The sequence below is a fragment of the Motacilla alba genome, chromosome 5, assembly GCF_015832195.1.
Source record: "Motacilla alba alba isolate MOTALB_02 chromosome 5, Motacilla_alba_V1.0_pri, whole genome shotgun sequence".
NCBI lineage: Eukaryota > Metazoa > Chordata > Aves > Passeriformes > Motacillidae > Motacilla > Motacilla alba.
In genome coordinates, this window is record NC_052020.1 from 7,062,863 (window position 1) to 7,133,453 (window position 70,591).

The 70,591-nt window shown below is 45.5% G+C and overlaps 3 protein-coding genes across 3 annotated transcripts; 1 reads left to right on the plus strand and 2 right to left on the minus strand.

The window, feature by feature from the left end:
- The first annotated feature begins 11,284 nt into the window (after positions 1-11,284).
- On the plus strand, positions 11,285-24,834 carry CCND1 (cyclin D1). Its single transcript, XM_038138859.1, has 5 exons — positions 11,285-11,744; positions 13,468-13,683; positions 14,078-14,237; positions 19,315-19,463; positions 24,480-24,834. Exons 1-5 carry the CDS (start codon positions 11,547-11,549, stop codon positions 24,633-24,635), a joined length of 879 nt encoding a protein of 292 aa, XP_037994787.1. The 5' UTR covers positions 11,285-11,546; the 3' UTR covers positions 24,636-24,834.
- A 10,199-nt stretch (positions 24,835-35,033) lies between these two features.
- Positions 35,034-39,937, minus strand: LTO1 (LTO1 maturation factor of ABCE1). Its single transcript, XM_038139539.1, has 5 exons — positions 39,878-39,937; positions 38,588-38,693; positions 37,701-37,771; positions 37,134-37,251; positions 35,034-36,773 (listed from the first exon to the last, which is right to left on the minus strand). Exons 1-5 carry the CDS (start codon positions 39,916-39,918, stop codon positions 36,705-36,707), a joined length of 405 nt encoding a protein of 134 aa, XP_037995467.1. The 5' UTR covers positions 39,919-39,937; the 3' UTR covers positions 35,034-36,704.
- A 2,448-nt stretch (positions 39,938-42,385) lies between these two features.
- On the minus strand, positions 42,386-48,019 carry FGF19 (fibroblast growth factor 19). The gene is made up of 3 exons (XM_038138657.1): positions 47,322-48,019; positions 47,125-47,228; positions 42,386-44,246 (listed from the first exon to the last, which is right to left on the minus strand). Exons 1-3 carry the CDS (start codon positions 47,623-47,625, stop codon positions 43,914-43,916), a joined length of 741 nt encoding a protein of 246 aa, XP_037994585.1. The 5' UTR covers positions 47,626-48,019; the 3' UTR covers positions 42,386-43,913.
- Positions 48,020-70,591: the final 22,572 nt, after the last annotated feature.

Below are 70,591 nucleotides of genomic sequence, written 5' to 3' on the forward strand. Positions count from 1 at the left end.
AAGTAAGTTGGCACACCAGATAAGGCATTATCTGTCACACTTTATAGAAGCCTTTTCAGACTCAAGTAAAAGACCTCGCTGCAATCACTTCGTGATCAAGTCTTTTTCTGAGAATCACAGAGAGATAACTGATTATTTGTGCAGCCTGAGAAAAAACTGTGGCTTTGCAAAGCTCTGCTCTACATGTAATAGGACTTCAATGATCAAGATTTCTGCTGCCTTTCCCAAACCCAACTGAAATATATGTGGAAAGGATTGAAACTAAGATATTAGCAATGAATTTACAGCACTTTGGAACCCAGATGGCTGTGGGTACTTTTCAGGAGACGCGTGAGCACGCACTCACTGGCCATCCTTGTGTTTGCCCTCTGCTCTGGTCCTTCAGGCCTTCTGCTGCATTTTTACTGATTGTGGGAAATTCTTGTAGAGCCTGCTGGTTAATCATGATAGGTTAAACAAGCTGTTAAGTGATGTGGGAAACCATTGCAGAGATACTCAGCTGAGGCTGCAAGGCTACACGTTGTGTATAAGCCCTTTCCATCTGATAGTGCTATCGTGGTGTGGGCTGTGCGGGAGCCTGCAGCTCCTATCAGCCCAGCCTGATGCTTCATGCCACATTTCTCATGCAGATGATTCTGTCTCCCGGCTTTAAGCCCTAGGCTGGGATGAAAAGGAGTGAAGTAACTTGTATTCTCCCTCTTGAGTACGTAACACTGCATTGTGCTGCTTGTCAGCTACCTTCCGAGACAATAGCTAATTTTTCTCACATATGGCATAAGATGTTATCATCATTATCGTTACTATTATTGCGTGACATCACTTAAAGTAGTCCAAAATTGCATACCTGGGTGTAATTGCATCTTTCTCCTGATCAGCTGAGCCAGACATATGAGATAACTGCACCGTGAATGGAGCCAGGGCCCTGGGCTGGTTGGGCTCCCCCAGCTTGGGAGCAAAGGCGGCAGAGAGGGTTTCTAAACACTGTTCTGTCAGAAAAACGTGAAAGGAGATCCAGCCTGAGCTGAGAATCTGGCTTTCCTGCTAAGAAGATGCACTGGAGCAGAAGAGACCTGCTCCTGACCACATTTCCAGCCAGCTCCACTGGCAGCACCGTCTGAAACAGCCCCACAAAATGCTGGGGCCTGATCCCTGCCCTTCTCCAGCTCCTGCCTGTGCTTTCCAGTGGGTGAATCCTAGCAGTGACTTTTCCCCAGGGTGGCTTGGTGGCTTGCAAAAGGGTGGACGTCCCAGGGGCTGCCTGCAAGACACAGTGAAACTAACATCTGTCTTGGCAGGTCTCCTCCTTATCTTCAGGCTGATACCATCAAAGGTCTATCCTGGTTTGGGACTGATTGTCCCTCTAGGCAGTGAATGACTTGTGAGAGTGGGTAAAGTTTGGATTTTTAGGCGGGTTGAGGCACTGTGATGGCACCCAGTCCTGAGGGGGCTTGTTCCCTTTCCATCACCCTGTCCCACGGCCATTCCTAACTGAGCCCAGCCACCAAATCCTCCTCGGCACAAAAGCAGCTGAGGCTCCCTGCAGTTCTGTGAGGAGCCCTCCTGGAGCACAACACCCATCTTTCCTTTGCTTCCTACATTCAGAACTAAAATTGCCCCTTTGTCATTCTTGATCCTCCTGGGACACGTCTCCCCAGAGATGGAACTGGCTCAGGATGAAACCATCCTGATCCACGCAGTCTGAGGTGGGGTTTTTGGTGGGTGTGTGAGGGGCAGTGGGATCCTGTGGGAGGAAGTTTACCATAAACTGCTGGGATCGTCTGCCTGGGCTGTAGATGCGTGCTTAGACTCAGGAGTTTTCTGTGGAAGAAAATCCCAAGATTCCAAACCAACACATTTTTTTTCACCTACATTTTTGCTTTCCACTGAGGTTGTTCCAACTGTGGAAGCATCAGCAGGGAGTAATATGACTTAAATTCCTGAGAAGTCTTACGGTAAGGAGAAATCACTGCAAGACCTTTTCTAACAGTTGGGCTTGATGATTTTTCCAGCCTAAAGGATCCTATGGTTCTATAAAGTCACACCAGCAGAGCCACCACCAGGAGATAGCAAAGTCACCACTCTTCAGCAGTGACAAGCTCAATTAAAGGGTAATTTAATCAAGGCAGTGATTAATCACAATTTTTTTATCAATGCAAAATGAAAGATTTTCCCCACCAGAGACTCCAGCTCACACTTTGCTATCACTGTAGCTTCATCAAGTCCATGCACTGAATCATTTCCCACCTGAGTCAGAAGCAGCTCCATGGAATTATACCAGGGTAAAACCAGCCCAAGGAGACAATGGCAAGGTAATAGAATCCCTTCTTTAAACTCCAATACCTGCAGAGAGCCAAACAAATGGATCTGAATCCATATTCCTACCGGGTGATAAGGGATTTTTATGGCACAAGTAGTGCATTGCTTTGTAGATTAACTGCATGTTCCTTAAGGACACTGAATTCATAATCCCTGAGGCAAGGGAGTGCATTATCCTTGCTCCCAAAAGCACAGAGAGTGGCATGAAAGACACGGGGAACCTCATTCTGCTGAATAACACTGTTACTATGACAGGAGGGAAACGGAGGGGGGATACTTTGCCACAGCCAGCAAGGATAAAATGGCCAGCAGTTTACATATTCAGCTTCCCATGAAAGGAAAATAACAGCCTGCCCAATCCCTTCCTACAGCTCTCCCTGTGCCACTGCAGCAACCCCACTGCCAAGCTAAGCCAGCCCCCGTGCAGGAACATAAACACAGCCAGAAATCAGACTTGGCAGCAAATAAAGCCCGGGGTGGGAAATACCTCTCACTTAAAGTATCTGCTGCTGTAAGAGGGTCTCTTTGTAACAAACTCCCACGCTGTAGCCTTAAAGCTTAATGGTCTGTGAAAGTTATTATGCAACATTTTTAGCATTTGATTCCGTTCTGACGGGACTTTATGATCTGTATTACAGGAGAACACTGTTAAGCCAATCATACCCATAATGAATCTTTGTAATAGAATAGCTTCTAACATTTTGACTTTTCAGAAATACAGAAACACAAAACTGTCACTGATGTTATTTTCCCCCTGCTTCCCCAAGTCCATCTGTTAGAGCTGCTAAAGATCAAGGGCCATCATTTCTTCTACAGACTGAATGGTAGAAAAGGCACTTGGCTTCCAGGGGCTAATTCTGCACTTTTTTTATTCCCAGGCACAGACTCTTCAGGCACTATCAATTTGCCTTTTTCTTTTTAAAGCATGCCTGGTATAAGTCATGTCTGAAATATAATTCCTTATTTCTGCTGCTGATGACAGCTGAAATGATTAAAAGGAATTTTTTAAGTTCTTTGTAGGTTTCTCATTTTCATATTATTGTTATTTTCCTTTCTGCATTTCATTCAGTTCTGGTAGCAGAAGGAACCTTACTGGAGTCACTTTTTCCTTCTGTATTAAAACTAATTCTATGCTGTTTGCTTTTGATGAGCAGTTAAAAGAAAAGGAAATAAAACCACAGGTACTAAATAGTCTAAAACACTCACCAACTGCATCTTACAATGCAAGAAGGGCCCTTTAAGCTTGAAACAGGAGCAGATTCTTTAAAACTTTCCCAGAGAATAGCAGTGACCTTGCAGATCAGATAACCCATGGTCTCCAAGAGTTCAAATATGTCATCAAGACTTTATTTTACTGCTTGATGTTCCTTGGCCTAGTTGCTTCCACCAGGCTAATTGCACCACTCCCCCACCCAAAAAAAAAAAAAACCCTACAACAGGACTGCACAACCAGAACCAACATCAGCAGAGCAGAGCTGGGCACACGGCAGGAAACAAGGATAAATGAGACACTGTGTGGAAGGCTGGAGTTCTGCTGAGTGACTCTAATCTGATGGGTACAACATATTAAAGCCAATGGAAACATTTGATTAAAAACCTGCTAGATCTTTGCTCAGGGTCTTATCACAAAGCCCTCACAGGCGGGCAGCCAAGTGCTGAGCAGCAGCACAAATGGTCCATGATGGAAGTCCACAGGCCCCCCAAGTCCTTCCACTGAAAACTTACCTGAAGGATACCAGGGCTTCTCAGACCTCTGCTGCCCATCAATGTCTGCAGTGAGAGACTGAGACACCTTTAGAATACAGACAGCTCCGTGAGCATCGTCTGCCCCAGCCCACGGCCTCCTGGGCTGTGTCCAGCAAGCCTCAGCCTTTCCAAGAGGCCACGTGCCCTTGTGTCAGGTCAACACCCTCCAACCTCTGCGCTTTTATTCCGGAAAAATTGCAGTCAGGAATTTCAGGAGACAGGGGTGAGCATCCCAAAACTCCAGCACCTCCTGCATCCCGCTGAGGGGGTGAGCATCCCAAAACTCCACCACGTCCTGCATCCCACCAAGAGGGGTGAGCATCCCAAAACTCCAGCACGTCCTGCATTCCACCAAGAGGGGTGAGCATCCCAAAACTCCAGCACCTCCTGCATCCCGCTGAGAGGGGTGAGCATCCCAAAACTCCAGCACCTCCTGCATCCTGCTGAGAGGGGTGAGCATCCCAAACTCCAGCACCTCCTGCATCCTGCTGAGAGGGGTGAGCATCCCAAACTCCAGCACCTCCTGCATCCCGCTGAGAGGGGTGAGCATCCCAGAACTCCACCACATCCTGCATCCCACTGAGAGGGGTGAGCATCCCAAAACTCCAGCACCTCCTGCATCCCACCAAGAGGGGTGAGCATCCCCAAACTCCAGCACCTCCTGCATCCCACTGAGAGGGGTGAGCATCCCAAAACTCCAGCACCTCCTGCATCCCACCGAGAGGGGTGAGCATCCCAAAGCTCCAGCACCTCCTGCATCCCACCGAGAGGGGTGAGCATCCCAAAGCTCCAGCACCTCCTGCATCCCACTGAGAGGGGTGAGCATCCCAAAACTCCAGCACCTCCTGCATCCCACTGAGAGGGGTGAGCATCCCAGAACTCCAGCACCTCCTGCATCCCACTAAGAGGGGTAAGCATCCCAAAACTCCAGCACCTCCTGCATCCCGCTGAGAGGGGTGAGCATCCCAAAACTCCAGTATCTCCTGCATCCTGCTGAGAGGGGTGAGCATCCCAAAACTCCAGCACCTCCTGCATCCCACTGAAAGGGGTGAGCATCCCAGAGCACCCCGTTTCCTCTCACTTGCTTTGCAGCCAGCTTGGTTTCACTAACACATTTTTCTCTGCTGTTCCCTTCCCCCTGGATATCCCTGGCAGGATGGAAGAGCCCAGGAGCACAGGAAATAAAAGCATCCCAGTCGGCGTGAGAACTGCTCCCCTCTGTTCTGTCTCCAACAGGCTGGAGCTTGTGAAATCAAACAGGGGCTGCATGTTAGCACAAAAGCTGACTCCATCCCATCCGTGGATTTTAGCATTGACTGAGACTTTTACTTTCATTTTTATGAGAAATGGATGCTTTTCAAAGTTGTTGAGGAAGTAGCTGTTCTTGTCAACAAGCTGCATTGGTTTTACTCCAGGATGGGCATTTCAGAGGAGTCAACCAGGAGAAGAATAATCACTTTCAGCAACAGCTACTGTCTAGACTAGTTTAGACTTAACTTTAAACCATACCCTTAGGCTCCAGTTTAGCAATGTATTTAAACATATATTTAATTTTTAGGCACATGTAAATTCCAGTGTACTTACTTATTCAAATTGAGGCACATGTTTCAGTCTTTTCCTGAATTAGCTTCTAAAACATTCACAATTTAGCCTCACTTCCACCAGTGCAGATCATTGTGCTACATCATTTGATTACTGCAGAAGTAGGAAAAAATGTTCTTGGTAATTTCTTGAGAAAAATTTCCTGCTTTTATACCAATATTCTGCTGGGGGAGGGGGGGGGGGGTTCAGCTTTTTTAACCAGTTTCCTTCTCCAGCCTGAACTCAAAAGCAAAGCTGGGATTTGATGAAATACTTTGGTTGTGAAGGGAATATGCTCCACAGACTTTAAAGAGATGAAGTGGGGCCATAGCTTTATCGAGCATTTCAAGCAGAAATGCAGCCACTCCCCTTTTCCAGACCCTCCTTTTGCCCAGCTCAATATTCTGGGGCATTACCTGTTCATTTCAAGGCGTGCTGGGGTCAGCACTCACACCATGACACCACCAGCTTGTAGCTGGAGAAGACCTCTGTGTGTGTTTTGGGTTGATGTAGTTGTTGATCAAAACTGAAATTCATATTTTATTTTTATTATATTTTTTTTTATTTAATCCCTCTGAAATGGGATGCACAATCAGAAAGACAATTCTCCTTCTTAATTTTTCTTCTCTGAAAAGAGAAGTATTCACAGTCCAAGGCTGCAAATCTGAGCAAACACAAATGAAAATTAGCCAACAAAAGAATTTCACTTGAGTTAAATAGGGGCTTATTATCATACCTTGCATCCTCTTCTGTAACTAAATGCAGAGTGACTCAGGGTAAGAACAACCAGAGGGGACAAAGCAGCATCTTTGACACTGTGTAGTGTTCCAGACACAGCAAAAAGAATATAAAATAAATAGGATACAAAGATGTGATTCTAGGATTATGTGTTTCCCCAAAAATATGCTATTCCATACTCATTTTAACCAAATCGGAGTGCACTTCAAGTAAATAGGAAAATACCAGTTGCCACAAAGAGCTCAAATTAAGTATAAATATTTCTGAAGGCTTCACTAAGACTGTAACCTCATTCCCCAAGGTTCTCAATTCTTCACTTCCTTTACTGATTTCTGGAAACAAGTGGACCAGATTCCCCACGTCCTGTCACCCTGCACCATTATTCATATTTTCCCCAGTCTAGCATGGGGGCTACAGATTTGAGATGGCAGCACCCCGAGTCCACTCCTTTGGCACACTCAAAAAAGTGCACACACACACACACACACAGGGTTAAAGGTGGTAGAAAGCCCAGGCAAAGTGAGTTTATTTGATTGCAGTCTTTAGTGCTGTACATTAAGGGTTCAATCCTGCTCCCTTTGAAGCTGGTGGTATTACCCCCATTGAATTCATGTGCTCTGAAAAACGCCTGAGTTTTGCAAATTCATCATTTTGTCATCTATACTTCAGGTCAAAACCATAATCCAGTGTTTTAGACTTGGTCCTCAGCCAAATGATTTTCACCAAAGGCTCAGAGAATGCATGCTTGCTCTACAGAGAGGTGCCAATCCACTTTGCAGCCAAGGAGCAGAGTGGATGAGGATCTCAGAATGGTCTGAGGCACGCAACCATCTCGCAGCGACCACAGAGGGTCTTCCCAACAGCAGCACCTCCCTTTAACTCAACAGAAAGGATGAGAGACCATCCTTTCTGAGAGAGCATTTCTGCAGTGGATGTGATCCATACTGATTTACTGTCATTTATGGGGAATTACACCTGAAATCGCTACAAAACATCTCCCTGCGGTTTTGTTGCTGTTTCTTTTTGTTTGATTGTTGTTATTTTTAAAAGAAAAATAATAACACTGTGCTCCAAAACCTTCTAAATAAGCAATTCAACAACGAATTTCCAATGGTATTTATTTATGTGCCTTTGGGATGACAAAGAGCGAGTGCCACTTCGGGGAATACAGAAAATGTTTCTTTACATTGTAAATCAAATGTAAATGCTCTGTATGGTCAAGATGTGCTTTTTCCTACCTCACATATCCATACCAAACCCCAGTGTCTGTGCCGGCCATTTTCACACCGATATATTACCAAAACGTACTGTCAGCTGAGCAAAACAGAAACTGTAGCTGCTGGGTACGGAAATCAAAATGTTCTTCACTAAAACACTTTCACTTTAAGGATGCTGGTGCTTAAATACATTGTTTATTCACCTTGTTACTGTCTGCCAGGCTTCCTCTGGCGCCTCTCCCTCCACTGGCTCACTTCTGGCATGGCCTAACAGGAGGCTTTTCCTCGATGAAGAAAGAAACAAAACCTTGCCCCCTGCTTCTTTTCTCCCCCTGCCCTTAGCCCTTTTGCATTTTCTTACCCCCAGGATAAATTTGGGCTGAATTCCATTAGCTCTGGGTCTGTCCCTGCTTTTTTAGTCCCACCAGTGGCAGCTCCTCACCTCGGGACCCGCCAGCCATCCCTACCTTCCCTCCCACCCAGACTCCTGCCTCTCGCCAGCTTGGTGATGGTTCCCCTACAGAAAACCTCTGTGAGCTTTGGTCCATCAAATTCCTCATTTCATGGGCCCCCCACGGCTGCCCTGGGGTTTTGGGCACCGCAGGTGACACCGAACACCTCCAGGTGGGTTTGGGATGTCTCCAGAGAGGGAGACCCGTGCCCTCCTTGGGCAGCTGTTCCAGAGCTCTGCCACCCTCGGTGTGAGGAAGTTCTTCCTCCCCTGGAGGTGACACTTCTCGTGTTTTGTGTTTAGGGCCATTGCTCCTCATCCTGTTGCTGGGCACCCACGGAAGAGGCTGGCACCTTCCTCTGGCACCCCTTGGAGGTTTTTATGGTCATTGATGAGATGCCCTCGCAGTCTTCCCCGGACTAACCCCAGCTCCCTCAGCCTCTCCTCTGGGAGAGCTGCTCCAGACCCGGCATCATCTGCCGGACCCTCTCCAGCAGCTCCTTCTCTTTCTCCAGAGGAGTCCGGAGCAGGAGTGGGGTTCTTTTTGGGGGGGGGGAGGTGTTCTCTTTCCGCGTCGCCCTTCGCGACATCACGGCGGCGGCGGCACGCCAGGAATGCGCGCTCCCGCGGCGGGGCCGCGCGGCGCGGCGGCGCGCAGCGGCGGGGGCGGGATGACATCATGAGAAAGTGGCGGCGGCCCCAGCGCCGCGGGGAGGGGAGCGCCGGGCGGGCAGCGAGCGAGGCCGCCAGGGAAGGAGGGAGGGAGGGAGGGAGAGCGGGCAGGAAGGAAGCGCCGTCGGAAGCCCCCGGGGGCGAGAGCGGCGGAAGCGGCCGCATCCCGCATCCCGCATCCCGCATCGCGCATCCCGCATCGCGCATCCCGCATCCAAGATGGGCGGCTCCGGAGCGCGCCCCGGGGCTCCGGAGCGGGCACGGCACCTCGGGCAGGCAGCAGCGGGGCGGTGCCGGCGGCTCGGGGACCGCCCCGGTGCTGCCACCGGGGCGAGCGGGGGCGGCCCGGCGGCGGCTCTGGCGCTGCCTGCCCGGCCCGTCCCCTTTGTGTCGGCGGGACCGGGCGAGCCTCGGCCGAGATCTGCCCGTCCCGCCCGGTAACAGCCCCGCGCCTCCATTGGCTCCCGCGCCGCCGCTTCCTGCGGCCGCGCCGCCCCGCGGGGGCTCCCCGGGCCCCGCGCCAGCCCCGCCCGCCGCCGGCACCGCCCGCCCGCCGCGCAGCCCCGCGCCCCGCCGCGCTGCTTTTATGAATGGAGCGGCGGCCGCGTGCTCCGAGCGGGGAAAGGCTCCTCGGAGGGCCCGCTCCGACCGGCAGCCACCGGGAGGATGCCGAGGCGCGGGTGCTGCACGGAGAGGGAGCCGTGCGCCCGGGCAGCGTGGCTGGAGGAAATGTTCTTGGGGGTGGGGGGGGGAAGAGCTGGCGCGATCCTGGGGAATGCAACCGGCTGCCCCAAGGGCTCGCCCTGCTTTCCCCAAACCAGAAAGGTGCTGGGGGTGCAGGGTTCCTAATTAAACAAATCCACATCCCCCTGGATGTGCATGGGAGGCACGTCCAGTTCCCACCCAAGAGCGCGGGGTCGTGCGTGCTTCTTCATTTAATATTAAAACCTTCCCGGCCAACTGAAGTTGTGGGAACAGAAGTGTTCGTCCCGTGCGTGAAGCACGATAGACAGGCAGAGAGGGACAGGGGACAGCTTCCTCGCTGAGGGACCCTCCGGAGTCGCCCCATGGGCTGTGGCGTGCAAGGGGAACTGAGAGCGCAGGGCCTCCAACATCCTCCTCCTCCTCCTGCTCCTGACAGACGGAGACAAAATGGAGACAAATGGTCAAGCAAACGAGTAAATGAGAAAAGATGGGCAGACAGTCCATGCAAAGAGATTACATAAACACGCAACTGTGCAGCAACGTGCCCTGTGATCTTTGGCACTGCTCTCCCTGCGGGTCACAGAGGAGAGATGCTGTGTCCTCCATGGCCAGCAGCCCCTGCCACCAGCTGGGGTTCCTGCCGTCAGTGCTGTACCCCTGGCAGGAATTCAACACCCGGGTGATGCTAAAGCACCGAGGCTGAGCTTAATCCCTGCGCCCCAATTCACGGCCTTCCCGCTTCTCCCTGCGCCACTTTGGGGCAGGACAAGTCACTTCTCCCATGCATCAGCCTCACCTCTGGCTTTCCCCAGCGGGCCTCAGGCTGTGCTGTCAGCCCCTGGGAAAGCGAGGCTTTCAGAGATGCCCTTTTTTACCAGGAACAGCACGAAGCACAGCGTCCTCAGGTACGGGGGGCTCGGCCGGGGAGCGGGAGCTGTTTACAGCGGGGCCCCATCACGCGTGGACAGAATGCCCTGGAGACGCAGATGAGGCCCCTGCAGGCTCCAGCACCTCCCTCCCAGCCCTGCAGCTCGTCTCCCCATAGGTGCTGGAGGGAGCCCTGGCCTCCATTTCGCTGCTCCGCGGGGATCTTTTCCCTGGGTGCCGGTGAGCAGCGGGGGTGGGGTGCCGAGCATGGCCTTCCACGGTGTGCGCTGCCACCGGCTGCGCCTCGGGGGAAGTTCTCGCCTGTCCCCTGCCACCTCCGTGCCCCTCTGGGAAGGTGAAACCTTTAAAGCGAAAGGAAACACCTTAAAAAAAAAAAACAAAACAGAACCATCTTGGCAGAGCTGTGGACACCCCGATTGTTTAAAAAATTTGGTGTGCAGCAAAACCATCCTGGCTGGGGAAAAAACAGGAGTGAGGAAACAGGAGAAAGGTTTTCCCTTGGGATCAGCTACAAAGAGTAGGCGTTCAGGTTGGGAGTGCGTCTTTTTAAAGGACGGCGTGGCAGCTTCGTGCCAGTGGCAGCACTAATAATAATAATAATAATAATAATAATAATAATAATAATAATAATAATAATAATAATAATAATAATATTGATAGCAAACAGCGAGGCACTGGCGCTGCTCCCCTCCCCTCCCTGGCGCCCCCGTAAAATAATACGAAGTCTCCTTGCATTTCTCTCCCTGGTGTCTGTGTGTGGCCTTAGCCCCATTCATCATTTGGCTCCCAGTGCAGAACTTGCTCCATTTTTAAAATTATGCATGATCCACTGAAGAGACAATTTGGGTTTCCCCCACTTCTCCCTTGCCCTTGAAGAAAGCGAGCCCTTGTCTCATTTGCATTAAAACCCTGCTCTCTATAAGCTAAGCAAAGGGGAAGGACTTGAAGGCTATGGGATGGCTTTAGGGCTCTGCCCCTTGCTTTTGGCTCTCTCTCTCCTTCTCATTCTCTCTCGTGCTTTGATCTCTGCTTAACAACAGTAACGTCACAGAGACTACACCAGGAGAGTTTTGTTGGAAGTTAGAAAGTTTTTCAGCCTCCAGAGGGCTGTAGCGGCAGTAGCAGAAGCAGCATCCAAGGGACTCCTGGAAGGGGAAGAGAGAGGGAGCGAGCGAGCGAGCGACTGACTCAGTCCTGCTGCAGAGAACTGACTCGAGGCGACGAAGGCAGACATGGAACATCAGCTGCTGTGCTGCGAGGTGGAGACCATCCGACGAGCCTACCTGGATGCCAACCTCCTCAATGACAGGGTGCTGCAGACAATGCTCAAGGCGGAGGAGACCTGCTCGCCCTCCGTCTCCTACTTCAAGTGCGTGCAGAAAGAAATCTTGCCATATATGAGGAAAATAGTTGCCACTTGGATGCTGGAGGTTTGTATCGCTCGGGGACTTTTTTCCTTGCAAGCTCCGGCACCGAAACGAATTAATCCGGGGAGCCGCTGCCCCATCTCCTGCCCCCCCTCCCTTTCCCCCGGGATCGCCTCCCCGGCGCGGCACACGTTGCCTGCCCTCGGAGACGCCCGCGTGGAACGAGGGGAAGCGGCCCGGGGTGGCGGTGGCCGCCGTCGCCGCTCCGTGTCCCCGCTGCCGCAGCCGGCTCCCGGCGCCGAGGGGCGGCCGGCGAGACCCCCACCCCCCCACCCCCCCCGCCCGGTGCCCCCGGGGGTCGGGGGGTGCCCGGCACCTTTTCCGGCCGTCGGGGCGAGGCGGTGCCGGGCCGGGGGAGCCGGGGCAGAGCCGGGGCAGAGCCGGCCGGAGGCTCCCCCGGCCCGGCGGGGAGCGGCTCCGGCCCGGCCGCCGAAGCCGCGGCCGCGCGGGGCCGCCGCCAGCCCCTGCCAGCTCGTGTTTTCTGGGGATTTTATTTTAAATTAATATCCTTGTACACGTATGCAAGCGGCTGCCCGTGCCAGTATTATGCGCCATCTTTGTTCTTTTATTTGCGAAGCAAAAGTGTTTATTAATCGGGAGAAAAACGAAGAAAGTCCCGGGGAGCAAAGCCAAGGGTGTGTGTGTGGCGGGGGGGAGCGGGGGAAGGGGCCGGGGGAGGAAGGTCGGGGGCCGGGGGACCCCGCTGGGGCTGCGGGCAGGGGGACCGGCCGGAGGGGCTCCGGCCTTTCTGGGGGGAGTTGCAGGGTGAAAGTTTCTTTGTTCAGCGCGAAGAGAGGCTGGAGCTGCGGTCACCCCTCAAAGGCACGCTTGTGCTGCGGCAGCGAGCGGCAAGGTCGCCTGGGAAAAACCAGTTGGAAAGGGCCTGGTCCCTGGCGAGACACGTCTGGGGGGGCTCCCAGAGGGAGCCCCAGGAGCTGGGCTACATTTTCATGCCTTTTCGGAAGCCCTGGGTGCCCGCGATGTATTTTTAATTAATTTTTGAAACCGCAGCGCCCTGCCTCGCTCTGGGAAATGTCGCGCCCGGCTGTGCTGCAGGGCGAGAGAGGGAGGCGGTGGATTTCACTTCGGGGGATCCTCCTGGAGCCCCCCAGCAGGACCAGAGGCACGGGGCTCGGTAAAGGACCCCCGCCGCTTCATTTTCAGCCTTTTTTGAGAGCTCGAATAATTTTTTAAATATTTTTAAATATTTTTTGAAAAGATGACGTCTGGGGAAATGAGGCTGGACGCCACCTTTGTGTCTCGACCGGAGGGGAATCGGCAGCACAACGACAAATTAGATGAAAAAATAAAAGCGAAATAAATAAATCCGGGGCCGAGCCCGGCTCTGCACCCCGTTACCGACCACGGGGGCTAGCATTTTCCTCCGCTTTCCGTCTTCTTCCCTTTTTAAAAATTTGTTCTTAGGGGCTGGAAAACTGGGCACAGACCTCTTCTTCGATTACCCTCCTCCCCTTTTGCCATGAATCGCCTGCGGGTTTCTAACGCAACATTTCCCCCCACTTTGTCACTCGTGACTTTCATTTTCTTTGATGCCGCTGCTTTTCCCATATTTATCCATTTTCCCCAACTGCGTTTCCTCCTCGTCTCCTTCAACCTTGCCCTTCAAAGCCTGGGGGTGAGGGAGGAGGGAGGGCGAGAGCAGCGGGACAAGCCTGGCTTTCGCCTCAATTAAATTATTCTTCAACGATCTCTCTCCTTCTTGCAGGTTTGCGAGGAGCAGAAGTGCGAAGAGGAAGTTTTCCCCTTGGCTATGAATTATTTGGACAGATTTTTGTCGTTTGAACCCCTCAAGAAAAGCCGATTGCAATTGCTCGGAGCTACCTGCATGTTTGTGGCTTCAAAAATGAAGGAAACTATTCCTCTGACCGCAGAAAAACTGTGCATTTATACAGATAACTCCATTAGACCCGACGAATTACTGGTAATTTCACGTTCAATCACTTCAGGAATAATAATAAAAAAAAAATCGAAACAAATATTAAAAAAAATTATAAAAATATAGAAAAAAATAAGAACGGTAACCTTGCACGTCCGCAAGCGCCGGCCGCGTCTGCGGGGCTGCGGATGCGGCGGCGGGCCGGGATGGGGCCGGGATGGGATCGGGATCGGGAGCGGGAGCGGGATCGGGACCCCCCCGCGCGGCGCTGGCGGCCCGCGGGCTCCCCCTGGCGGCCCCGGCGGGCCGTGCCCCGGCGCGGGGGGACCCCCGCAGCCGCCCCGGGCCCGTTCGGCGCCGTGTGCCAGCCGCTCTAACCGCGCTGCCCCCCGCCTCCCCTTCTCTCCTTCCCCCCTCCCCGCCCCTCTTGTCTTTGCAGCAAATGGAGCTGCTGCTGGTGAATAAGCTGAAATGGAATCTGGCTGCAATGACCCCCCACGATTTCATTGAACATTTCCTTACTAAAATGCCTCTGGCAGAGGACACCAAGCAGATCATCCGTAAACATGCTCAGACTTTTGTGGCTCTGTGCGCTACAGGTATGAGCCCTGCACGTTGCGCAAAGCGCGTTGCTCCCCGACACGCGCCCACCCCCTGGCTTGTAAAGCTTCCCGTAGCTGTTGGTCTCAGAGCTGCGGGGAGGTAGTTTAAGCCCCGATTATTGCCCCTTGTTTGCAGAAGGTGGATTACTTTGCCAGAGGTAAGTTTTTTCTTTTCAGAAGACGTTTCGCTTCTGAGTCGGAGTTTTGTGTGGATGTCAGGGAGGGAGAGGGAACCCCCCCCAGCCCGCTCTCTGTAGCTCAGCGTGGCAAGATTTCCTCGCCTCCCCACGCCGGGTTTGTGTGGGGGCTGCAAAAGGCTTACTGCCCGTGCGGGGAATCCCTCCCTGTGTGGATTCATTCTTTAGGACGAGTTTTTAAAGGCAGAGGGAGATTTTCCCTGTGAATGGCACTGCGTGGGGGTTTTAAACCTTCCCTCTTCAAGTTGCCTCTTCCCCCCCCCCCCCCCCCCCCCCCCCCATTCCTCGGTGGCCGGTGGATTGGAGGAGGGCCACGCGGCACAGAGGCTTTTCCTGGCACAGGACCGAGCCGCTGCCATCTGCACCCTCGTGACCACGTGCTGTGCTGGAGCCGTGAGCAGGGCCAGCCTCCAAAGACGCCAGAGAGCCGTGGTGTCCACGCTCCGAAACCTCGGCGCGACGTGCGCGGCCGGTGGCACCCGCTGGCGCCGCGTAGCTTGTTTGCCAGAGGTTGGATTTGGTGTGAAAAGGTTGAAGGAAGATGGCAGGCTCTCAGGAGGAACAAAAAAAAAAAAGGAAAAAAAACAAAAAAAGAAAAAAAAAGTTTTATTTCACAGAACCAGCCCCGCTGCGAGGCCTAAAGGTAGAACGACCAAGCCATAAAAGAGAAGTTTGTAAACACTGGCATTGCTCTTCATCTTGGGCCTAAAATCAGCACGAGGGGCAGCTCATAGGTGAGGCTGCCTGGAGTAATGCTCGGTGCTGGGAGCGCCACAACCTTCAAACCACCGGCAGCAACATTTTGGGGAAGTCCAGTGTGTGCGCCTCCATGGCAGGTTCTACCAGACACGAGGCTGCTGCGACTCTGGAGGCATGATTTGCTAAGTTTGGAGCTAAAAAAGAACGGCCACCCGGGCTCCCCTTTGGATGTGGGGATGTTTAACCTAGGTTGTTGTGTTGGCAATGACAGGGATGAAAGCAAGAGTAGTTCAAAGGTTGGAGACTTGCTAAGAGTCCAGTACTTTGATCTACTGTCGGTGTTGTTATGTTTCTTTTAGGAAGCACATCCAGAGCCTTTATTTAACACTGCTACACACCACAGCTGGAGAATGGATCAGTAAATGAGAACCATGTTCTGGGAGTTTTACTGAGCTTTTAAAAAAAACAGTGCTGAGCTCACCAGTTGGGGCCCTCTTCAGCTCCCTACTGGAGTTGGGAATATTGCCTGGGGAAGGAGCGCTCAGGAAGGCTGCCACTAGGCTCTGTGCTTTTATTGTTATTTTTGGATGTCAGGGGTTTCTCTACCTTTTGCTTTTCTCATGACTTCTTTGTTGGCTAGTGAAGATCACATGTGGCTCAAGCAGCATCTGGACTTTGCTTTGCTGTTGCTGGGTCGTGCTGCATTTCCCCTTGCCAAAACGAACCTAGATGGACTGCAAATGCCTTGTGCTGCCTGGATGCTGTGGGGCCTGATCCAAAGTCCACTGGAAACACTGACAGCTCGCTTAAGTGGCCTCAGGGGCAAGTGCAGTCTCTCCTCTGCCCGTGTCCTCTTCTGTAAAGGAGGTTCTCCTGTGAAGAGACTGCAGAATAATGCTTGCTTAGAAAACAAGCCCTTGGCCAGTTGGCTTACCAAGGTGAAGCCTGTGGAAGTGTCTGTAGATGAGTGTGTATGTGTTTGCTCCAGAAAAAGAAGGTTACACTGCAAGGTGAAGTTGAGGGGAATTCCTCCCAGGCTCCCTCTCCTGTTGTCTGGTTAGTAGAAGTAGAAGTGGATTTGTTTGATTTGGTTTGGTTTTGAAAAATCCATTTTCACCAAAGGATGCCTTTGTGCTGTGGTAGGTTTGGGAGAAAAAGAGAAAAAGAGAAAAAAAAAAAAAGAGAAAAGAAAAAAAAATTACCAGGGCTTGTTTGAAGTTAACACATAATTGAGCTTAATGAATGGGACTTTGGCATGGCAGAGCAAGGCAGGGAGAGCTCAAAAGGAAGCAGGCCTCTTTTGGCCCAAGTTAAGACCGGTGTTGAGGGAGAGCTGCAGCTCCATACAAGCATAACAATGAATAGCAACAAATATTGGAGCTTCAGCATTTCATTGCGTTCCTCTGGTTATCAAAACATACCAGGCTCCTTTTTATTGTCTACTATTATTATTATTATTATTATTATTATTATTATTATTATTATTATTATTGCTGTTACTATTGTTGTTGCTTTGGTCCTGTCCAAAGGAGAAAGAAAGATCTCCCTTTGAAATGTGCACGTTACAATTCTCCCATTCTCAGGCCTTTATAAAATTGGAAGTCTCAAGGTATGTGACCAGTTGGAACCTGTTGCATCTTGCAGCAAGTGATTTATGTTCACAGTTTTGATTTGCCTCAATGAAAAGATTTTCATTCATAGCCCCCAGCTCTCCAGACGGATGGAATTGCTGCTCCATTTAAAAAGGAAAAGGGGTGACTCGCCTTGTTAGGAATTTTTTTTAAAGCGCTGCAGCGCCTATATGCCTGCTTTGTCCTCCCTTCAGGGTGGCTGGCATTCTTCTCTCTCCTCCCCCTCCTCTCTCTCTCCCTCTCTCTCTTTTTAACAACGCTGAAGTTGTTTATTCTTTTTGGATGAAGTCTCAGATAGGCTACTGGGGATGTGTGCTTCAATTGATGGGGCCCCCTACCCCATTGTGGCTGTGTCAGGTCTAATTCATCTCACCGAAGCCCCCTTGTTCCTGAGTGCTCAATAGCGCAAGATGAGGCGATGGAGGCTGACAATGATGCCACACTCTTCACTTGGGGGCATCCAATTACAGGCGAGAGGGGCCCCCTGATTAATATGCTGAAATTAGTGGCCTCTGCCACAAATAATTCCTTGTTGAGTTGCAACAAAAAGGCAGTCCATGCTGCTTGTCTGGAGTGGTTATAGGGACAGACACAAACTGGTCATTTAAACTTCATTATCACTTTTCCACCTTGGAAAGAATGAGGGTGTGACTATGAATTCATGTTCTTGTTTACTGCTCCATTTAAAAGAAGAACACAAATATTAATGCCAAACGTGATCCTGTCAGGACGGGCTCATTAAAGGGACGCGTTTTGGTCGCGTCCCGTTTGTGGAGCATCGTAAACAGTGTCGGGAAGGCACTGCCACTCTACCCCTCTGAGCAACCCCATCCTGGTGGGAGCCCTGCTGGGAATCCCCCGCTTCCCAAGTCCACCTGCAGTTCTGTGTCAGTATTTCAGTTCAGGACTGGCTTTGGAATGGCAGGGCTTTTTTTTCTTTTTTTTTGGGAATGACAGCAGCATGCTGGAAGGTGGGTGTGTTTATATCTGCCTGGAAACAGGCAGGTTAGGAAAAGGGGGCAAACCAAATTTATTTTGATGTGTTTATTTTAACATAAACGAGATGACTTTAGCTCAGGCTTGCCTTTTCGCTGGCAGTGCATCCTCAAAGCTTGGCTGGAATTTCGTGTATCAGTTTAGTTTTGGAGGTTTGCAGGATGCTGGGCCAAGTGCCCCTTTGGAGGTGGGTATTGGTCAAGGCCGCAGTGAAGTGTCAGAGGTGTCTGAATAAACAGATTCAGAGCCAGGACTTCCATGGAGTCCTGAAGGCTTTAGTTCCACTGGTAAAACATTTACACAAAAGTTATTTTATCATAATAAAGGAGATGCATGATTTAATACTTAAACAGTTCCACTGAGCCCTCTAAGCTGTCCACTCCTTTGATTTCATTCAGGGGTTTGACAGATGGTTTATATTTTTCCAAGCCAGAGGAAGTTGTATTCTGATAAAGGCTGAAGGAATGTATCTCAGGTTCTGGTGTACATTGCGGTGTTTCCCCTTCTCCCTCGCAAAACTGGACCTTGACTTGTGCCACTTGCTTCCTTTGTTCCTGATTCTCCTCCGAGGTGTTCGCTGCCACAGATCAAATGCATTCCTGCCCAGTGGAAAAGAGTCTTATCATTAAAATGTAGACTATTATTATTATTAAAAAAAACTAGAAAAACTCAAACCAAACCAAACAAACCCAAAGGAAAAACATGCTAAATGGCAGAGATAGCCCCTTAAGGGATCCTGGGAGTGGCTTTGTGGAGAGACCTACAGCAATGCAGTCTGGAAGGGGGCCCAGCCTCTTGTCAGCATGGTGTCACATCAGAATGTAACTGATTGTCCGCCAATTCTTGGGACCCCCGTCACTTAGTTATGCCACATTTACATTAAATCCCTGTTGCCAGGATGGATGGCAGCCACTGACAAGAGACTAGGTTGAGACAAAGCATTTTTAAGATGAAACCTTAATTTAAATATGGATTATCTGCCTCCTGACAGGGTTAAGCAGTCTTTCTCTTTTCTTTCTTTTTGTTGATGTTGTTGTTCATTAAAGCAATATTCCTTTGAGTGTCAGAGCAAAGGTTTCTGCTTTAAAGGGGCCCGGGACTCGTTGTTCGAGTGCACCTTGGATCTGACCATGCAAAACACTGCAGGATGTGAACAGGTTTTTTCAGATGTGCAGTGCCATTGACCCCCCCTGGCATTATTCACGGGAGCAAAGTATTTAAACCTGGACAAATGGGGGCCCTGCTTAAGATAAAAGTACCTCCAAGTGATGAATGGCCTCCCAGGCCCGGTGCTAGGAAGGGCCACTCTCTGCAGAGCAGTTGCTCATGTGGATAAGTGTTTGCAGGTTTGGACCTGTGAGAGTTTTACAGCAGGAGGCACCTTTCTGCTCACCATTTTCACTGCCTTTTTGGATGCAACAGTTGGCAGCTGAAAGCCATGCTGGTACAAAGAGTGTATGTGTATGGACAGGCTTCTCCTAAAGCAATCCATTTCAGTCTTTTTTTTTTTTTTTCCCTTTTTTTTTTTTTCTCTCTCCTTTCTTCATGCAGATATTAAATTTATTTCAAACCCACCCTCCATGATCGCAGCTGGCAGCGTGGTAGCAGCTGTGCAAGGCCTGCATCTGGGGAACACTAACACTTTCCTCTCCTATCAATGCCTCACACATTTCCTATCACAAGTTATCAAATGTGATCCGGTAAGTGACTCTTTCTCTCGGTTGATCTCCTGCATTAAGGGTTTTTTTAAGAATGAATGCCTGCTTACTGCACGGGAGCTAATCTGACAGTAAATCTTGGGAAAGGTCAAGCCTCAGACTGGGGGTTCTCCATGTGTTCTCTTGTGCCCAGCCTGCTTGCTTGGCTGTTGCGATGCCCACTGATAATCTGGGAATGGCACATCCAGCTCTGGTGTTTGGGACAGGAGGAAGCCCTGCCCTGACTCTAGGATGTGGCAGAGGCTGTGTTTGGCTGGGGGTGATTGAACCAGGAGCCCCTGTAAAACAAAACTTGGGGAATAAGACCAGGAAACAGTTGCTGAGACCTTGTGGTAGCTCTGACCTTATCTTTGACCATTCTTGAGGCCTTTTATTGTGCCAAGCGGTGTGAAAAAGCTCTTCTTAAAAGAGTTCTAATGATCTAATTTGGTTTATTACGTGCTAGACCTTCACAGTAGCTGGTATTGAATTCCTTTTTGGAACAAGTGCTTGTCCCACGACTTTCTGACAAGGTAGATGGTCCTCACAGGACCCTTCATTTTGCCCTGCAGCTTCCAGGAGATGCACATCAGTAACTAGTGAGCAATAAACCTTTCATGAGTGAATGGGCCAGGAAGGGAGCCTACAAGGAAGACCTAAAGTCAATGATCCATGTCATAATGGTGTGTGAAGTTGGGGCAGAGTTGAGCTTTGTTTTGTAACAATGTGGAAGACCAATAAATAGATGCTTTAAAAAGGTTCTTGTGAGGTCTCCAGGAGCTGGACAATGAGTCAAATAAAGACAACTCTGTGGTTAGGAGCAGAATCTTGGAGATGCTGTTAAATTATTTTACATGTTAATAATTTAAATGCATAGAAAACCGTCCCAGTCCAGCCACTGCAAAACTGGGTTTGTGCATTTGGGCTTTGTTGACGGGATTGAGAAATTTCATTGTAATTAATTATCCTCAAATGAGTATTTTACTTCTGATAGACTGTGTGAAACAATTGCTGAAAAATGCAGTATCTCAGCTTATTTTATGTTATCACCTGAACAGTGCCTCAGTATTGAGCATGGCTCTTTTTGCCACTTATATCACTGCAGCTGAAGTAGTGCAGTGTGGAAGTGTTGAATGCTCTCAGGACCCAAAAGGCTGGCTGCTCTAAGAGATGCTGAACTACTGGGCTGCTCAGCTTGGTATGCACGTGTGATGCTTTTAGTCAGTTTGTGAACAGTGCAGATAATTCCAGTGTGTGTGGCTGGCCACTGGCCAGGGTGAGATGCTTGAAGCAGGTACTGAGGGAGAATGCTTGCTATCTGTCCAGGCAGCATCTTGATTCAAGCAAGATTTAAGCATCTTGATTCAAGCAAGATTTAACCATTCCTGATACTGGGCACTGAAGTGGATTCTCTTCACATCATGCAGAGCAACGGCCTGTCCTTATGTGACTTGACTTAGTTGATGACAGAGCTCTTGAACAAGAAAACAAGGTTCATTTAGCAAGAAAAGAGGATTTTTTGGATTATTTTATTTAAATTGTCCTCAGTCATTGCGAGGCCACAGTGTGTTTGACCTGGGCTTGGTTAACAGCTTGAAAAGGGAGTAACTCCCCTCCAGCTTCCAGTGCCAAATATATTCACGTGTTAGGTAGAAATAAGGATTTTGTATGGATTTTGTATGGATTGCTACAGAAAATCAGCATCACAAAGTTCGGTGTATGTACAGGTATATTGTTGTGTTTGGAGTGGAGGAAGGGAACAGCAACTTCCGCTGCGGTTGTTCTGGGAGAGGAATCTGCTTGGTTTCATAGAGAGCATGATTCCCCTGCAGGGAGACTTTCCCAAAATACCTGTCTGTGTAGCCCATGGTATCAAATGCCATTCCTGCTATCCCATTTCACTAGGATTTGTCTGGTTTGTATGGAAGCAGTGATGGTTCCCCTTGTCAGGGAGCAGGTTTTATATTGGATAGTCTTGGAATGTTAAGAGCAGGGCTGGTGTTCCCCCTGATGATCTGTTAGCTGGAGCACAGGTCTGTTGGATTTCAGGTTACATAATTACACTTTTTTTACCTTTAGTCTCAAAGAGAGCAGAATCTAAAGTAAAATGAATATCACCTGATTGGAATTCCTTTATGGTTCATGTTTATATGTTGGTAGGAGTCCAGTTTCCCATTTTGCCTTTGATCAGGGGTAATTAGAAGTCAGATAATCACAATTAGAAGTCTTGGGCTGTCTTCCATCATTCTATTCTTGACCCCATCATCCAAACAGATGGAATTTTACCTGACATTCATTTCCAGGCCAGAAATTTGCTGAACTAGATTAGATTGGGTCTCCATGCTGTCTGTTAGTGCACTGGAATTCGCCTCCTGCCTGCCCCTTCTCAGAGGCACCTTCAAACATGTGCTTGTTATCCAGAACGGGTCAGGCAGGAACAAAGGATTTCCAAGCAGTTCCTTTTTTGTTGTTGTTTGTTTCCTTTCCTGTGTGACCCTGGAGTCTGATCATGTCCACTGTGTCTTAAAGGTATTTGACCACATCAGTTAAGCTAGCAAGTCTTTTTTTTTTTCTTTTTCTCTTTTTTTTCATCACTGAGGAGCTTAATTAATCCAGGAAGGGTTTATGACCTTGAACAAACTGTGGGCATTGAAAATTTGGGTAGTGAAGCAGAAAAGTTGTTGGGAGAAGTTATCAGAGTAATGCACAAGTTTTGTATTTGCTTTTCAGCGTTGGGAAGTGCTGGGAACGAAAACAGCTTTGGTGAGGTTGTTCACAGTGAATTTTATGTTTTGCAGTTGTTTTTTGCTAGCTCCAATGCATTCCTACAGGCAAACTATTTATCTAATAGCCATGTGAATAAGACATGGACAAAATGCCTTAAAGAGTAAAAAAAAAAGTGTTTTCATTCAACTGTAGCTTAAGACAGTCTGTTCATAATATATTGTAAAGATTGCTTTTAAAAAAAACAGTTGCAGCATGCTGCACTCTGAGAATTTTAAATGAAAAAAAATTCTGTGGGCAAAAAGTACCTTTAAATTACATAGTCCTATGTAATTATTCATAACTGGACTCCAGAGGGAGAAAAATAAGTATTTATAGAAATTCTTTTGAAAGGTTTTAGTTTTCAGAGCTCAAACACGATATATGCAGATGGTCAGGAATAAAAAAAAAAGAAAACCCACAAAGTTTCCATCAAAACTCACCGTAAAATCTACTCCCACCTGAGAAAAACCCCCAAAACAAAACCCAAGAGGATCGATTTTGCTCTGAAAAATAAAAATGCTTTCAGTTTGGCCCACTGAACGTGCTAGAAGAGAATTATCCCCAGAAGTGGCTTTGTAAAGCCAGGAGCACCTAAATGGTGCTGGTGGGGACTCTTTAGTGTGTCTGTGATCCAAGGGGGAGCCTTACAGTCAGGATTGATCCATCATATCTGGAGGAGGGCTGGGTGCTGGGACTTCATAGAGACCTTATTGTGGAGGCCAGAGGTATGCAGGAGCCAAAGGCATGATGACTTTAGGATATGAGGCGTTTCTTTTTGTCATTTAAAACGCTGTGTGTCTCTGTCAAGAGGAAATATTACACTAGGCTTTAAACCAGGAAAGGTCATAGGTTATGTGTTTTCAGTGAGCTGTAACTGATGGTCTGATCTGCTTAGAGGTAGGATTAACCTCCCTCTCTCTCAGAAAGGACTTGCAGAGAATTGTTTGCTTGGGTTTCTAATCTTATTTTACCCCAAATGCCATGTGCCCTTATTGGTGGCAGAGGAGATTCTTGTGGTAGTGGAATCAGTGAAAAGCTGGTAGATCACACAAGAAGCCTCTGAATGAAGGCAGAATTGAAACTGGGAAATAAAGAAAACAGCAGGCAGGTCACCCTCTCAGGAAAACAACATTCATTCTCAGTCATGCACATCCTAACACTTTTGACGGCAATTTATCATGGAAGACTGGGTTCACCGCAAGGGCTAACACATGTCATAGGTTAAATCAGAAAAGGCAATGCTGAAAGGAAACTTCAAAGTCCTTCATACTCGGAGTTAAAGATGCTGGGGGGAAAAGCTTGCCGTGTTTGTTGTAAAGATAAGGGTAAACAGCACGCCGGATGAGTTTTGGCAGAACGCAGTGGGATTGTTGGCCTGTTTAGGGCACCGTTCCTGTGTCACTGCAGTGGGTGCACGGGCATCCACAGCCTGCAGGGAGTTGTGCAGGTTGGGCTGAAAGGCCTTCTCCAATTCCGAACGCTGGGAATCTGATAGCTCTCCTCATGGTATGGCACAATGCCTGGGGGAAGTTGCCTTTCCCCACCACAGACAGGATCTTTCTTAGCTCTTAATGGTTTTTTAATTTCCAGCGAGGCCTGTGCAGCCTGCTGAACCCTCAGGAGGAGTGTGTGCACATCCAGCTTGGGGAAAACACTTTGGAAGTGAGAGGAAAATGGCCCTGACTGAGATCTCCAGGCGGGCGTGGGAGCACACAGGAAGCTTGGATGGGCTCGGTGCAGTGCGTGGTCAGGGAGGCTTTGTGGTGCTTCTGAGAGACCTCTCCCTTTGGGGCACGGACAGCCCAGTCCATCTCTGGAGATGCTTTCAGGGTTAGGAATCTCGACACGCCCGTGGCATTTCTGTCGCTGGAATTTAGCCTCGGGAAGAAAGTCTCTGCTGCTGGGCATCGCTTCTGGCAGACTCTGCTGCTGAAGGGTGCCTGGGCTGAAAGCAGAAGTCACACTCGTGAGCAGTGGGCTTGGAGAGAACTGTAAACAGCGCAGGCAGAGAAGCAGCAGTGCAAGGTACAACCTGCAGAAAAAACAGGCTTGCTCGGCCAGTCCTTTCACTGTCGGGTGCTCCTGCTCTTCCCAGCCTCCTTTCCAGCCTGCTGCTCTCCCAGATAACCTGGTAACATTTCTCTTGCTTTGTCAAGAAACCGGTATTTTAGCCTGTGATCTTTCTAAAGGACTCTTGGGTCTCTCTCTCTCCCCCTCTCTCTCTCTCCCCCCTTCCATTGCACCCTCCTGCAGGATTGTTTACGAGCCTGCCAAGAACAGATCGAGTCCCTCCTGGAGTCCAGTCTACGCCAGGCACAGCAGCACAACGTATCTTCAGAAACAAAGACTGTAGAGGACGAAGCAGACCTCTCCTGCACACCCACTGATGTGCGAGACGTGAACATTTAAAAGAGGACTTCCTAAATGGATTTGCTTGGCAAGAAAAGCAGACAAAGAAAGGGCATCTGAGAAGGAATCGGCATCAGGATCTCCCCCCCAGAAACCCTTTTCTCCAGGACATTTTTATACCAGAAGGGAAAACCAGTCTCGTTATATTTTTTTCTTGCTCTGTCTCCCTTCCAGCTGTGACTTCAAACAAACAAATAAACAAAAAATACCCCAAAAACTGTCTTAAAAAAAGAAAAAATAGTATTTGCATTACCCCCAGGGGTTTGTGCTACAAAAATAGAGGATTTTATACAATAATAATCAACTAGTTTTTATATTAAAGTGTTCTTGTCTGTATGTTGTAAAAATAGGCATTAACACACGAAATGTCTCCAGGGGAGGTATTAGATTTGATTTCTTACATATAAAACAAACCAACCAACCATTTTTAAAGTAGAAGAGGGTGTTTTTTTTTTTTTAGATAGTAAATGAAATATTCTTTTTTCTTTAAAAAGCATAGCTTTAACGCAGTTCTAGGCTTTTCTGTATCTTGCTTGCTTATGCATTTAGTCACTTTATAATTCATCTGTAAATGTTTATTTTATTTCCTTAGGTTTTTTTTTTTATCCTCTTCACCTTATAAATGGTTAACGTAACCCATAAGTTAGTGTATATTAGTATGCAGCATTATTATATGTTAATCTTTTTTTTTTTCTTTTTTTTTTTTCTTTTTTTTTGTGCCTGTGGATTGCCTGTGCATTGAGGCATTTGTAGGGTTCCAGCTTAGCGTGGTTGGGAAAGGCCAATGTACTACTCATACAGGACCCTATTATAAAGAGAAACCGAAATAGTGACATAATATATTATATTTTTGTAATCTTCCTATTTTTGTAGTTACCTGTGTAAAAAATGCTGTTCTGACCCCACAGATATTCAGCCTAATTATGGTCAGGTTCAATCCACAGTTCAGCCTTTTTTTTTTTTTTTTTTTCTTTTTTTTTTGTTCGTTTGTAATATTCTAAAACCATTCCATTCAAAGCACTTTCAGTCCATTAGATATAGGAAATACATTCTTTTATTGTGTGGGAATTTTTTTTTGTTTGTTTGTTTTTTTTAATGGAATGGTTTGGAAATATATAAAGTGCTTGTTGGCAAACTTGGAATTGCAAAGCAAGTGCATTTAACTATGGTGTTAGAGGAGAGGTGATTCTTTTTTTTTCCGAAGGTTGTGTTCCAGTGAGAGAAAATTGCATTCACAAATTGCCAGGATATCTTCCTTTCCTTTTCTATAGAAAAGTTTGGAGTTTAGAATCCTTTGGTGCCAACTCATCTTTATAAATTAGGGGCCTTAAAGGTTCACGTATAGGACACATAGTATTAAGGATTATCGCTAGATGTTTTTACAACTGAAGGTTTTTAAACACTAAAATATATAATTTATAGTTAAGGCTAAAAAGAATATTTATTGCAGAGGATGTTCGTAAGGCCAGTATGATTTGTAAATTAATGCAATCGCCCCTTGTGAAAAAGAAAATCGTTCTACCCTTGATGTTGCAGTTTTAACCCAGCTTATTAAAGCAAAAAAAAAGGACACGCTTCCAAGAACAAACCCAAAACCAGGCAGTCTATTTGGCCCCTTCCTATACATTTGCAAAAGCAGTCTAACCATGAAAAAACGCCATAGTTAATAGATACGAAAATTGGAGTACTTGAAAGAAGTTTTTATTCCAGAATATGCCCCGTTTGGTTTGTTTTGTTTTATTTTTTTTTAATTTAGCTACAAATAGAAAATTTGCACATCTTGGCTATGTATCTTTTTATTATTATTTTTAGAAAGTAGCTGAAGGGACGTGGACATAGCTGTTGAAGTTGATGCTCGAGGAGAATGTGATGGTGAAATGTATGTGAGAAAACTGCCGCTAAGGTGTTGATTGTAAAAAAAACAAAAACAACAACAACAAAAAAAGAACAAAAAAAGGAAAAAATATTAAAAAATTCAAAAGATAAAAAAAAAAGAAAAAGACAAAAGAAAAGGAGTGGATGCTCCGTTTTTATTGAGCTGCTATGGATAAATTCCCAGCATGGTTTGAAAAAAAATTAACATTGCTTTTCTGTATCTTTGTCATTGTGTTTTGCTGCTATTTTGTGGATCATTTTTTTTTTTTTTTTGTTATACAATGTCATATACTGCCATGTAATAGGTTTTAATTTTCTCATAGAAAATTATATTATTGACATCATTTTTTTTTGTAGATTTTTTTATGTGATCAATTTTTACTTAATGTGATTACTGCTCTATTCCAAAAAAGGTTCCTGTTTCACAATACCTCATACTTCAGTTACCCGTGTCTAGACCAGGTTTTGATGTTCTTACAGTGCCTCATAGTTCTACTGCAAACGGAAATGCATCGAACGTTGCTCTGAATGGGTCTCTGCATTAATTTAAAAACTAGCAGACATTTCAGAAGATCAATTCATGTCAAGGGTTGGTTGTTTTTTGGTTTGTTTGGTTTTTTGTTTTTTTTTTTTTTGGTTTTCGTTATGCATTTTATAAAGCTGGATACTTTGTCTGATCTGGGGTTTATTATCATAGTAGTTTTAAGTTGTGTTACTAGCCACATTGATATATGAAAGGTGCATTATAATATAACTCTTGTGTGCCACCTGATGTGGTTCTCCCTCAGCTAGGACACATCATTTGGTATGATAGGTTATCTTCTGGAACTCTAAGTATTTTGTGTGTTTAATCTGTTATGATATACTAGAGTTTTTTTGGTTGTTTTGTTTTTTTGGTTTATTTTTTTTTTTTTATAATTATAGCATAATGCTAATTTAAAGAAAGCCTGTAAATCTCATAAATAAGCCAGCTAACAGAGTTGTATGCTGAAGAATAATCTAGCTGTTGCCTGTATGCTGCTAAACCAAAACAGAATTAGAACTCCTTTTGAGGCAAATGCAGTTAAGATCCTACATAGTGCATAAATAAGCATTGCAATGCTACTAGCAGTCGCAGGACCCAGGAGGACTGGATACATTCTGTCCAAATTTCAGGAACATTTCTTACTGCTTACCTCATAAAACACTTCTGTTTGTGGCATCTCTGTGTCTCTGAACCAAACATGATTATTGAGTTTAGTGCTTGTTGGTTTTATTATGTGTTACACTGAGTGGTAGTGTGTACTGCAAATTTTTTTGAAATATTGTATGTACTGAAAAAAGGCCAAATCCAGATAAGTGGGTTCATGTGCCAACAGAGATGCTTTATTTGTCACATTATTATAACAATCTGTAGTAAGCAAAAGCAATTCAGATTTGTACATTTTTATATTGTACTTATTGGCATCACTGGTCTGAAATGCACATTTTCACCAACAGACCTGTAACAGACAAGTTTCCAGCAAAAAAAAAAAAATCTAAAGTCTAGAAATAAAATTGGTAAAACCCAACTGTTGTCGTCTTTTAATTTACATTTCCTTTTAATTGCCTTGAAAATGCTGAATGGTTGTAAGTCCCTGGTGCTGTGAGTAAAGCACGTGACATTTTCTAGGTTTGACACATTTTAAAAGCTGAAGACCTTTTGTTGTTATTTTAGGAAACCGTGGGTGTTTCGAGCCATGGGTAGGTAACTGCCTGCCTGTCACACCAACGTGTCCTTTTAAAGAAGGAAAATATTTTTTTCCCTGCCTGAAGACTTTATTTTTTTTCACATTAAAGGAAATTAGTCATAGTAAAATGCCCTTTGGTGGTTCATGTGAATAAGGGGTGAAACGCAGTAGGTGTTGGATGGCACAGAATGCTTGCTGGTATTTTCTCATCACTGGAAGGTTTTGTGTCCCAGAAGACCTTTACAGAAGACAGTTGGTTTTAAAAGCCAGTTAAGCTGCCTTCTTCTCTGTGCCTTCCCTTCAGACAGCTTTTACAGCTAAGAGAATATGGAATAAACCTGAAAAACATTAAAGCCAACTAAAAGAATGTAAAAAAAAAAGAACTGGACCTAGGAATTAAATATTTGTACAAAATAAAATGAGAAAAAATTATAACCTCTGTTTCAATACGCAATCCAAAATATCTCTGAAAAGAGGGGTTGCACATTATCTATTATTTTCAGAGCTGAACACAGCAGAAGCAGCTAATTTTTAGTGGAGATGGTCAAGCTTATACCCTATGTATTTGATTATTTAGCCTGTGAAATTATTTCTGCCTTAAAGAAAAATTATGTAAAAGGCCAAGTGCTCATCCTCCCTGCCACAAATTAGAAATCTGGTACCTGCCTTCTGAGTTTCCCACTGACTAAACTTCACGTTACAACTGATTCTGTGCAGCAAGTGCAGCACAGGAAATGAAAAATGAAACTGCAGAGCTAACTTCTAACGTGTTAATCATTGTCTAGTGCAGAATAAGCTCCTTTCAGGGCAGTTACCACTAGATGGGAAACCACCTGCATCAGAAGAATCCCAGATGAGCCTGTGTGAGCTCGGTGGTTTCCCACTCATTTCAGCCAGAAACCTGAAGCCTTTGTGGTCTGCTGCAAAATCCCAGGTCAGGTGGGTGAAGTCAGACCAGTACAAATGGAGTCTGGTTTGTTCCTTTCGAAACGGGCAGCTCCTCTGTACGGTGAGTTACACTGGGAGGTGTAAAACACTGAAAGATGACCTGAACTAAACTCACGGGGACTTCAAAAACACATCAAGCCAAAGCTGAAATTGGTCTGGGCCAAAAATGATTCATTTTTCCCAGCATAAAAAACCCCAAAACCTCAGAAAGAACAAATACCTTTCTTTTGTATGGCTGATGGCTCATCCCTCTGATCTTAAGTGTTTGAAAACCAAGTGAGGACACACTTAGGGGATCTTGACTTCTGAAAAAAATCTTGTGCTGATAAAAACATTACAGTGATTCAGTGAGAAATGTAAACCTGTGTTTGGCTGAATGTGTTAAGTAAGTTTTGCCATTCCCATCTCTTTTATAAATGCTGTTAAACTGACTAAGTGTTGTGACTTAAGTAGGTTTAAGCCCACATAGTCAGCTCTATTTTTTACATTTTCCTTCTCCTGAACATCATCTCTAAATGCAGACTCCTCAACTTGAATGCTGGGTGAGCTATGCCAGTATTACTCACATTGCAAAGGGCAGAAAGACAAGAATGTAGCAAGAAAAACAATTTACTATAGGCTGCAAAAAATATGCATGTTCAGCTAGACTATGTTGTAGCTTATTAAAGGGAAAACCACTGTATTTTTTTGTATCAAAACGAGACATGTACGAAGAAAAACCTCCAACAGACCTCCCAAAAACCTTCCCAGTATCATTGCTGAATTCAGGCCATTTGACAGTCTTGGACCTTTTATGAACACTTAAATTCAAATGCTCTTTATTAAACAATAAACAAGAACTAGCAAATGGGAAAAAAACCCTCCTAATCCACTTGCATTCAAGTACAGCTGTCATTTTAAGTGATAGAAAACTCCAGAAGATAGAGGAGAAAGAGAAGGTTGGAGCTGTTGTTTTTAAGAGTCACAGGAATGACCCATGCACGTGGGCTACACAGGCTGAGATTCCTACAATGGGACAATGGCAGTAAAGCTATAAATGATGGCATTTTAATGAATTTTAATGAACTCCTGTTGGCATCAATTTATGAGAAATGTATCTCTTCAGACAAACAAGGTATTTTTATGACCCCACAAATATAATTGCTCATAGTAAATGCATTGGCATGGCCAGCATAGATTCCCGAGTGTCTTCTGACTGAGTCCCACACCATATTCCAGTCAAGTGATGAGAAAGGGAATGCAAATTAGTCAGTGGGATTGCACTGCTAATGGGACATTTGCCAGACTTCCGATTTTGTTCTTTATGGCCAAGCAGGACCAAATGTAGGAGGAAGGCAAAAGTTACCCATTTGCTTTTTGATCGTCATAAACATTAAAGAGTGAAACCAGAAATCATTCCTTGCTTATCCTATGGCACCTGCAGAGCCCCACCTAGACCTGTCCTCCTTTCTGCTGTGTGAAGAAAGACCAGGTATTAAAAAATCCCATATTTCAGGGAACTCACAGGTACGGGTCTCTACCAGCAGCAGGAACGCTGAACCAAAGGAGGAATTGGGACATGCAGGGGCAAAGCTCCAAGGCAGGACCTGACACACGGAGTGGCCAGAGAAGGAATCCTCCTCTGGATCCGTGTGGGGAACAGAGGTCTAGAGCTCTGAGTCGGGCTTGTAGTGTGTGCATCACAGAATGGAAATTGCCATCCACTCACCTGCTGAGTAAATAAATTTTAGATTCTTCGTTGCCGAGTGGTTTTGTTTCATCCATCCCACCCGGCAGCAGCGCGGTGACACGGCTCAATCCCCTCACAAGCCATATTCCACCGAAGCCTGGTCTCCCATGACAGCCACCTCGTTTGTGGCTGGGATGTGATCTGTAGCATTAGCAGCAGTCTCCAAGAGGCTGGGCCGAGAGATCCTCACCCAAGGCCCACAAAAGCACCAGCAGGGCATTGTGACAACACCCCTGAGCCAGCCCGAGGCAGTGACCTGGTGTCCTGAGCCACTCTCGGATGGCAAACTGTCTGCAACGGGCAATTGAGCTTTTTGATGTTTCATTTCTCCCCTTTATTAGATTGTATCACTCCAGATTGTTCAAATACAGGGTATTATTTTTGAGCAGCTTTCTTTCCTCCCTGAACATCCACAGACCAAAGTAGTTCTTTACATTTGGCTATTTTAAATATGAACAGCAAACCTTCAGCCAATGGACACTGTTCAATTTCCAGAAGACATCCTAAATTATTTACTCATAAGTAAACATTATTTCTTCTAAGTGTAATACATTTATTTTGTGGGTTTGACTTAATATTTCTGTAGCCATTTCAGACACTCACTCTGACCATTTAATTCCTTTTAGACAACACATCCATTAGCCACATATTTTTTAGTTTCTCTTTTCATGGAGACCCTTGGACTGCAAAGGATCAGAAGGGCTCTTCCCTTATGGATATGACTTTCCACTGTCAGTGAAAGAAGTTTCATCTGCCTTCACTTCTGTGTGACAGTGCTCACCAGTGTTGCAGAGCCAGACAATGCAAAGCCTCATGTTTGTGGAACATCGTTTCTCACAGCTTTCCGACCACCAAAATTCAGCCCTCCCATGTTTTTAAATCCCTCTGTAAACCTGCTCAATGTGTCTTCAACAATCTCTTTCCTCCATGTTTCTCCTGAAGGAGTATTCCAGGTAAATCACAAGGCAAGGCTCTTTGAAAAAGTGTCTCCATGCTTGCTAACACCCTTTTTTTCTTTCTCATTTGTTTGAGGTATAATGACGCTACTGGAATTTTATGAAATTTGTCCTCCTCCTAAGGCAGAAGAGAGCTTATAAGAAGACTGAGACATAAAACTGTAATAAGCCAGGTTCTCAAAATGTGGTTCTAACAACGTACTTGTGGTGAAGCAGGTTAATGCAGTCCCAAACTGTGCTCCAATCATTCTCCACCCCACTCAGGTGCTCTGGCTGTGACACATAAAATGATGCCACAATCCATGTGGGTTTGGGTTTCCAGTGTACTTGACTACCTGCCCCACAACCAAGGTCTCCTCAGGAAGGAAACACAGTGCAGATATAACTCCTAGCTCTGCTAGGAAATGACATTCTGTTCTGTCCGTTCTTAGTCTCAGAGTAATTTGCTTTTTAACTTGTATTTCAGAAACTGTCAAGTGCTTATTAACAATAACTTCTGTATGTGTGTGTGTTTTTAACAGAGGTAAACGGGGTCTCAAAAATTCAATGTCTGCACATACATTGCAAAAAAAAAAGCAGGCCAGTTTAGAGAACAATGTAGGCATGTGTTTTTAAACTACTGTTCGTGCAGTCTGGTCAGGGCTGTGTGACACAGTATACAGTGTTTTGTCATCCAAGGAATGTCTTTGATCAAGAGTTTATGCAAGAAGAAAAAAAAAGCCATGAAACCCTAATCCGTTCCCACAGTCCAGTAAACGTGAGCTGGACAAACAGTGGACAATAGCAGCAAAGCTTGCTGCTGGAACAATGGCTGCAACTAAAAAAATTAAAGGGTTGCTGACTCACAGTTCCTACTATCAAGAAGGATTCCACATAGTGTTGATTATTGCCCAGAATCCTGAAGATGCTGAAAGTTAAAAAGTGTTGAGCTAAAGCAGCAGAAGAGGGAGTTAAAATCAGAAATGGAACAGCGACAAATGCTGAGTTGATTCTGTCTGATGCACAGTCAGGATGCAGGGACTGAATAATCAACCTCCTTTCTGCGGAACATTTTGCTAAAATAAAACTCCATGATTTTACTAGGAACGAGTATCAGTTAAATTCTGTCAGACAGGAGGCCACTATATCAGGTGTCACCCTAACAAATTCTGCACAACTAGAATTGTGTAGCTTTCGAATTTTTCCAAGGCAAAAGTTTTATGCCATTTCTTATTCCTATTCAGAAATCTCCCCAAAACCAGAAGCACAGAACGCTGCACTAGTGCTCAATTAGTTATGGTTACAGAATAGGATAAAATCATTTAAAACATTGTGCAGCAAGCTGCTTTGGAATCAAATGAAACAATGCCTGGGTTTTTTTCACTTTTCTTCTATTCCATGCATTTAGGAAGTCTCCCATGTTTCAGATGAAACCGTATCTCCTTCCACACAGTAGTGCAGCATTTGAGAAGTAGTACTACAGAATTCTAGAACAAAAAATGCTGAAAAAAATTTAATTACCACACTAGGGGAATAAACACTCCAGTGACTAAGGTGGGAGCATTCCCAGTGTAATGTCAAAGAGATATTCAGGTTAGCTACAAATGAACTGACTGTGCAAGCTTACAAAACGGCACACAGAGCTTTTATTATTATTATTATCACCCCAGGCTAGGCTGGTCCTTCAGTTCCAAACCCTGGGACACACTGAAGTGCTTCAGCAGTGCTTTGCTCCAGTTGGCCTTTACACATCAATCCCAGACACCACAACTTGCAACTGGCAACCTGCTGAACTCCTCTCACACCTCCCAAATCCCCTTTTTCCTTGGTGATATATCCACTTCTGTGGGAATGTGTACTGTCACAACTTTATCCATTAAAAAAACAACTCTGGCAGACTGTAAAATGAGAATCTTCATGGTTACTTGACAAACTATGAAAGCTGAAGTTTTAAGCTGCAATTAGACCAGAAGCCATGGTTGTAAGAAGTTGCAAAGGGCATTATTCAAAAGGCACCAAGAATAGAAAGAATTAGAAAACAGTACTAGAAATATTAAGTTCTTACTCTAAAGCACTGTGGGATATTAGGGTGCAGGCAGACTTTTGACAGATGGATTTCCCTTTATTCCAATGCAGGAAGTTGCATTTCCAGCCCAAGTGTAAATAAGCATTCATAAATACAGGGCAGGCTCAAACTCTCTCTTGCATCTCTTCAAAAACCAAAACCTATAAAAACCTTGAAACTGATTTACCAGAAAATTAAAACTCCAAATTTAATCTCACGTGGAAATTGTGCAGAAAAACAGATCAGGATTCAAATGAGCCAGAATACCTCTACAGGGTTGGTTTTGAAGCAAACAATTGCACACCCAGATTATTTTTTTTTCTGATTTATTTCACTCATTTCTGTCCATGACAGATATTCACTCAAAGCTGGGATTTATCACCTTTAGTACAGCTGACAAGAAATGGAAAGGAAGTTGCTTAATGAAGACAGAACAAGAATTGTGCCTGGGAACTTTACCAAATGGTATTCAAAGTTTACCTCTCTGCTGATGCCTCAAAATTCACTATTTCTTGTACTCACCACACATTGCAGAAAAGAAAATTACAGCTCTTCTGGATTGCCATGACTTCAGCAGCCTAGCAGTAATGAGCTGTGTATCCACCTTGTAATACAATTCCATATTCCACAGTCTCAGCTGAGAGATGATCACCAAGAGACAAAACAAGCTAGAACGCAGTCCAGGCAAGTCAGAAACTGGTGACTGAAGTGTTTCAGACATTCCTCCCTAACTACTGGGCTGAAAGTAGGGGTGGTGAATGAGTACAGAGATATATTCTTAAGTCTTACTTCTGCAAAATTTCAAACTTCTTGGACAATCAGCACCAAGCCACAATCTCGATGTCCTGCTTTATTAATAACCAGTACCATAATGTACAAGGTTGCATATTTTTCTGTATCTTTGTGACCCCAAGACAAAGACAAATGAATATTCTTGATGGAACCTGGGCTATAAATCAGGCATACCCAAACCTCAGCTGTAAATCAGGCATTAAAAACACCTCTACAGAATGCTGGGAATGTTCCACTGCCACAGCATGGAACGTGACACAAACCCCCACAAATCACTGCAGAAAACAACAACAACAACAAAAAAAAAATGGCACTGAAGAAAGCACACAACTGCACATCCAACATAATTTGGAACTGTACCTCATTTAATAAACCAAATCAGGCCCCCACAAGGTGTGAAACAGCAGATATTCAGAAAAATACAGACTCATGGAAGAAGAGACTCCATCAGTGTGTCCACACAAATGAAACTTAATTAAAGACCTAATTAAAACAATAAAGACCTAATAGATAACCCTAAACCTGGTATATCCCAGCTGGAAATCCTGGCTGATACAATACTTATCGTTCACTATATACACATGTATTTATATAATAATTTACTCTAATATTATTTTTTTTAAATAGAACTAAAGCAATACAAGAAAATTAGCCACCAAACCCATTTTCCAAATAACAGTCACCACCTGACTGCCAAAGACCCTTTCTCTCCTGAGCTGAACAAAAATAACTGTGTTTGGTACAATCTCTGGAGCAGCACCTTGGCTTGTCACCCACATATCACACACTTCTATTAAACAAATGCTGCACCTGGAGCTCTCACAACCCTACTCTTGCTTTTACAGACATTTTAGCAAATGAGGAAACAAGTAAAAATTAATTCCTACCTCAGCATTACTTCATTGCGAAGATATTCTCTGCATAATTAGAATTATCAGGAGTGTGTAAGTTCTGCACTGTCTATTTTAACCACTTCACCCACACAAACATTTGTGAGCTCCTACAATCCCACACATCCACTAGATGGCTCTGACACTGCCTGTGGCTATCACAATTCACATGTGAGACAGTTCAACAAACCAAAAGCCTCAAATTTGTCTTTGATTTTCGTATTTCATATCAAATTCATGAGGCTGAACCATGCCATGCAGGCAGAGCCAGGGTACACACACACAGGGCACAGGTGGTAAAGGGAATCCTGGAATTCCTTACTGGAATGCAAAGACATCCAGCAGCCCAAGCCAAAGCCTGTTCCAGGTACTGCTCTCAGTTAACACAGCTGGCAGCATCCACTGATTTGGAATGAGACTCAAGTGGTCACTTCTCAAGGCTGGCACATAAAAAGCTGGTCTGTGTCAGTCAATGAGAATCACAACTCTTCTGGCAGTCATGTTCATCTCACCCACCACCTAAACTGGTAACTCGTAGGGAGGGGTTAGATTTTGTGGAGATTGCTCCCTTTCCCCCATCAGTCTGCAAATCTATTGGAAAATCCAGGCGCAAATTCCATGTTCTGAGCAGGTATCTTCATCCTTCTCCTCTGCATTCTGACCTCCTCTGTCATTCCATCTTCTCTCCACAAAAATGTTTCCTGCTGCCAAGTCCGCAGGGAATTGATTTTATTTTCCTTCCCCCACAGCAGGTACACATTGTGTAAACTGAACGATCTGCATACACAGATTTTTAAGTAGCAGACATCCTTTAAAACAAGGAAACTGTGCAAATGCTTGCTTTCCTTCTGAGGAATTATCAGTAAAAGACTAGCAAAGAATTAAAACAAATATTTCTATTTAACAGATGAACACACTAGGGTGTGTAATAGCCTAAATAAAACTTGGAGATAATAAATGTTAAATAACACTGCAAGTCTAGTGATTTTTCACTTCCCCTTTAACATCTCTTCACTATTTTGATTTTTTTTTTTTTTAATATAATAGTAGATGGACACTTTTCCAGTTCTGTTCTTTTAATGTTTTTTTTCCTTTGGTCATCCAGGATTATCTTCATCTGTTGCGTTCAAAATGTTAGTGAAGATCTCTCATTCCCAATTCTAAAGTCAGCCTGAATATTTAGCATTGAGCAAACCTAAAAAGGAATACACAGAAGTGTTTCAAAGGGTGCATTTTTCAAGAAGAATGTTCAACAAAACTCCCAATTGCTCCATTCATCTTCTTCTGATCCCACTCATAATTCAAATTGCCAAAGATTATTTCCAACTTGCTTTTAAAAGAATTTTTTTCCTTTATTTTGCATTTGTTATTGCTTGGGAAATGTTCAACTATCAAGGATTTTCACTTGTATCTCACACGTATCTCACTTCAAGTATTTTGCTATGACTGCCGAATGGGAATGATAACTGCTCCACAAAATTTTGGAATGGCTTTAGAAATGAAGTACCATCAAAAATTAATTTATGTGCTAAGATTACAACTTAATCCTACAAACCTGTTTATATTTTCCTCTGATTTTTTCCAGATCTTCTTGCAGCTTATCGTAAGTGGGGTCTTCATATGGGAACTTCTGAAGCATCCCTATTAATGAATCCAGAGCCCTCATCTTTTTCCTAGAAAAACCAAAATGAATCAAATCAAAAGAAAACCCAATGATCCTCACACAGGAGTTTTTTCAATCCATCACTATGAAAATTATACTGATACATAATAATCCAGAGCACAAAACCCAGCCCTCCATCCTTCTTTAATTCAACTTCTCCCATTCAGCCCATTGTCAGGTTTGTTCCCTATTCTTAAATAAGAAATTATCCAAACTAGGAATTATTCCAAAGTGGGAATTAAGCACAACTGACAGATTTAAAGCTTCCATTTCAACTTACCAGTCCAAAGTTGAAAAAGTATTCAAGAATCAACAAAAATACTGGGCAAAACAAAGAAATGCAACCAAAAAGGCAATTCTGGCAGACAGATTAATCAAAATGGGACAGAAAAAAAAAAAAAGATGTGAAGAGAAGAATGGAAGTCACAGTGAAATGACTTTAAGCCTTTTTAACCTCACCTCTTCTTTTCATCTGTGCATTTCTGGAGCAGACAGCGCCACGTCAGTGCAAACCCAAGGTAGCAACCAATCTAAAATCAATTTAAAAGAGTCATGAGGGAAAAGAAAAAACCCCAAAGGACACAGAGCATAGAGAGCGGAACAAAAATAAAGCACCACACTGTAACTCACTCTTTGGGAAACTAAACCCTGGGTACACAAACGTGTTTCCAAGCTGGAAAGGCTGACAAGTGTAAGGTGCCTAATCCTGCCTCCCTCTGGAGCTTTCCCAGGATGAGGAGATCACAGCAATTCTCTCTCATGGTCTGTCCAGCACCATTTTGTACAAACCATCCAGCTCTGGAGACTGCTCTCTGGCATTCTCAGCCTGTAGCTGTGACAAACTGGAGTGGACAAACAGGACAAGCTGAGGTGGCTCCCCAGCAGGCTCCAGCCCCTGAATTCCTAGGAATGGCCATTGATCCAGGTGTGCCAGCACACAGAGCTGGCTCCACGTGCAGAGGAGGAACAGTGCCACAGCACCCTCACAGCATCACAACCAACAAAGAGTGCACGAGACACGCAGAACTGCCTCTGTGTGGCTCCAGATTCCATGCTTTTCCCTGTGCTGGGCCACAGGAGATGGCACTGGGGGGCAGCAGGCCCTTCAGCCATAAATGTGGGGAAAAAAAAGAGTCTCAAAGCTCCATACAGCAAACAAGCTGAGAAAACACAGGTGCATCTACTGAACTCTCCAGCTCAAAACAGCACCTTTACAGCAGCTTTATGGATCCTCCTGGACACAGCCAGAGCAGTGAGACACAGCAGGCCTCAGCCTGGAGATTTCTGTGTGGCTGTCATCATCTAACGACGGGAAGATTGCAGGGCTGAGGAGTTCCCCCGTTTACCTCCGAGCCCATCCTGGCTCCGTGGAGTGCTCCGTACCTCCTGCCCTCAGCCATGCCAGCGTGGCTGCCCTCTGCCAGCCCCTCCTGGAAGCCCTGCCCGTGGAACCTGGGGGAGCAGAAGCACAGCTCTGTCAGTCTGCCGTCAAGTCACACTGCGCACGAGTGGCCCCGGGCAACAGAAACGGGCATCGCCTCCAAAGCTCAGAAATGCCACGCGAAATCAATTTAAATTCCGGAATCACAGGATCACAACTTGTTTTGGTTGGGAAAGACCTCTGAGATCATCCAGTCCAACCTTTGAATGATCAACACTTTATCAACCAGCCCAGAGCCATAAGTGTCACATTCAGCTGTTCCTTGGACCCCTCCAGAAGTGGTGACCCCAGCAGCTCCCTGGGCAGCCCCTTCCAAGGCCTGGCAGCTTTTCCCATGAAGAAATTCCTCCTTATGTCCAACTTAAACCTCCTCAGGTGGAGCTCAAGGCCACTTCTTTTTGTCCTGTCACTTGTTACCAGGGAGTAAAGTCTGGCCCCACATGGGGGCTCCTGTCAGGGAGTTGTAGAGAGAGAGAAGGCTCTCTCTGAGCCTCCTTTTCTCCAGGCTGAGCCCCCACAGCTGCTTCTCATCCGACTTGTGCTCCAGATCCTGCCCCAGCTCAGTTCCCTTCTCTGGACACACTCCAGCAACACAATGTCTTGGATTAAGGTGCCCAAAACTGACCCCACAATTCAAGGTGGGTGCCCAGAACAGGGGGATGGTCACTGCCCTGGTCCTGCTGGCCACACTACTGCTGACACATGCCAGGATGCCACTGTCAATCTTAGCTATCTGGGCACACCTGGGCTGGCGTTCAGCAGCTCTCGGCCAGCACCGCCAGGCCCTTTCCCTGTGGGATGCTTCCCAGGAGCTTTCCCGCTGTCCTGGAACGCTGCAGAGGGCTGAGCCGGGCCTTGCTGCCTGCTCTCAGCCATCAACCCAGCCTGCCGCCGTGGCTCCCACTCCGTGCTGAGCCCAAGTCCCTCGGCAGCCCGTTCCAGCGTCCGGCCATCCTCTGGATGAAGCAGCGCTCCCTCACACCCAACCCGACCCTCCCCGACCCCGCTCCGGGCGCTGCTCCGCCTCACACCGCGCACAGAGGCGAACCTTCCCCGCCCTCCTCCTCGGGCTCAGCGCTCTGCCTGCTTTCCCTGCCGCCCCCCGGCAGCTGCCAGAGGGAAGCAGAGGCCCGGGGGAGCCCGGGGCTGCCAGGAGCCGCCGCGGTGCGGCCGCGGGCTGCCCCTGTCCCCTCACCTCTGCTCGGCCAGCACGATCCCGTCGAACAGGTCGGCCATGGCGGCGCGGGGCACGCCGGGAGCGGACGGCGCGCGGGAGGGGGCGTGGTCCGCATACATAGGCCACGCCCCCAGCGGTAAGCCACGCCCTCTGGCGGCGATGGCGGGCGGCCACCAGGGGGCGCCCGAGCGCCGCCACAGATGGCGGCCGGGGGGGGAACGGAGGCGTGCTAAAAAGTTCTGCCCCGTGTTCCAAACATCCCGCCCCGCGTCCCAAAAAATCCCACTCCGCGTTCCAAAAAATCCCACCCCGCGTCGCCGAAACCCCGCCCTGAGTTCCGCCAGCCTTGGTGCTGCGAGCGGTGCGGTGCGGAGCGTGGCGCAGCGGGCGGCGCGCTGTGGCTGAGGAGCCGGGCCTCGATCTCCGGCCTGAGCCTGCCCCGACACGGCTTCAGGCCGTCCTCCCGGGCCTGCCGCTGGCCATGCGATGATAGCGTTTACACGTCTCTCTCTCTCGCGTAGTACCGGTGTCTGTGGCTTTCAAGAAGTGTGTTTTTGGGGCGTGTGCCCACAGTTGTTCCCTGTGAGGGTGGTGCGGCCCTGGTTGCCTGGGGAAGCTGTGGATGGATGCACCTTCCCTGGAAAGTGTCCCAGGCCAGGTTGGATGGGGCTCTGAGCAACGTGGAAAGGTGCCCCTGCCCCTGGAACGAAATGATCTTTAAAGTCCCTTCCAACCCAAACCAGTCTATGATTCTAAAACATAATTATTTTTGCTGTTATACCCACCTAAACTGCAGTGTGCCGTTCTAGGCTGCTCTATTAAAATACGAGTTGTTACAGGTCAATGCGGGTCAAAGGAAACATTTGTACTCATTTACAAGCACCTGTTTTAAAGTTAACTTATAATATTATTTTCCAGATGCTTAATGAAAATGTGGCTCTGGGTCACATTATTCTGCCACCCTGGTGTTGGAATATGTATATTTTTGAGGGGAAAAAATAGAGAAATTTTATTTAATTTATCAAGTTGTTCCCCATTCTTATTGAAAGTACACTGGCAGAGTAGAAAGAGTGGCCCCCAAATTTTCCACCAACAGGGTTTCAGTGATTTGAGCAGAGGTAAAGTGGAACTGTGACTTTGAATAGATTTATAGGTTTTTACACTTCCACCAAGTGGAAATGAAGACGCTCAGCATCTCCTTCCCTGCAGCCTTCCCGCTCCTCCAGCAACTCGTATTTGCACATCACAGCTTCCAGCTGAGACTTCCCAAGGAGACATTTGACACCCGAGCTTTAAAAACGTTTTAGGGCTGTAAAATGTGCTGTTGCAAACGAAGGCACCGCTATTGTCCTCCTGCCTTTGGGGGTGTGCTGACGGGTGCTGGTGGTGTTTACATTCCCACAGAACCCAAGGTGCTTTCTGGAGGTTTTGCACACCCGGTTCCTGAGTCAGGTGTCGCAGGGCAGGGGAAGCGTTTCCCAGCAATCCTCCCACCTCAAGCCGAGATCTTGTCAGATTTTATAAGCAAAACAGCCAGGTTTGGTCAGAGCTGGGATGGGAAAACTCCAACGAAAACCGAAGCTCTCCAGGAAGTGGTATGGGTTAATTTAGCTCCTGGCATTCTTCCCTCTGTCTGAATAAATATTGAACCAACTTCTAACCGTGCTGTTGCAGGAAAAACCATCGTGCTGCCGGTGGAAGAATGTAAGCCAAAGGTGTCAGCAAATAAGGTCACGAGAGAGCTCAAGATGATGTTCCCAAAATGTAAGGCTGCTTGTCTTTGCACCCTTGAGAAATATTCACCATGTTACACCCACTTAAAAAATCTCTCACTGGGTCAATTAAACTGTGTACCCTCCATTATTTGCCATGTTTCCTGTCAAATCTGTGCAAATTTTTAGCAGAAGAGTAAAAGCTATTTTTCTTTTCTTGCCCAAACTTTAAAAGTTTATTCTTACATTATTTTGTTTTCTGTTGGGTTTTTTTTTTTTGTTGGGTTTTTTTTTTTTAAGAAATGTTTTGAAAGGTGTTCAAAGAAAATATAGTGACTGATCACAACTGGAAATGAAACCCCCTAAGATCTGAAAAGTTTTGCAATAAAACAACCTGAAAATCAGAACTACCTCTTCCAGCAAACGAGGAGTAGGAACCCTCCGGATGTGTGGCAGTGGCTCAGCACAAAAGAGAATGGGAAAACACCATGGCAGATGTTTGCCAGCCAAGAAATCCGCTGTTCCTGTGTCTCACAGCATTTCCAAACGGAAACGTTCAGGCTCTTTTCCTGCCAGAAACTGACATCTTTTTCAGGCAAAACTCTCCACTTTTCTCCCTGGCAGCACTGGTTAGAATGGATCCCGTTTTTCAATGGGAGCAGCCTTCTACCCACAGGATGTTTTTGTCAAGGGAAGTGGTTGAGTCACCATCTCTGGAGGTATTTAAAAGATGTGTGGATATGGCGCTTAGGGAGAGACAGAAGAGCCAAGCAGATTTCAGCGTTAAAGATGATTTTCTCTTTTATTGCAAATGTACACATTACACTAATGATAATGCACGGAAATTTAAAAATTGGCTAAAATTACGGCTATTTAAAAATTGGCTAAAAATTGGCTATTGCTGGCTAGAATTCTGTTGATTACGAAACGTCACAAGATTTGTTACAACTAAAAAACCCACCTTCAGAAGTATATAAATAGAATTTTGAGCATAAATAACAGTAACAAAATAAACAGATGTACGTATTCAATAAATTAATTATAAATATTGCATTGGCAATGAAGTGCTAGGACAGAAGAACACCGGTATTTCCAGTAGAGCTTTTTTTTTCTTTTTCTTTTCTTTCTTTTTTTTCTTTTTCCTTTTTTTTTTTTTTTTGTACAGAAATCTCTATTATAAATGAACCTTTGGAAACAAGTAGAATCCCTGAACCATCCTTTTTTTTGGTTTTTTTTTTTTCCCTTTGGCTTCACCTTGGCTATTCCTTCACTGAATCTTTTCAGAGGGAGAACAGAACTTGAAGACACTGAGTGCCTTGGCCAGAGGTCCTCACAATCCCTTCTTGCAAGGAGAATCCTGACCCAGTTCTGCAGCTTTTAACTCACTAAACCATCTCTCCACTGATTCCCATGGATGCTGAATCAAGCCTGGAAGTGACTTGAAAGAATTCCTGGTGGTTAAAGGTTGAACACAAAAACCTATTTCACAACTGATTTGACCTATACATCCGTTCTCAGTGTTTTTCTCTGTTTGCTAATGACATGTACATGCTTATATACAACACAATCTTCATTTAAACATTCATTTGAGCTGCTCATTCCCGACCTGATGAACATCAATTCTAGCCCTGGCCACTCTTCCAACCACACACTGAATCCTCACTGATTTTGATGAGAACTCTCTGCTGGGTGATTCTGATGCCACAGAGAACATAATTTAGCCTACAAAAGAAATCAACGATCAAGTTTCCCAAAGTACTTCTTAACAGTAAGGGGAGAAATTTTTCCCTTTCTTCTCTTGTTTTCTAAGGGAAGAAAAAGCACAATATACGAGCAGATTTGTTTTTTCAGTAGTATGCTTTCCACAGAAAGTTTTCCCCAGAATCTTGTTAGCAGCCTTTTGAGAAGCAGCATTAACTCAAATTACATCTGGTGGGATGTCTTCCTTCATCTAGTTTTGGTCCAAGTGTTTGAGTTTAGTTCTCTGAAGAGGAAAAGGTTTTCTGCATTTGCTCGTATGAGCAGCTATAACAGGTGAATAGATGTGGAAGTGAAGCTGGTGTAGAAAAATTACAGTTGTTTTATCACCGCCTACGGAGGAATTCTGATAAGGCTGCTAAACTTTTCGCAATTAATCCTCCTTTTCCAAACAAAACTATGGACAGGCAATTCTTTAGACTACAGAACAGCCTCTTGGCACTCATCTCTTACAGGTACAGCAAGGACGAGGCTGGGTCCGTACTCAAACACACAAAAAAGTTCCCAAATATCACTACACAGAAAGCTACAAACCCTGCAGTACTCTTCAATATTTCTGTGAAAACATGTGTATGGGAGCACAGTCAGTTCTGGAAGCTGGGGCTCTTCACTGGGGACAGTTTGGAGGCGATGCCAAAGGGGTCCATGCTGTCCGTCTCCAGGGGCGAGGAGAACGCCTCTGGCTCAAAGGCCTGGCCGTAATCACCATATTCACCAAAGTCTGCTGACTCCATGGGCACGGTGTTGATCATGGGCAAGAAGTGAGACAGGGGAAGGAAATCTTTCCCCTTGAACTGTTGTCTTTGTTTGGCACTGCTCAAAGACACTGATATTCCATGTTTTTTGGATCTGTACACGTTGTAGCCGTCGGGGCGAATCTCCTCCTCAAAGGAACAGTCTTCAGTGGAATACCTGAGCTGAAAAGCAAGGAGCAGTGAGCATTACAAATATGCCCACCAGGCTGGTTGTGTTCAACAACGACGCAAACCTTGGATGGGAAAAGTCCTAGTCCCTCAATGGTGGTATCCTGGCTTTCCCAATCCCTATTCTATTCTATTCTATTCTATTCCATTCCATTCCATTCCATTCCATTCCATTCCATTCCATCCCAGAACCCCTGAAGTTCTTTCCATGTCCATCCCACTAAATAAGCTTTGAATCCTGGGATGTGCTTCTCCACAGCCACCACACTTATCCTGTCTGAGCACTGGGAAAAAAAGTCGCAGATGCCAGAGCAGATTTAGATGAATTGTCCTTAATTGCAATCATAAGTCCCAATCCAAGTATATAACTCCTGCTCTGCTGGAGATTTGCCTGTGCAAGGGCTTCAGGATCAGGGCTGTAGAAAGGCAGTGTGGCCAGTCAGTAAAACAATGCTAAAAGGTAATTTCCACCTTTTTCCACTCAGAATTTACAGAAATTGCCAAGGACCCTTTTACAAAGTGTCATTTTCTTGTTAACATGAGAACTGTTGAATTAATACCAGCACAAGTTAGGACTTCGTACAGAAGAAATCTATTTTCTTAGGTATGAATTTGTAGGATTGCATTTGCAATGGCCTGTACAGATATTATATACCTGCAACATCTTAAGTTATATATATGACTATATATACATATAAATATTTTATTTGTTTATTGAACCCATATCAGCAGGTCAGCCCTCTCTAGATCTTTACACCAGCACTGTGTTTCTTACAGCTCTGTTGGTATTTCAGTCTCAGCTACTGCAGGTGATTGAACCTTGGTCAATAAAAGAGAATTGCTGATTATGTCTCAGTCTGCAGACACAGAAATGTCCTTACATGAATGTTCTGCCTGTCTGAACAGAGAGCATATTTAATACTTTTGGGCCTTTCTCAGACACCCTCAGTAACATGGAATAAAATTAAGGGCGTGCATTTGGTAATCTTTCAAAAAGCATGTTTTAAATTAATAAAGTAATTTTAAAATGTTTTCTTCAACTAAAATGGTGCAGTATTTATCCTCACACACACACATTATATCTCAGAAAAATATGTGTATATGACAAAAAATTGGGGCTGGATTGTCGGCTGTCTTTATGAGTGCTCAGCCTGACTAAAAAGGATGATGAAATAAAAAAGATTCTTGCTCAAGAAGTGCACACTACAAACAACAGATATTGACTGAGTCCCTGTGTCTCAGCTATACCTTTCCCCCTTCACTACACTGGGATGGTCTCTAGTCTGTTTTTTTAAACAAGTACCAAACAGACTTTTTAAGTATTTCCAGATCTTTTTTTTCCCCCACAGGAGGGATTTTTTTTTTTTTTCACAGGAGGAATCACGGTATGTCAGTAGATTCAGCATTTCCCCTAAACTACTGACTGCAGCACACAGCACATTCAAAAACCAACCCCAGTCATCAGTTTTCCAGTGTCAAAACAGGCCAAGTTGCAGGAGCACAGGTTCAGCCCCCAGACACCGTGTCTGCCCTTTTGTTCTCCCAGTCCTGAGCGTGGTGCTGATAAGGCTGAGATTTACCTGCACGGCTGCCTGGCTGGGCTGTGAGCACAGAGGTGACAGCAGGTGTCCTCAACAGGAGATGGGACAGCACAGCTACGTGCTGTTGTGTTTTCAGAATAAAACTCCAGCCTGCATCTAATATGCCACACCAGCAAATGCAGTTCCAGTCAACGTGTATGCCTTCAAAATGGTGCTAGAGGAAAGCCATTTTAAAATTCTGTGATTGCTCAAGTTCAGCTGGTAGCTCCAATGGGAGCAGAATCCAGGCTCTGATTTGTTTTGGATATACATTAAAGAATTAAGCTAATACTTGACCTACCATATAATCTGAACCTATGCACCTCATCTGAGCCTCGACTGATTTGAGCCCAGAAAAGCAACGAAATTCAGAAAGAAAAGCTTAATTCTGTGTTCTGCATTCTTAATTTTTTATCCACATTCAGAAACATCAGTGCTGCTGTTATTAAAGATACTGGGAGTTTTGAGAATGGGCCAAGTCCTTTCCTGATTAAAATCAGCAGAAATTTTGCTGAAGTAATCAAAGAAGAATCAAGCTGTATCTTTACTGTGGCATCATGAAAAGCCATCGCTCTGTGAAACTCAGGCTTCTGTGCAGACTAAATCTGAACTGCACCTGTCAAATTCTAGAGTCAAGAATGTATTCACACGCCTTAAAAATTAAGAGTTTATGTCAATGACTAGTCGCTAAACCTAGTGAAAAAGCTGATCTAGTGGCATCAGAGGGGCACGTAACTCCCCAACCCCTGAGAGTCCCGCAGCTGTGCTGTTACAGCAGGGCAGAAGTGAGGCAGTGGAGAAGCATCCTTTCCCCCTCAAAATATCCTTTTCCTGTCTGCAATTTCCTAAGGGATGGCAATCCATGTTCCTGGGAGTTGTATGCCTGGCAGCCAGCTGGCTGCAACTCGTCTCCAAAGGAGCAATCTCTTTTTTTTTTTTTTTTTTTTTTTTTTTTCTAGAATACCTTGCCTGAACAGTGAGAAATTACTCATATTCTACGGCAGAGCTTCATCTATTCCTGCAGCAGAACCACAGTCTCCCACCGATGAGAATTTTAAACCTAAACGCAGTTTTGCCCCGGGCTGTACTTTCGGTATGTTTTGGCAGGGGACACGCAAAACATCATTTACTCTGTAAGCGACCTTTCCTTTCTGCCTTCCAGCAATCCCCGCAGCCTTTCGGGCAGTGACAGCGACGAGAACCGGTGGCGGACACCTGGAAGCTTTGTTCCCCGATTATTAGAACACGCCAGAGTGGAAAATCCCCCCGGGGACAGCATCGCGGGTGCTCACCTGCCCGTGCAGCCGCCCCGCCTCGTCCATGCACAGGTACCGGGAGCTCTGCACGCCCTTGATGGCCACGGTGCGCACCGCCACGGCGCGGATCTCCAGCAGACCTGCGGGCAGACAGAGAGAGGGGACAGCAGTGCCACCCCCGCGGCCCCGTCCCCGTCCCTGTCCCCATCCCCATCCCCGCCGCCGCCACTCACTCTGCGGGCTCTGGCTGCCGGCCGCGTCCACCCGGCCGTCGGCGCCGATCCGCAGGAAGCAGCTGAAGAGCCCGTGCTTGCTGGCGGTGTAGAGGTGCCGCAGCCGGATGGGCTCTCCCCAGCCGTAGTTGAGGTGCGGGCCGGCGTCGGGCAGCGGCAGCGGCAGCGCGGAGGCGGCGGCGGCCGCCAGAGCGAGCAGCGCCAGCGCGGCGGGGCGCAGCCCCATCCCGGCGCGGCGCCTCGGGGCTGTAGCGCGGCCGCAGCCGCCCCCCGGCCTTTTATAGCTCGCCGTTATCAGCTCCATCGATCCGGCCGCATCCGATATAGAGCCCGTTTCATAGCCGGATCGGTCACTCCCCCCGAAAATATTAAGCGGGTGACACCCTAAAGCCGCTTCCTCCGCGGCCGCATCTCCGAGCTCTCTGCTCCTGCGGGGCTCCGGCCGCGCTCCCGGGGCGCTGCACGTCCCGCAGCCCCGGTGCGGCGCCGGGACGGGGACCGCGGGTGGGCGTGTGTGTACCCAGCCCACCCAGTGGCAGGAGGCTGCCCCGCTCCCCGCCGCGGCTCAGCCCCTGCCTTCGGCCTTGCCCGTCCTGTGTTTCATTTCCCTTTCCAGAGATCGAAACAGTTGCTGCCTAAACCCGGGCTCGCCTCCGAACGCTGGGGGAGCGGGACAGCCGCTCTCGGTTCCAGGCGGCGCACGGCGCTGGTACAGCCCGGCCCGGCCTTGCAGAGCCCGGTCCGGCCAGGTACTGGCGGCTGCGGGTGTCCCGGCGTGGCTCCCGGCTGGATCCCCGCCCGGCCATCCCCGGCCGTGTCACTAGATGGAGCCTGGCCCCTGGGATGCGGATGCCGCGCCTCGGGGGAGCCGCTCTGGGGGCGCTCTCCAGCGCCTGTTTGTCCCCACTTCTTACAAAGAGACTGGGGGGGCAAAAAATCCTGGGTGAAGTAAAACTGCATCGCCCGATTTAAGCTTCAGACAGAAATTTTCTTCTGGTCTGTAAATGGATTCATTCCACGTGGGCTCCTCCCAGGGAGCTCGCTCAGCGAGTGCCCCTGGAAAGAAGGAGACACGCAAATTTGGGGGTTTTCCACCGAATTTGTATCTCAGACATTATTTAAAGGGATTGCTGCCGACTCTTCTGCTGTACATCCAAAGTGATCATTGAAGGAATTTTCTCAGATTCCCAGAAAGAAAACTGGTAATTTCATAAAGAAATTTCCCCCCCCCCACAGGACATTAAATGACAACAAGACATAACAATTCAACAAGACATAACCCCACATCCCAACCATCTTCTCTGAAACACAAAGCTTCGGTCAGCTTCCACATAATGTTTTTTATATTTTGCTTCTTGTTCGCTTTCATCCTTTCGTCCCTGCACTTGTGTCTCCCTCCTGCAAACACTCCCACAAAAAACTTTTCTTCATAAGCAATCTTAGCTCAGTGAGGATGAGCACATAGACAAACCACACGAAAACACAGAGGATGTATTGTGGGATGATATCTTGCACTTATTTTCATGTGCAACTTCAGGTGTGTTTAACTGGAGTTAATGGTATCGATCAGTCCGCGTTTGGATGATCAGCGTCTTGCATAACAAACTCATTGGGAGCGAGGGATTGAAACTCATCAATCACTTCAAAAGCAGCTACTGCTTTTGATTAGCTTTGGGCATTTTTTGGTGATCAGCTTGAAACACCCAGAAAAGCCCCTAGTTTTTCCCTGCATGATTGCTAAATAATTAATAAGGATTAAGACCACTTTTCATTCAGGTGTCTCCCGCTGCTTCCTCCAAATCATGTGTGGGCTTTCCTACCAATTCTGGTTCTTCCTTACATCACGGAAGTTCGCAGTATTATAAGCCCAGTAAATAATACCAAGGCATGCAAGTCCCTAATTCTTTTTTTCCTCTGCAATGTTATTACATGGCTGCTACAAAGGCAGTTCCTGCCCTGCAACCCTGGGCCCCACAGCAGTTGTGCATGTAACTCATCCTGGCATTCTTCAAGGTACTGAGCACCCACCACACACGCAGAGGTTACGGTCTGAAATTAATCTGAAGGGCTTCTTTAGCTCAATTTTTCTGTGCATCTCAGTGAATAGAAGCTGTTTTGTGACCACTGCTTCTGCTACACTGTAGTGGGAACAATAATCAGAATCGCAAGTTTTATTTTCTCCATCGAGAAGTTCAGGCTTCTTTCAAGCAGTAAGGAATTGATGCTTGGAGCTTGTTCGTTCGTCTCTGTGAGGATCAAAAATTGAGGCAGAAAGGACAAATCACTTGCACTAAATGATATTTCAAATCAGTGAAAAAGCTGGCTGTAAAGGAGAATTTCCCAAGAATTGATGGAGAGACCCTTTAAAAATTATTTCCGTTGTTGCTGTTGCTGATGTTGCATGGGCTGATGTTAAAGGGTTCGTGTCTAATCAAATTAAAACAAAAATCAAGCACTTAACTAATTTCTTGGAATGGCCTCTCTTGTTAGGGGAAGGTTCCAACCTAAATAATTTGTCCAAGTTCCCCTGTAGTCCCTGACAGAGGTAAGTGTCTGCAAACACTTAACTAGACTGAATGGTGCCAATCCTATCACAAAGCAGCTGCTGAGGACATACGGGTTGAATATACCCTGCAAGTATTCATTTCTTATTGCCTCTGTAAAGGAAAAAAAAATAAAAAAATGCCTAGATGATAAACTCAGATTCAGGTAACTTATATCTAGATAGAAACTAAAGATAACTTATTTTTAGCTAGAGATAAATGAGCTAGTTAATGTCACTGAATTGAAAATACAAGAGTCACGACGCATTATTTTAATTTCAGTTCCTGTCTGTGTCACTGAACTTTATCATTTATTGGCATGTTTTATCAAAGTTCAGTAGAAAGACTCATGTCTTTGCGTGTTCCTACAAATGCATTTGCAGGAAAAAATATATGTTTGCAGAACAAAAAATGTAGGGTAAATCCCACATTCGCTTTAAATGCTGGACCTGCTTCCTGCAACAAGGAAACCTGGTAGTGTCAGATTTTCTGCTTTTATGAGGATAGGAAAAACAACCGAAAACGCAGGCGGAAAGTCTTACAGAACAAAAATACCTCCTAACCAAACAGTACACAATTGCTAAAGCATTTTCACCTGTTGCAATGGATCATTTATTTCCACTGCACTTTTCAATGTCCCAGTGCAATTTGTGCAGAACGAGAAGTCCAGATTTCGGCAATAATGAAGTGAATGTGCTTTGGAAGAATAAAATTAGCTGTAATTCCAAGCCAAACATCCAGAGATCCTGGAACACATCGAAAAGGCAACAGAGGGCTTGTACTGACGACATCATTCAAACCAAGTGAAAAGAAACTAAGGAAGGTGGCCACAAAAAATGGTGAGGAAATAGGGCAAGAAGCCACCCATGAGTCAAAGTTGGTCATAGCAGACTACCTGGTGGTGGAGATCAAAGGAAGAATTATGTAGGTGAGTCACTCAAGGCTGAGTGAGGGTCAAAATGTGATAAACTGGAGGTGTTTAGGGTGAAGAGACATTTTCTCAGTTATGGAATATCTTTGGAATATCCTGGTGAAAGCTTTGTTTGTACGAGTCTCTGAAGGAAGAGGGAAATACCGCAGAAACATTGAAGACTTTCTGCTTCCTTTGGGCTGTCTTTGGGACCTCCTGCAAATTTTGGAGTTGGGACTACACGAGTGTGATCTAATGTTACTTTTGTGAAGAGATCTGTCAGTCTTCCCCTCTTTTCTCTGAAGTCAGAGGTGGGAGAATTACAGAGGCTGCAAAAACTCTGAGGGCAGTAAGGTTCCAGGCAGGGCTGGAGATGTCAGCGCTAATGCCGCCGGTTTCTGGTTTCTGCTGTGGTTCCTGCCAGTCATCCCAGAAGTGACAGAGAAAAGAAAATTATTTTACCCATGGCAGAGAGCCAGCAGAGCAGTCCAGCCTTTTCTCTTGCGTCTGGTGGAGAAGAATATGTCAGGAGAATGAGGGAAGGCAGAAGTGAAGACACAGGACACTGCGATACGCAGTTACTCGAGCACGAGCTTGTTCTATAAAGAGCCTTATCAGCACAGCACAAGTTAAAAAACCTGCCTAAGAAGGAGAGGTTACTCCACCATATGTCAGGGACTGCTCTGCTTCCCAGCTGCTTCTGCAATCCAAGAGGCATGGAGGTGACAATATTTCTCCCCGGGCTGTGAATGAGTGCAGAATTGAGATTCCACAGCTCCCACTGCGTGCACCCACTGACAGGATGTCATAGGATGGGACTAGCGCTCACTGTGTCTCTTCCCTGATACCACAGTCCTCGGTGAATTTGTAGGATTCAAGTGCATCAGAGACTCATAGATTTTCCAAATGATCCACTTCCAGAGGGGTTTTGCTTCTAAAACAGCTCTGCTAAGGAAGGTCAACACGCTGGGGAGATTTTTGCTACTCTAATTGGCGTGTGTTGTTGCTGGCTCTTTCCAAGAAGCACAGCCAGACAACCAATTTCAAATATCTCTCACCATTCTGTTATCTAATGCTTCCTCAGCTATTGCTATCAGTCAATGCATTCCAGAGAGCAATACCAAGCCTGGAGTCGACTTGGAGCTTGCACAGTCAAATGATATCTTCTGGTTAGGTCTGCTCTAAAGCTCACAAAATTCCCACCAGCTTCAAATAGCCTAAATGCTTTTTTTTTTTTTCATCATTGCAAACCATTATTTCATGTTTTAGAGGTATTTCATCCATTCCCATTTTTTCTGTGTGCTATGAAATCCTTCATAATTCTGCTATAGAAGAAACCTTACTGATTTTATGGGATCATATTTGGTACTGTGCTTCTCCAACACTAAACCAACAAAAGCTGTGTTTTTCTTACGTTGTTTTTTTTCTTATGTTTTGACAGATCTTCGTCCTGCATCAGAAATTAATAATTGCAAGTTTCCTTGCCAACAAATTATATTTTGATTTCCAGCTTGACCTAGGGAGTAATGCCCCTGGACTTTGTTTACACAGTGCGCTTGTGGAAACCATAAGGGAAGCTTTTCTAGAAGAGGGCGACTCTAGATCATCAGCTTCTCAGTCAAATGTGGTATCCTTGGAGCATTTACCTGTATTCTTTTCCTGACTAAATGATGCTGTCTTTATGACAAGTTCCAGCTTCACTAGAAATATTTTTCCTTTAATAGACAGAGAATAGACAGAAGAAGATATACCAGAAATGCTTCAAACTTGCAAGAGTGCATACTTGGACCTGTGGTCCTGTACAAATACCTCTGGACAGAATTAATCAGGTGGTCTTATTCAGCCTGATATAGTGACAATTCCCACAAAATCACCCCTGAAGAGCATAGTAGGAAGCCAGGATTTGCAAAGACTTTGGCAACAAGAGCAATACATGCCCATTAAAACAACCCTGGCCCCGGAACAATTTCACTGAGTGAAATCTGGGATGAATTTGTCCCACAGAGGTCTAACTCTCACTGGAGGTGCATTGGTAAGAGGGACACGGAGCCAGGGCTGCTCAGGTGATGATTTTTTGGGAGTCAGAAATAAGAAGGAGAGGTACGAAAGGGGTTTAGCTCTGCCTGTCTGTTTGGTGAGACACTGAATCCCTCCTTTCCCTTGAAGTTAAACCACCTCAGAAATGTGATTGTGCCTTTGCTTAAAGACCAATGTTTTCTCAAAACACCTATGATAATAATCCTGATTTGTTGTAAAATTGATACTCCAAAGTCTTCTAGTCATGAAGATGATAATAAATTGCATCACTAAAGGTATTTATCATGCTCATGACCATCTAAGTGGTGTTTTAGCTAGAATCAGTTAGGCTCGACTGAGAAACTGTGGGAGAGTTGTCATGGTTTATGTGATGCCAGTGATCAGACCACCCTCCAGGGGCAGATTGACCCTGCACAGGTTAGCTCTGGATGGCTCAGCCCTGACAGGACTGAAGGATGTGAAAGATAAGAATCCCTGTCTAGGAAATTCCTGCTTTGGATAGTTGTGGCTTTTTTTTTTTTTTCTTTTTTTTTGGGGGGGGGACGCTTCAAATACTTGATGAAGATCAGAGAAAAATGAGTGTGTGCTGAACACATTTCAACAGTTTATTGTGAAGAGGTGGAAAGGGAGTTAAGGAAGCCAGCTAAGACTCATGGTTTTCTTGCTGTCGTATATTTCATGCTACACTGCTGCTTATCACTACTAAGAACTGCAAGGCACCAACAGAACTGTATAAATTGTTAAGAGATGTAAATGATTATCAAATGCAGCCCATGAGTGCTTATTCACCTGCTGTCATCACCTTTGATTATGATGATATTGCAGGAAGGACTGAAACTACGAAGCCCTTTATGAAGCAGCCTGAACAAATGTAAACCTGAAAACGAGTACAAAGTTTCCTAATCATTTGAGACTGTTAATATTTTGCACACAGACATATCCTCAGCTTCTGGAAAGCAAAACTATTCATCTGAGTCAACAGATATCTAATCTTTCCCTCCTGCTCGTACTGTAGGCCTAAAACCCTGGAGAAATATCTTAGAAAAAATAAAATTCCCATGCAACTCCTCCAAAATCTGTTCAGTACATGGAATTACATCACCTGGCTTTTAAAAAGTGCAATGATATCTTGCCTCCTTTCTCAGAGGACCCCCAGACTCAGTCCTTAACATTGGTGGTGACCGTGTCGGAAGTTTTACAATGGCTTTGCTCAAGAGAGAGGAAGATTATTAATAAACTGTTCTTCCTCTTGGAGGTTATTTGAAGTAGTTTTCATCTGAAATGAAGCCTAAAGCATAGCCTGGCTGTAGCTGCACAATTTGCTATGGATTGGGAAACTGAGTAACTTTCTCTGATGTTCCTTAGTGCAACTGGTCCCCTTTGCTGCCACCAGACGTGGCTGTGGGACATCTGGGGTCGAGAATTGAAGGGCAGAGGTTACTGGAGCATCCTGCCAATGCAGCTAAAAGTGACCTTTAGCTGACAGAGCAGAAGCGGCACGGGATCTAAAAGAATGGTATTCAAATAGCCAGTCCATCCAAAACATTGCATTTGGATTGATCCTAATCAGCCATAATTTCCTACTTTAATGGCCAATTAAAAGGCCATTTGAAAGTAAGAGAAGCAGAACAAATCAGCACGGAAAGAGCCCGCATGGTCTTTAGAAAGTAATTCAAGTTTACTTAGGTTTTACACATCTGACTAGTGAGGAAACGAGAGAGTAATGGATGTCTTACTCCAAAAGTAGTTCAGCTTCATTAAATAACTTGTTTCAGCAAGAGATAAAATCTGAAACACCACTGGAAAGTATAATGAAATATCTGCATTACCACAAGGTATTTATCTTCCTAAACATCACAAATATTGGAAGGAATGTAGAATCCTCCCCTATCTGGCTATTGTGTGTTATGTACATTGACTTAGAAGCAGAATTAAACTAAGTGGTTTTTGTGTGCATTTACAACTGTGATCAGGCATATAACAGTCAGAACAATTCTATTTTACCATTTTTAAACGCCAAATATTTTTATGTCAAACACATCTTCGATTTGTTTTCCTTTTTCTGGAAACAAAGCTCCTTGAACATTTCAAGCTGAAAGTGAGAGCCCCATTGCCTCTGGTTCTTTCATGCCTGGAGGCAGCAGGAAGATCCTTGCATGACCAGAGGCAGAGAGCCCTCAGTTGCTGAAGTGAGCAGAGCAGACTGAGGGATGGAGAGGTGGAGTCCATGGTGGCTCTTTCACATGGCTGAGTATGCAATTCATATGCTCTGGGTTGTGGATCTGGGGATTTGGGCGTTCCTTTTGCCAGGGGGGCTGTAAAGACAGTCACACCCCACACCCCACACACACACACACACTTCCCCCAATTAATTCAGAATTTACCCTGGTTCAGAACATTTACAGAGCAGGGCAGGAATCCTTCTCTCCCTGTGGGGCGCCGAGGTTTCAATCAATAGCAAAGGCTCCCTGAGACCTGTCTATTGCTCTTTATCAGAGGCCTCCAGCAGATAAAGCCTGTCACAAAACAGCTACTGATCGCTGCCACTGCAGCCTCGCTGCAAGGGAGAGCTGCTGCTGCAAGGTCGGAGATGCCCTTTTTGCCATTGCCTGGACTAACAGGACACAGATTGCCACCAGTGTGGTTTGGGCTCAGCCAGGCAGATGTTCCATCAGCTGTATAACAGAGGGAAGGAAGCAGCCAGTGCTAATGGCATCGAGAGCAGCAGAACTGTGACTGAGCCCTGCCAAATCCTTTCAATTCGTGGCTCCAGTGGCAATACCAGCGCCTTTCTCTAAAGACAGTGATCCCCAAATTTATGAGTTTTTCTCACACACACACACAGGCAGCAATGACAACCCTTTGCACGGCAAGTAGCAGATATAAAACCCCACTGATTAATCATTCAACCCTCATTCCAACTGCTTATGTTCCCTGGAGAGATGCAATTTAAATTAATATTTGTAGTTTAGTCCTCTTGAGGCTTCATGAGAATGAAGGCTCCATTTTGCCTCATATCTTTATGAGCATGGAAAAAATAAAAGCAGTGATATCATGTTTTCCCTTCCTCCTGATTTTGCAGTCCCCCAGGCTGCATATTTATTCATCTGGACAGTCTTGCTCCCATTACAGCTGTGGACACACATGGCTTCAGCCTTTCCAATTTCAGATCAATGAGCCACCCAGCAAAGAGCACAGAGTTGGCAGGTCCTCGACATTCATCTGAATGCAATGAAAGGGAGCTCAGTTCTTGGCTCCAGTTTTCTGTCACTCCATTGTCATTCAACAAAACGGACCAAAGAGAAAAGCAATCAATCCATAAACTCATGAAGCCTCAGTCTCCAGCTGTCATCAGCTTTGAGCCCCCTCCACTGATCTTATCTGTTGCAGAGTGATTGAAAGTAATTTGTTTTGGTTGAAAGTAATTTGTTTTGGAGAGTAATTAGATTATCTCTTGGGGGGCTTCCTACCTGGTGACCCAGTGTTTCTCCTTTGCTGGCTGCTCATTAACATCAATTACCATAGAGACACTCTTCAAAGGAAGGCTTGCGCTGCCCAGGGTGGGGAACCTATTAAGAAATATGCTTCTCATTCCTGCTAGGAGATAATAAACCTTCTGGTGTCACACAATTATTTGTGGGTCAGACACATATGATCCCACTGGGGCTTAAACCTTCCGTTTGCCATTCCGTGTGAAATGTTTAGCAATTAGGAGATGAGCTGGATCTCTCTATAAGGGTGTACATTGATTAGAACAGGCTCAAGCATAACATCTGGGAACATTTCCTGACTCTGGATGAATTTCCCACACTTGCAGAGGTACTGGGACTGCAAATAAAGTTCACATCTTTAGGGGAAATTGCATGGAGGCTCAAAAGTTCATACTCTGATTCTTGTCCCCAGAATCATCTCTTTTTGAGACAATTTATATGGTTATGTAAATGACACAGCACTAATAAGCATCATCATCAAACCGGTATCTTTCTTTTTTTTCCTGCAAAAATGTGGGTGCCAAATGAGTCGCTGCCTGACTGGGACATTTACTGGTAGTGATTGCATCATTGCTACTGTTCCAGTCTACAGAACAACACAAAATAAAGAACCGTTGGGATCCACCTTTTGGACTGGGTCTCTTTTCAGGCACAGCAAGTCTGAGTAATGAATGGTCTTGCTTATGCCTTCATTTACCAATATTCAATCCCAAAATTTTCTGTTGTTGCATCTGATTTCTGTGCTGCTCAGGAAGGAGAAAAACACATAGAGGGAGCACAAGTTCTCTCTAAAGGTAACGTTGGCTCATGTAGATATTGTGTAGAGGTCCCAGAGTCACTGAAAGCCCGGGGTTGGCCCTGGGCATGCAGGATGATCTGGCATTGACCACAAGGAAGCTGGGGGAGAAAGGAGGGGAGAACATCCTTGTTGTGCAGCTCATGGTTACCTGGTCCATAGGGAGAGGAGTTTAAGTTGGGACAGCCTGAGTCATAGTGGCTGGGAATCATCACCAGTGCCTGTAGTCATCAAACTCCACCCTTTTAGATGATCCTGGTTCTCCAGGTTTAACTCCCTACCACAAGTCCTGTAAATGGCTTTTTTGAAAAGCTGCTAAATGCTAATGTCTGAAGTAAATAAATGCCTCCTTTTTTTTTTTTTTCCGTTTGTCTTGATTGAGTAATTAGGTCATTATATCTGAAAGTGATTGTTTCATGCGTGCTAAAGGCGAATAATGAAGACCTTTGATGAATCCAGCGAGCAGTATGTAAATGTGGGGAAGGAATGCAGAGGCAAAGGAATGACCTTTCTGGAGCAGAATTTCTCCCCGTGCCACCATTTTTATCCACTTTAAAGTGAGTACTGCATTTACTTTTTCCTGCTGTGTGTATTCTTCAGCGCTTCCTTTTCCTAATAAAATGCACATTGTCCAAAGGGTTTGCAACATTCTTTAAATGGCTGCTGCTGGCTTGATGTGAGCCAGCCAGTGGCTGCTTGAACAGAGCTAAATGTTTCCTCTTTCCACTGTCACAGACGTATTTTATGCAAATCCTTTTGCTAGGATTTTCTTCTTCTGAAAAGCTGAGAGATTTTAGAAACAAAATGTAAACAGTAACTGTTTGCTGCTGTGGAATGCAACAGGTAGATCTGTGATTAGTCTCATGTAGTTGTTTTTAATTAACAGCTCGTCACAGTCCATTTGTCCAGACTGTCTCTAGTCAGTCACAAAACTTCATTATTCATTCTATTTTATTCTTGTTTCACTGTTTGATGGATCTTTTTTTCTGGTTTTAGTGTAGTTTTAGTTTAGCATTTTTAATACAATATATATTATAATATAATAAACTCACTTTCTGAAACATAGAATCAAAATTTCACGTCTCTCCCCTCATCCTGCGTGCCCAGCAATGCCACATTCCACAGCTTTCAAGGAATGCTTAGAACCTAAATTTTTCATCAGATTGCATCTATAAAATGTTGATATCAATGCTGAGCAATAAGTGACCTGTAGCCACCTCTTCAGATCCCAACCATGGAGATGAATGGAGGTAAAAAAGTAAACTGATTTTATTACTCATTCAAGTAGTAGTTAAAGAGAAAACACAAGGACCAAATATGGAAAATAAATAACCTTTTGCTTCTCAGGACTGATCCTCACAGGTAAGGGTGGATTGACTTACTCCAGCTAGCAGCTCATGTGAGTGACTGTGGGGTGTCTCTCTGCAGCCCAGTGAAACTAGACTTTTGTTTCCGTGCAGCAGAAAACAAAAGGTCTGTTTTGGCATCATTTAAGCTTTAGTCAAAATAAATGGTTGGAAGGAAAAGACTTCCCTCCTTGCCGAGCTTCAGTTTGCTTTTAGGAGCAAGTGGCAATGGAGCACGGGGACTGAATTCTCTTTGGAATAAACCGGGCCTGGGTTTGTGCTCACTGAGGTCCCCTGACATGGTGTTAGCCCCAGTGGCCACTGAGTCCATGGGATCAGGTTACAGCCATGTCCAGTGTGGATGCTGGCTCCTCAGCACCCGGGAAAACGATGGGATAATTCAGGATATCCACACCATCTTCTGTCTTCTCAAAGAAATACTTATTTTTCCCTATGACGTACAGCACATGCAATAATTCCAAATCTAGATCCGTGTTGCTCTGATTCTGAAGAGTAGCTCTAAGGAATAATGGGGGTGATTATCACTGACTTGAGATTACTTAGTTGTGGCAAAGCTAGCAAAATGACAATGCAAAGCAGGCTGCTTGGTGAAATCAAAACCAAAATGTGGATCAGAAGAGATGAAATCTATGGCAAAACCCCTGAATTCCCTATGGGGAAAATTACAGTTTTCCCAACCAGAAAATTGAAAATTGCTCTAAGTCATAACAGGGGCATGAGGCAGGTCACATATCTCAGAAATATTGTGGACAGATACCCTGTTTACGGCTGGCTTACAGTTTTGACTTACTTGAGGGACTGCAGAAGAGAGAAACAGAGTTTAAAGAGTGAGCCTCCTTTCTGCAACGCTATGCAGCAAGTAGGAGCTAATTCTGAAATTAATTTCTCAGCCACAGAACCACAGGACAAGATACTTTCTCAATAGTTTTGCTAGACCTGAATCTCCTGTCTACAGAAACACTCTGTCCCTTCTTGATTCTCTGCTACTGTAGTGTAAGAAAGGAAAAGATTAGGTGACACAGAGCCACCCATTCACATATTTTTACCCACTGAATTACTGACCATTACAAATGTAATGGCCAAACTATTCTCTGCACACCTGGAGAAAAAATATTGTTTGTGTGGGTGGTTGATCAGAAACTCTTTAGAAGCACAGCACAGAGCCCTTTTTAAATGTGCAGATTACTCACCCAAGGCAGAAATGCCAGGGTATGAGTTAGGGATCCACTTGTCCAGAAGGGGAGGAAATACCATGTATGTGCACATCCTAAATGGAGAAATTTCAGCAGTTTTTCTCTTTGAGACAGGTACCAGTCACAGACTGAGCTTCATATTGGAAAGTCTCCACTGACAACTGTTTGAACATGCAATCACATGTTTATTAATTAGTCAAAGTAATCAAATCTCTGTGGGCAATTTACTAAATCCTGTTTGTTGCTGTCATGGCACATTCAATCACCCTGAGCGGAGAGGTGACTTCTTAAACTCCAGAAAACAACATAACCAAATCACAAAATGCCAAATGCACTTGCAAATTACAAAATGCCAGATGCACTCTTTGCACTTGCAAAGAGTTTGTCAGCTCATGCTTCCCCTTATCCTGAGATTTCAGCCTGGCCTTCTTCCAACATTTCCAATTCATGACCACGGCTTTGCCCACCATACCCTGTGGTGGCTTTGTTGGCTCTGCCTTTCTCTTGATGTTGCAGGATAACTTGGGTGAATTCCCCACGGGAAGAACACGGCTGGGAGGGATCCTAGCAAAGGAAAATAAAATGCCGTCGCCCTCTTTATTTGGCTGACACGAAGGTCCTGTGCAATCTGGTTCATTAAAGGGATGTCACAAGGTGGTGATTACAGGGAAAGTTCGGCTGTATTTCCCTTTGAAATACAGAAGGGTGGTGCTCAGGTAATGGATGTGAACATCAGTGCTTTTGATGTCTGCAGGCTTTGCACCTGCACATCTGGAAGCCTGGACACCTTGCTGCCACCAGACCATGCAGCTGGCTCTACAAAAGGCCAGCAGGATGCACATCACTCTCAAAGGCCACTCTCCTTCCTCGGCTTGCCTCAAATTGTACCTTGTGGCCTTGCTTTGGTCATGGTTTCGTTCATTTCCTCCTTACCTTCAAAGAACAAGCAATCTGGCCCCACAGGTTTTGCTGTGTGGCTGTGGGGATGGTCAGGGCCAGGCTCCAGCCTTTGTCCTTGGAAGCCCATTCCAGCCCCAGTGAGGAGCACAGGAAGGCTTGGCTGTGGTGCCAAGTGCCCACAGCCCACCATGAAAGAGCTGAGAAAATCAAAGGAGATGGGCTGGGATTGGTGTGGACACAAATCTTACAAATTTCAGTCTCTCTACCCCTGTATTTAATTACCTTTTACTTCTAGACTCAACCTCAGTGTATAGAAAGAGTGACAGACATCATTATCATTCAAAAACTCCATAATAGAAGCAAATCTCTTTGTGTCACAGCTCAAAAGCAAAATGCATCTTCTCACCAGAAGTGGAAATGACCATCACTGCTTTTTTAAATCTTGGGGGAAAAAATGCCATTGAATTTGAGACACTGTTTGATTTAGAGAGTTGGCCACCTCTTGCCTGGTAAATGCTGTTTTTTGGTCATGCTGCCTGGTGCCAGGGCCCTGCCTCAAGAGGTTTGAGGCTTTAAGATTGCTGTGTTAAACATTAGAGCTTACTCCACAGGACATCATTTTCCACATTGACAGTTTTCCTGATTTCCAGTTGGGTTTTTTGTAGAACCATCTGATTTGGGGATAGGTTAAACACAGAACCTTGGTGTTCAACATACTTGAGATATTTTGCTGTGACTGGAAGAGTCTGTCTGGGGAGATTTGCAAGGACCTAAGTTTGGCTGGAATGAGCCAGGTTGAGGATGAGTCTAGTGCAGGATCATGTCAATTTGGTTGTAGTTGGCTACAGATAACTACAGAACAAGACAAAAACGAATGTACAGAGTAATTCTTCAACCTTGGGCAGTATTTGTTAGTGGGACTTTTTGAAACAAAGGTTACAATATATATTTTTTTTTCCATTAGGGTTTCAAATAAGGTATCCAGTGCTAATTATTTCCTGATTTCTTTATTTTTTAAGAGCCTTCCCTTGACTCCTTTTGAAAACAGGCATCACGTTTGCTCTCTTTCCTTCCTCTGATACCAAGGCTGGTCAAGTAGTAAGTGTCATATCCCAGTCATCAGTTCAGTGAGTCCACATCTGAGCTCATCTCAACTCTGCTACCCTTTGGTCAAGAGCATTGTGGTTAATTACTCCATTGGATTTGCCCCAGGATGGAAAGAAAATACAATGGATGGACGCTTAGACAATTAAAACATTATTTATATGGCAAAAGGCTCAACTGCACTTCATCAACTCATCTCTCTGTGGTAGTCAGGGTGGTCTAAAATCTCCATCTAAATAAGACCTTTAATAGCTTTTTTTTACATTGCTCACCCATTGCACTTTTTTTTTAAACAAACGCATAAATGAAAGAATCTCACATTTTCTCTTCTCATTTTTGAAACACAAAGAGCAGGAAAGTGCCATATGTTTCTTTAGACAGGTTTTCAAACTGCTGGTTCCCATCCGAGTGTGCCCGTCCTCCCTCCCCCTTTTCCTTCCAAGGGACACATTCCTGCAGGAGCTCAGCTGAGGGGGCTTTGTTGTTTTCTCGTGCCCTGGCAGCTTGCAGCCCATGCCATGACAGAGCACTCCTCCCTCTTTCTTTGGGCTGTGCCACTCGGAGCTGACATTTAGCAGAGTGGCATTAATGCCTCCCCAGGCCAGGAGGGCCCGCTGCAAGTTTGAGAGTGGCGTGTGGAGCCATGAATCCCAAAAAGGAGCTCCCCCCCTTCCTTGGGGATGTGGGTGTACTTTTGCCATTTCATCTGAAATGGGTGTAATCCCAGCAAGATGGAACAGCAGGACACCCATGGGATGGGGCACATGCTGGATATATTTCCTTTCCAGCATCGGATTTAGGGCTTGACTTCAGTGAAGGCAGTAGAAGGATCCCTGCTCGCTCCAGTAAACCTGAATCAGGGCTGCAAGATAAACTGTTCTGCCACTTGCAAGGTATAAAAGCATAAGAGTATGTTTGTTAATTAATCAGTGCTGTCACGTCTTTGAATTAGCAGCAAATGCTCTTTGAAAGCCATCACAGGGAAAAATTTTCACAACAAACCATCCTCTCTGCCAAAGGAGGCTTTTGCTAATAGAGGCTTGTAGGTGTTAGCTGCAAAGGAGAACTAAATAGTAAATGTTTGCTTTCTACTTAGCAAATGTCTGTCATAGCCCTGCTAAGTAGCCAGAAACAAATTATGTGTGAAACTCAGCATCCCTCTCTCTCTTTCTCTCCTGTGATTGATATTTGCTTATGCAGCCCGAGTCCTTAATTTAATTAACAGGAATATGCTTATTTTACAAATTATAACCTTGTAATCTCCTTAGCAGGAAAAAAAGGAGTGTTCTTACCACTGATTATTCTTTGTCGCACATCATCTTATTACCAACATTGTTGTGGCCTTCTATTTCTTAAAAAAAATAAAAAACCTGTATTAGACTTTTTTTTTATTTCCACTGACTTCCAAGTGGATTTTATTTAGAGAAATTTTATGGGAAAGACACAAAAATCTCCTGAGGCTGTGTGTCCCTATACAGACTTCTAGAGCAGCTCAATTTTTCGCGTGCTTGTGTCAAATATGAAATGAATTAGCACTGACTTGTTTTTAACATTTTCTTTAACAGAAATATTGAGTGGATTTGCCACCATTTTGAAAAAAAAAATAAATTGTTAACTTTAAATGTCTGTGAAATTTCATAGATGCCCATGACAGGTGAAAAAGGAATAGGTGTTGATAGGTAGCAGAGGTGTTTTTAAGTGGGTGTATGTGTATTTACATCTACAGACACATTCACAAGGCTGTGGCTGTTGTGTTTTTGTGACCCTGTGTAAAGAACCTGTGGTGCATCTGCCTTAAACATGGATTTATGGTTGCTAGTTCATTCACTCTTCCCTTTTATCAAGGAATATATCCTTCAGTCCGCTCCCACCACCAACACAAAGAAGTATTTTTATTGATGGTCACGTGCAAAGGTAATTCTGTTAGGGCAGCACCCTGTGCAGCGAGCGCCCAGCTGTCCCTGGCAAACCTCAGAGGGAGTGGGGCATTGCACAATCAAGGGGACAGCATGTTTGGTGCTCCTATGAATAGAATCAGAACAAATTGGCAAGGCAAACGCGTGTTTGCTTCCGTATTTTTCTTAATTAACTTCTGGAGAGTGCAAACAATGAAGAAATGCAAATTTGTACTGCGTCATCTTCCAGAAATCTGATGGAAAGAAACCTCAGATTTGTGTCGCGAGGGGAAGGGAATGTGGTGATTTTCAATCTGCAGCTCTGACACCCACATGAACACCCACAGCTTTTTAGTAAATGTATATCTGGTCCTTTCTCTGGGAGTCAGAAGGCAATTACAGCAGAATGTTCCCATGACTGTTAAACTCTAGTTCAGTGGGGGCCATTCAGTGACTGCACTGGGAGCCTTATTTATTTTCTGTCATCATTAAGCAGAAGAGCATAACTTACTTAGAAATTGAGGTTTAAACTAACAATTTAATGAACTAATAATGCTTCCAAGCAGATGCCTTCCCTCATTCTGTGAGGTCACTACCTCACTCTCACCTAGCTTGCAAGCACAGAGTTCCAGGAGTTCCTTTTTACACCAGATCTACCTGAACGGGTATTCAGTGATTTTTCAGCCTTTATTTGCAAAGTGCTTTAAATATATTTTTCCTGTAGTTCATTTTGCTGCACACCTGTGACTAAGAGTAAGCTGAGGCTTCCAGGGTCCTGATTGAATCCTAATGATATGTGATAATTATTTTATTACAGTCACCCAGGTTGCAGAGGAGGACTTTGTTTAGAAGTGTGGTAATTACAGTCTTATTTCTGATGTGAAGATTGCCATTGTGGTATTTATTTGATAATAGAAAGTGTAAAAGCTCAAGACTGAAATGAAATGTCTGAATTTGTAATCTCAGGGAATATTTTGATAGACTTTCATCACATTAACCTTTGTGCTTGTGTTTACTCCTTTAATCCATTTGAACTAAGATATATTCCAAAATCACAGCATTTACTGAATAAGCTCTAGTCTAGTATACCCTGAGGAATAATCACATGACATCATCTTATTCCATAAAGTCACATTCTTTGCTATTTACTAACCATTAACCCAAAACATCAACTCCATGAATTATTTGCCAATGTTATTTTATGGCTACAATGCCCATTAAATAATATAAATTGTCTGTCTCTGTTTATGTGTACATTTAAATGAACAAAATAAACAGCGAGAACTAATTTAAAAATAAATCACTGCCTTGGATGTGACTTGTATTTCTAAAGATTTGCAGAAGATGCTAAATTTCTGACCCTCAAGGTCAAAGACCTTGTAGTAGGAATTTATCTTACCCTGTGAATTCTTGGTTTTCCATTTATAGATCTGACTTCAGCAATCAGATTCTTTCCAACACAATCACTATCAATCTCTATTGAACACAAAGCCACGTGAGGTGGCCATCTATGTAGATATCTTTCTGATGAAAACACGCTTTGCTGTCATTATTCCATCAGGGCATGCCTCCTCTGCAGGGCATGGGACTGTCACGGCTATATTTATCACTTACATAGCTCTATAAACACTTAAGTGCTTTTCCTTGACCACCCTAAGCATGCTGGAAAACCCTGTGCTGAAATGCCCATGTGCTGTGATTGCTAAAACAGATACAGCCCAGTGAATCACATCTGATAACTTATCAGAGAGCATGAACAACCTGGTTTTTATGCCCTTCTGGCTAGGAAGCAGACACTCGGTGTTCTAGTTCTCCTTCCATCGGGGTTCGTGACTGGTACACCTTGCTCTTCAGAGGGATGTGTTGAACTCCTGACAGGCTGAGCTTGGCCATGGCTGCCTCAAAATTTGCTTGGTCACCTCTGCAGCCCTGAGAGAAACTGCAAAGGACTGAGGGAAAGGAGATATGTGGGCCAAAATGAAATACGGGCAAGTCAAAAGCTCCGTGCTAAACTGAAAAGGAGAATTTACTGCAGAAGATGAGAACTGAGGGCAGATACAGATACTGGCCAGAGCAGAAACAAAGAGTTTTAAACTTAAACGGGGTAGATCCAGACTAAATATGAGGAGCAACTTTTTTAAAATGAAGGTGGTGAACCACTGGCACAGGTTGCCCAGAGAGGCTGTAGATGCCCCATTCCTGGGAACTCTCAAGGTCAGGTTCAACAGGGCCTTGAGGAACGTGATCTTGTTGAAGATGTCCCTGCTCATTGGACTGGATGACCTCTAAAGGTTCCTTCCAACCCAAACCATCTCGTGAGTCTGTGATTCTGGGAAAACAAACCCACACTGACAGGAACATAGCAGGCAGTCCATGCCTATTAACATCTGCAGGAACAAATCTGAGTCACGGGTTGGATGCAGGTATGAATCGCTCCCACGTTGGCAGAGTTTGCATCACTGCTCTTCTGACCCAGCCTGGCCAGCAGGCAGGTCCAGGCCAATGCTTGGGTAAAGCTTAAGTGTCTTTGTCCTTGAGTGTCTTTGGCCCTAACGTGGTGCATAAGGTCTCCAGAATAAAATCTACACAAAAGAGTTCAGGGTGTAGAAAAAATGGGAGAGAACCGGAAGGCGATCAGCGAGAACACAACTGAAAAGCACCAGGAAAGGTGGTAGAAAATCAAAAGAGGAGTGTGGAAATGTGTCAAAACAGGATGTAGAAGAAGGAAGGGTGTTGGCTTGGATGGGGGATGCTTCTGAGCTCAATGTGAGGAGGAAGCTGGGCACAGGCAGGGCTTCTGGAGAAAGGCAGTACCAGTCACCCTGCCCTGGCAGAGGAAGGTCAAAACTAAGGCAAAAAGCAAGGTAATCTTGCCTAGGAGCTGTGGAAAAGCTGTAATAAATTGCAGCTAAAGTTCTGGCTGTTGGCAGGTCGCTCCTGCCCAGGTTCCAGAGCACACTGCAGGGCACATGGGGTCGTCGCACGGGAGTAACCCCAGGGCTGCAGCGCCTGTGCCCGGGGAGATCAGCCCTTATCTCAGAGCTCATTGAAGGAAAGGCACCGACACAAAGACACTCTGGCTCCAGAGCCAGAGCACACAGGGGAGATAGGGAGCTAACTGCCCGAGTTAATGTGTAACTCCTCGTGGCTGAGCTCCTGCTCACGGCAGCAGCAGGGTGCCTCGCAGCAGGATTCAGGATGGAAGGTGGGCACTGAGGGGCTGTGTATGCCCATTCCCAGAAAGGGGAGAGGTCTGGAGCGCAGTGGCCTCCCTCCCTCCAGGAGGAAGAGGAGAGAGGTGTCCCAGCCTGGCAGAGCAGTGGTACTCACTCTTGGTGGAGGAGCTGAGTCTTTCCTGGCTGCTGGGGCTGCCCTGCCACAGGGCCAGGAGGGGCTTGAGATGGGAAAGGGCCATCACAGTGCTGGGTTTAGTGTTGGTACTGGGCACGGGCAGGCCCTGGAGCAGCCTTGGCTGGCTGATGAAGGAGCCCTGAGAAAGGCATCCATCTCACCGTGCTGCTCAGCCAGGAGCCAGCCTGGGACCATCCCCACCCTAGACAGGGATCAGAGCGGGGATCCGGTACCATCTGGCCAAGAGAAACAGTTTATAAAAGGTTTGTCCACCAAAAGCTCCAAAATGTTCCTCATGGGTGAGCCCTCAAGCTTGCCAAGCAGCCATCACTCAGAGGTGCATGGCTGGACATTCCTTCTAATCTCCTTCACGGAGATCCCCGCAGGGCTGGGGTCTGTCCCCTCTCCCGTCTCTAAGGGATGCTCGTCCCGCAGGTGGTGCTTCTCACCCCTTCCTTCTCCCAGGCGCCCTTCCCCTCAGTGACATTCACCAGCTGCATGGGCCCCAGCCAGCACTACAAACACCTTTCTTGAAGGCACTGGAAGCAAACAGATGTGGCTGCAGAGATAATGAAAAAGCATGTAAATAGTAGCTCCCCAGAAACCACCGAGTTTCACCAAGTGGTTTTGACACTTGCCAAATACCTTTAAGCTGATAAAGATCTGATTTGTACTTCAGAGGTAACCTGATTAGCAACCAATTTGAGACTGGAATATGGTAATTGGTACAAACATCACTAAATCACTTTCTTTAACCTATATGGAGCAGTGTGAATGAACAATAGTGGAGGTCAACACAGCCTGGGGAGTCACAGAGGATGGGTACTCCTCTATCTACCCACAATAAAATAGTATGATTACCAATAAAATGCAATTGCATGTACACACAGAGAATGACACCAGGAGTTACCTGAGGTCAATCCAGCACTCAGAGTTTAACAAAAACTCAATTAAACCTACTTTGAAACTAAAATCTGGTCATGCACCACCTATTTTTGTCAGGAGTCCTGCCTCTTTCAGTGCCCAGTATGGAGGCTGTTCAATAAATGAGCTCCCATTCCTCATTTTGTTTTGTTCAGCCCCAAGCTGACTGACCCCATGTTCTTGCAAACTCAGAATCTTCATGTCTCACAATTTTTGATGTATTAATAAACATATTTTGAAGACTATGACAGCTTGGAAACAAGGAGCTAAAAGCACAGGGATATTAGTGTCAAAAAAGTTGAATTAATGTACACTGCCCAGGCTCAAACCTTCCTGGCATGATTTTTTGTAGTGCTTGTCATTAGCAGATGTTTACACCCACCACACAGCCGCAGCTGAGGTAAGTTTTGGGCGCTCACCATTGTCGTGACACTTCATGGAGCCTGGTTGAGCATTCAGGAAGCAAGGGCTGGAACCTGCTGCTACTCCCCTTGGAGAAGAGAAGGCTCCAGGGAGACCTTAGAGCCCCTTCCAGTACCTGAAGGGGGTTTGGAAGAGATGGAGAGGCACATTGGACAAGGGGACAAGGTGGCAGGACAAGGAGGAATGGCTTTAAATGGAAAGAGGGCAGGGTTAGATGGGATATTGGGAAGAATTCCTTCCCTGTGAGGGTGGTGAGACCCTGGCACAGGCTGCCCAGAGAAGCTGTGGCTGCCCCATCCCTGTAAGCATCCAAGGCCAGGTTGGAAGGGGCTCTGAGCAACCTGGGATGGTGGAAGGTGTCCCGGCCCCTGAGATGGTGCTGGACTGGGTGGTGTTCAGGAGCACAGAACCATGGAATGCTTTGGGTTGGAGGCGACCTTAAAGCCCATCTCATTCCACCCCCTGCCATGGGCAGGGACACCTTCCTGTATCCCAGGTTGCTCCAAGCCCCATCCAAGCTGGCCTTGGAACTTTTAATGAAAATTATGAGGTAAGCAAGCGACATTGTGTTGCACTAAGTAGTTGTTTGCCTGAAGTGACTGGTGGTAGACACTTCTTGGATGATATTTTTAAGTAATCAAATTTTTCAAACAAAGGGTTCAGGGAAATATTTCTCGTCTGAAGTCTGGAAATCATGACTCATATGCAGGGAACAGAAATTGTGCCGTATCCCTCTTTTGCATGTAGTATTTCCTGATAGCAGCTTGGCATTACGATTTTGCACTGTGCCATCCCTTTTTAGATCATTTAATAGAAGGAGAACTGGGGCGGTTTTGTTTTGGTGGGGTTGTTTTGTTTTGTTGGGTTTTTTTTTAACTCCACACTGGCTTTTCCACATTAAAAATCTATTCTCATCTATTCTCATCTGTGCTTGGCAAGCAACAGTGTAGTGTCATATAGAGTGAGCTACAGCATTTCAGGGAATTCCTTTCAACTCTCTCGCTGCAGTGCTCACTAGTCATTATTAAAAGCCTCCTCAGCCCTTAGCAGAGTGCCTTTAATTGGCCACTTGCATGGTCAGTTCACAGGCTGCGGTGGAAACCAAGTGGTGAAGTGTGAACAACCCACCCTGGCACCATAAACTCGGTGACCCGCTCTGAGGAACCTGTGGCTATTTATATACAAGGCAGCGTTTTGTCATGCTGATTTTTACTAGCGCAGATCAGATACAGACAGCTTGGGAGATGTCACGGCTGAGTCACAGAATGCTCTGCACGGGCTGTTTAAAACAGGCAAGGCTGCAAAGGAGGGATGGGGCTTGGAGTCCCTGTCCTTCCCCTGGTGAGCAAGGGCACGGTGCAGGGCCAGGCTGGCACAGTTCCCCTTCTGGTTATCCCATAGGCTGGATCATCCCTGGGAGGAGGGAAATCTGACTGGCTGGCAGAACCCATCCTCAGGAAAGGTTTTTGGTTGTTCCATGCAGATAAATGTTCGGTGGGTGGCAGGAACCTTGGCCATGGCAATGCTTTCAGCAGCCTCAGAAACGTTGCAACCCATGGCATATCAGTGCCTTCTTTTGGAGGGTTAAAATTGATTTTTACCTTTAATGCATTGATTTCACTGCCTCCAAGGGTAATGTAAGGAAAGCTTATCCCTGGAAGTGTTCAAGTCCAGGTTGGATGTGGCTTTGAGCAGCCTGGTCTAGTGGAAGGTGTCCCTGCTCACGGCAGAGGGTTTGGAACGAGGTGGATTTTAAGACCTCTTCCAAGCCAAACCATTCTATGACTCGATGATTCTGTGATTCTGTGGTTATTGTATGATTCTATGAAAGCTGGCTTAGCAATGAAGCAAAAAATGGGTGATGCCAGAGAAGGAAAACTTCTCCAGAGTCCTCTGTGACATCTCAAGCTGCTCCATCTGTGGTGGCCCTTACATTTTCCTGTGGGTAGGACACATGTGCAGCACCAGTACTCCAGGTCCTCTGAACCTGCAAAGCTACTGCCCTGAAGTCTCACCTTCCTAACAGCCAAGCCTTAGGATTTATCTCCAGTCTTAAAATTGTAATTGATAAAATTTCATCCCCAAGGCTGCAAAAATTTTTTTAGCCCTGGCGACAACTTTTTGTTATAATTTTGGCAGTGCTGGCAGTGATAAATTTGTGTTTGTTCTTTTTTAGAACATTGTAAACAAAAAAAGTTAATTATGAGAAATTCTTACGTCTGCCTGCCTATTTATTCTGGCTCTATTCATAGCAGCATTAAATAGGCTGCAGCTATACTTGTGCAGTTATAAAAACTCCACCTGTGCCACGTATTTATAGAGCCTGTACAACTTTA

Excerpts from the sequence above, each read along its gene's own strand:
- CCND1 (XM_038138859.1), top strand. The coding sequence starts at position 11,547 with ATGGAACATCAGCTGCTGTGCTGCGAGGTGGAGACCATCCGACGAGCC. Across the intron at positions 11,745-13,467 it reads TTGCCACTTGGATGCTGGAG|GTTTGCGAGGAGCAGAAGTG; the intron begins GTTTGTATCGCT and ends TCCTTCTTGCAG. Across the intron at positions 14,238-19,314 it reads TGTGGCTCTGTGCGCTACAG|ATATTAAATTTATTTCAAAC; the intron begins GTATGAGCCCTG and ends TTCTTCATGCAG.
- LTO1 (XM_038139539.1), bottom strand. The coding sequence starts at position 39,918 with ATGGCCGACCTGTTCGACGGGATCGTGCTGGCCGAGCAGAG. Across the intron at positions 38,694-39,877 it reads ATCGTGCTGGCCGAGCAGAG|GTTCCACGGGCAGGGCTTCC; the intron begins GTGAGGGGACAG and ends CTGCTCCCCCAG. Across the intron at positions 37,252-37,700 it reads TGCACAGATGAAAAGAAGAG|GAAAAAGATGAGGGCTCTGG; the intron begins GTGAGGTTAAAA and ends TGGTTTTTCTAG.
- FGF19 (XM_038138657.1), bottom strand. The coding sequence starts at position 47,625 with ATGGAGCTGATAACGGCGAGCTATAAAAGGCCGGGGGGCGGCTGCGGC. Across the intron at positions 47,229-47,321 it reads CGGCAGCCAGAGCCCGCAGA|GTCTGCTGGAGATCCGCGCC; the intron begins GTGAGTGGCGGC and ends GTCTGCCCGCAG. Across the intron at positions 44,247-47,124 it reads CGGGGCGGCTGCACGGGCAG|CTCAGGTATTCCACTGAAGA; the intron begins GTGAGCACCCGC and ends CTTGCTTTTCAG.